The 71,123-nt window shown below is 42.1% G+C and overlaps 2 protein-coding genes across 6 annotated transcripts; one reads left to right on the forward strand and one right to left on the reverse strand.

Annotated features, from left to right (window-relative positions):
• Nucleotides 1-782: 782 nt before the first annotated feature.
• On the forward strand, nucleotides 783-3,441 carry cited4b (Cbp/p300-interacting transactivator, with Glu/Asp-rich carboxy-terminal domain, 4b). Its single transcript, XM_028425429.1, has 2 exons — nucleotides 783-989; nucleotides 1,822-3,441. The coding sequence occupies exon 2, from the start codon at nucleotides 1,831-1,833 to the stop codon at nucleotides 2,584-2,586; it is 756 nt and encodes a 251-aa protein (XP_028281230.1). The 5' UTR covers nucleotides 783-989; nucleotides 1,822-1,830; the 3' UTR covers nucleotides 2,587-3,441.
• Nucleotides 3,442-9,920: 6,479 nt separating this feature from the next.
• On the reverse strand, nucleotides 9,921-54,553 carry LOC114448319 (polycomb protein SCMH1). Of its 5 annotated transcripts, none has more exons than XM_028425218.1 (17): nucleotides 54,492-54,553; nucleotides 54,284-54,358; nucleotides 22,311-22,381; nucleotides 21,984-22,061; nucleotides 20,969-21,039; nucleotides 20,622-20,856; nucleotides 20,322-20,410; nucleotides 19,880-20,126; nucleotides 15,530-15,774; nucleotides 14,307-14,498; nucleotides 13,782-13,908; nucleotides 13,418-13,618; nucleotides 13,069-13,239; nucleotides 12,780-12,902; nucleotides 12,068-12,190; nucleotides 10,811-10,944; nucleotides 9,921-10,699 (listed from the first exon to the last, which is right to left on the reverse strand). In XM_028425218.1, the coding sequence occupies exons 3-17, from the start codon at nucleotides 22,333-22,335 to the stop codon at nucleotides 10,580-10,582; spliced, it is 2,181 nt and encodes a 726-aa protein (XP_028281019.1). In that variant the 5' UTR covers nucleotides 22,336-22,381; nucleotides 54,284-54,358; nucleotides 54,492-54,553; the 3' UTR covers nucleotides 9,921-10,579. The 5 variants fall into 5 exon arrangements, with proteins under 5 accessions (XP_028281019.1, XP_028281020.1, XP_028281022.1 ...); XM_028425219.1 differs by lacking the exons at nucleotides 54,284-54,358; nucleotides 54,492-54,553 and adding exons at nucleotides 23,218-23,349; nucleotides 23,953-24,013 and having other exon boundaries at nucleotides 19,880-20,123; XM_028425221.1 differs by lacking the exons at nucleotides 54,284-54,358; nucleotides 54,492-54,553 and adding exons at nucleotides 23,218-23,349; nucleotides 23,953-24,013 and having other exon boundaries at nucleotides 15,530-15,771.
• Between the last annotated feature and the right edge of the window lie 16,570 nt (nucleotides 54,554-71,123).

Here is a 71,123-nt window from a genome sequence, read left to right on the forward strand (position 1 = left end):
TTGACCATTTATAGAGTGAACTCCCTGGACAATAGATTGGCACTCTCCACCAAAGTGGCTCCAATTCATTTGCAATTGTAGGCAAAGAGGTTGTTGTCCTGAAGTGGGCAATCAAGAGACGTGTGCATATGAAGAGTGGACTTACACACACACACACACACAGATGCACACAGTAAACATGTAAATGGGGGCAAACTCACAACCATGCACAGCAGTTAGTTGCATTGCTGCTGCTGCTGCTGCAGCCTGAGAATAGCACACGGGCAACATTCCTCTGCCCTCCCTCCTCTGCCTCACTGAGGCCGCCGACACACAGCAGACTGGTGGGTCACATGGACCAAGAGTGATCTCAGTGATCTTGGAGATGACATACCAGGGCAACAATCTCACTACACATACACACCAGCTGGAGAGAGGAAGGTGCAAATTAGTTTTTTACACCAATGATATGCTGTCTGGCATACCGGCGGTTAACACACACATCTATCTATCTATCTATCTATCTATCTATCTATCTATCTATCTATCTATCTATCTATCTATTACACAACAGTATTTACCTATAAGAGCAAACATGATGTCTAAATCATCTTTCAAAAAGAAACAGTGGGGAGGAGGGTATTTAAATTGGCTACTGTGTCACAACTCTCCAACTGCCCTCTTCTTTTTCTACGCCCATGCACAATTATATTAAGTAGAGCCAATAGGAACAAAGAAGAGGCAGGACCGAGGCTCCACCTCTCCCCGACTGCCTTCCTCTGAGCTTTTTAGATGTACATAATCCCTGAGTTGACCCAGAAAATAGGCAGTCGTTTCAAGATCTGATGCGGCAGTCTTTGTGCGCACCGTTCCTGCTTGAGCATGAAGCGTAACCCTGTGGAATAAACACTGTAATCGAGAGGAGCTTTGCCTTGCAGAGGAAAACTGTTTCAGAAAATACGGAGCTGAAGCAAAGTCGCGCAACTTTGTGAAAACGTAGCAGGATTCGGGTAAGTGATTTTTTTTTTGATCGGATGTATTTGTTGGGGAGAAATTGGGGTTTTGGTCTCTCTCTCTCTCTCTGCTGCTGCTGCTGCTCCAGCTCCATTGTTTGCATTGCGTTGTTTCAAAGTCGAGGTTAACAAAACGGATCATATTCTGCTACCGTGCGAGGGACAAATTACAAACGTTACAAATGTAATGTAGGAAAAACGGACGCGCACGTCCTCGCGCGCGCGTGTGTAATCGTGTGCCTTGTTAGGATTGTGGTGATTCAGCTGTTGGGGAGATGTTGCATGATGTCAGTGTTCTTTGTTGCAACCTTACGTGCGTAAAATGTAACAGATTTTCCTGCTTTAGCTGTCATGCAACATAGATGGGATTCAAGCCGTGCGTTACGTGCTGCACGCATTTTACCTCATTTTTGTTCGATTTCATCGTGCACGATGTAACCATCAAGAGGGGGGGAAAAGACCCAAACAATGTACGTTAGCCTGCAAATTCAACCTGGGCGTTCATTTCTTGGCACAAAGAGGGAAGGTTTAAGGAAGGCTAAACAGAGCAGCGAGGATTTCTCTGTTCTCCAATGGGCAAAACACCCTTGCAGATGATTTTTTTCCCCCGGAAGCGATTTTTGTGGTTTAACTTAAGGTGGAATTGTGGCATGAGAATGAATCATTTATATTGTTCCTCATAAAGGTGAAGAGGGTGGTTCAGATGGACAGATAAATGTGTGCATGCCATGTCAGCTGTTAGCCCTGCTGCACCTCCTTCTAAATGTTCTTCCAGACACCTTGTCTGCCCCCTCACATTGTCCTAACAGTGTCTCCTCTCTACTCATAGACAGGAGGCATGGCAGATCATCTGATGATGCCCATGAATCACAGCTCAGCGGGCACCAGTCTCCACGGTTACAGGATGGGCATGAATGGTGGCCTGCAGGCAGGTCACCAGCAGCATGCCAACCAGCAGGGCATGCGGTCGCTGCCCAATGGCCAGATGATGCACTATGGCGGCGCCCAAGCCAACATGGAGACCGCCATGAGGCAGCGGCAAGGCATGGTGGGCGGGCCCATGAATGGACAGCTGAATGGGGCCCAGATGGGTCACCACCAGATGACCTCTGGTAACATGATGTATAATGGCCAGCCTCAGCAGCAGCAGCAACATCACCCTCAGCAGCAGCAGCAGCATCACATGCATCCACAGCAGCACCAGCAGCAAGCCCAGCACCCACAGCAGCAACAACAGTTCATGAACGGAGGCTTAACGTCCCAACAGCTCATGGCCAGCATGCAGCTGCAGAAACTCAACACCCAGTACCATGGACATCCGTTGGGTCCTATGGGTGGGAACCACATGGGGCAGACGACCCAGTACCGTATGAACCCAGCTCAGCTGGCTAACATGCAGCACATGGCAGGGCCGGCTCTGGCTCTGAACGGCATGGATGCAGATATGATCGACGAGGACGTCTTGACCTCGCTGGTTATGGAGCTGGGCTTGGACAGAGTCCAGGAGCTGCCAGAACTCTTCCTGGGCCAGAATGAGTTTGACTTCATCTCAGACTTTGTTAACAAACAGCAGCCCAGCACTGTTAGTTGCTGAGAGGACCTTACTTTTAATGGGGGCACGAATGGAGACAGAAGAGTGAAAATTGTCCAGGATGGATGAAGAGGTCTTATCTCTTCATTGTTTTTTTTTTAATTTATGGGCACCTCCCTGTACATCTGAAGTCACAGTGCAGCGTGCATAGAAGAGAACTCTGGATATCCACAGTGTCTCACGTGTGATGGTGGCCGGAGGGAGGCTGTTTGTAAGGCCTCGCTCTCCTCTTTCCTGGACATGAATGTAATAAAGAAATGCTGAAATTTTTAAAAGCCACTCTGAACAATGCTATGACACTATGTAGCCTATAAGTCTGGACTCCATGACAGTTTACTAGTAAAAAGGTGTATTTATTTATTCCTATTTGACAAAACTGATATAAAGAATCACCTTCTCATTTTTGGATCCAAGTGGATTTAATGAACTTTTTTTTTCCTGAGTATAGGTTTGGGGGAAGGAGAATTAAATTTGGGTTCTGACCTCTGTGTTTTTTCCCCCCTGTTATATTTGGCTAAGTAGTAAAATGAGCTCAGATGACTATGCCATCTAATAACAAGCTTGGATCTAAAAAATACAATGTTGTCATCCAGACATTAAAAAAATGGTTCACTTTTGGTAAAGTGCTGCCTTTTTTTAGATGTGATGTTCTCAAAAATCTACTGCTTGTACTGTATGAAGCTGTATAACTCCAACATGTCCACACTGCTGTGTTCTATTGGAGATGTAGAACCGCCTTAATCGCGCAGATTCTTATTTATTGGTTGTTTATATTGTCCCCTTTTTGTGGTCAAGATGGGGGGGGTGGTCTTTGTGAAAAGGGGTTTTGAAGATCAATAAAAATGGCCTGGATAGAAATGTGGCCTGCTTTTCCATTCATTGCATAGCTCCCACTACCTCCACCCCCACTCCCCCCCCAGGAAGCCGAGAGCCAGCTAAGTGCTTAGGTTAACCCGTGGGTAAGGGAAAACCTCAGTTTTCTTTCAAGTCTGGGATAAACATGTTTAAACTGATACAATATTTATGCCTTTTGAGACGGATATCTACTCCACATCTCCCGGGTTCCTTTCTTTTTTGTTCTTATTGCTTTAAAAAAAATACTCAGTGTCACTGATAAGAGCATGATTGACATATGGTGATAATTACATTTCTCAGCTTGCTGACAAAATATTATGTATCAATGTGCATCTGATTTGACATCTCAGGTAGTGATATTTAAATTGGATTTAGCTTTTTATTCCTCTGAAAATGCCAAACACATTAAATTATAGGTGTTTATTGTTGTGACAGCGTATTCCATCATAGACTAGTGTATTTACATAAGTGACACTGGTTTTGCTGCAGCACCCCAGACAGCTGCTCCTATGCAGTGTGTACAGTGAGGTGTGGCTGGGGGAAGTGAAGAGAACCCAAAAATGTTTAAATGACTATTACATGCTTGTAAATGGTGATTCATAGACACTGCTACTTTTCCCCAGCTCAGGTGAAAGAAACAGGCTGTAAATACTAACTGAACAATTGACTTCAAAACAGCCCCTCTTCAGTCTGTTGAAGGAGGAAAAAAAACATCTTTTTCCTAATGTAATTGCATTCATTATGAAAAGAGGGTAAAGAGATTCTCTGCTGTAGCTTGAGTTTGTTGAATTGTTCTGTGCCTCTGGGCTATGAAAATGCTTGATTGAGGTCATGTTGGGAATGTCATCACCACAGTTAGCTTTTCACTTTGTCAACAAAGGCATGTTTAGCGGCAACATGAGTAACAAGGGGAAAATGAGAGCATTGCTGTAAAAATAGTGTTGGCTGATTGCTCAGGTTTGTTTTTTTTTTTAAAGTCAGTCCTATTTGTTGGAAGGCCGATGTGCTCGATTGAAATGTGGTATCATAAAATATCCTGGCCTAATTACGGTGCCTGTTTTGAATAACAAAGACATGCGTAAGGGTGCATGTGTGTGTATGTGGGTAGACTTTCTTGGCTTTGACACCGACAAGAGAATGGCTCATAAATAGGCCAACAGCCTTGGCACGGTGCTTAGTAACGGTTGCAGGTCCTTTGCCCAGTGCCAATCTGGTGAGATGGTCTTCTGGTGTGTGGCACATGGGGCAAGCTGGCACACCGTCAGCACTCTGTCTCCTCATACATCTCATGATTGTATGTTGCAGTGTGAACACACTGTTTAGCACAGAGGCTTTGTTACCTGATTGTACTTCCACAGACGAAACTACGAACTACACCAAACAGCCCTGTTTGCTTTGCCAATCCCTTGTTATGACTGCTGCCTGACTCCTAGAGGCCGGTCTAGACGTAGGCTAAAGCAGGGTGGGACACTGAGACGTTTACAGTTATTTCTGTTTTCCTTGCTCTCACGTTTTGCAGCCCACCCACGGAAGCTACTCGACACAACAACATGTCTTCCTGTAGCAGCATGCCGTTTTCTCAATATAAGTCACCAAAAGCCACAGTCTGATAGAAGGCAGACAGGCAGAGCGAAAGAGACGTAAGATAAGAAGGGTAGAGAAAAAAAATGTAAGGATCTCTTGAGTTTACAATTATGAATTAGGTGGAGGGAGTTTTCTGAGTTCCTGTTCTTGGGGATTTCTTAGCTGGGTTTTCCCATGGCACTCTTAACGATTCCATAGAAAACCCTCAAACAATTATCATGCAATGCATGCTGCATGCAATCCAATTTACATTCCTGACTTCTGTACATTAACTGCATATCTACTAATCTCCTTCCAGGCTCTGGTCCAGCTGGTGCCAGGCCTGAGAGAGCTCATCTCTAGCCCTAGTGCCAATGACTGATAGGTGGTCATTTGCCATAGTCACGCATGGCAAGATCTTTGCATGCACGTGTACACACACACACAGCATCTGCACACAACCTGATCAAACAGGCTAGCATGGATACCTCCATATCAGTGTGGAGTCAGGGGAAGATAAAGGATTTATGTCTCATGTCTGGTCATTGTGATCCCCACACTTCCACATGTGGGTAGAAAATGGTGGATCTAATGCTGTGTGAAAGCACAAGTCATGACTAAACTAAGGATTACATTTGAATTCAGTTTTAATTCTGAGATTATTACCAACAACTGTAAAGTGAAGAAAGTTTCCCAAAAGAGAGGATTAGAGGACAGAGGACTCTTTATGTCATTGTGGGAAATCTGTTTTTATCTGTCAATATTGTATGAAGAGGGCAACTTGCTCAAGCTTGTCTGCTTTAGAGGTTTTTTAGCATGCTTTGTGTGTGTGTATGTGTTGGCAGGGGGTAAATAAACAGCAGGTCCCTCAGGGCAGGGTTCATGCAGTGGACATGTTGCTCAAGCCGAACTTCCTGATTTTCTAGCTGAACAGTCTCTGTGTCCCTCTTGACATCCACTCATATTAGACACTGCTCTTTCCTCCACTTCCTTTATGTTGCTCATTTGAAATAGATATTACAATGCAACAGGACACACAGTATATTAAAGGCAACAAAACTCTGCTTTTTTCCCTTTTCCTCTAAGCTATATGATCACATCACATTCTTTCCCTGTACCTCGTACTTAAGCTGTGTGTCGGTAATTGTGTAGTTTTCCACATAAATTCAGCTGAGGACGCTTTTAAATGTAGCTGTGTACCGTGTACACGCAGCCTCCAGAGGTAAGTAGCTGGCATGTCGGGGCAGGTGACACACAAGGTTGCCTAGTGACTAGCAACTCCTCCTCCGATCCCTCACCAACACCACCTCCACCCCTCCCCAAAATCTGGGGTTGAATGGTTTGCCAGCTCTTTGAAGTCAACGGAGGGGGTGTAAATAATTTATTTTCCTGCACACAGCTGACACTTCTCAGTCGAGCCAGCTATAACCCGTCGAGGTGTCCCAACATTGTCTAAAGGTGGTAAATATTTTAAGGGTTGTGTGATTTTACACAGATGACCCAAACTGAGCAGAGGTGTAAAAAAAAAAAGGGCAAGAGCCCTGGTGTGCATCCTGCAGAGCAGAACTAGTGTTGTTAATTTCCTTGATTACATGACATGGTGGTTTTTACCTGTCATATTGAAGAAGCACTCACATGTAACAGCAGTTGTGTGGACAACACTACCCTTTGGTCTCACATGTCAAATTCAGATTCTGCTTTTCCTCGTTCACTACCTCCACCTAAACCACAAAAGTGGTCTCCACAAAGATGTCATTTTGTTACAAAGATTCATCGGCAGGTTGTGTGTTTACTTCTCTGTTCTTGTCACGTTTGTTTGGCCTGTTTAATGTCAGCTGGGGAACTATTCAGGGCAGCCCAGGAGAGCATCTGATTCACAGGTTAGAAACAGTATTAGCACAGCCTACTGTATGTTCTGTACACAGAGTCTTTGTGAGCTGGGCTTTAAGCCTGTGTGTTAATCTGGTGACAGTGGCAAGCACATGCTACCAAAGACCGAGTAACAGGCTATAGGCTGGGGGGTGGAATTACTACAACAGAGCAGTACTTGTCAGGCTTGTCAACTGTTATCCTGCCGAGTGTTAATTACAAGAAGGAAAGAGAATGTGCGTTCAATCGTTTGTGCCAGTATGTTATATACATATTTATTTGTTGCTTTTTTTGTATAGAATTTGTTCTTTTCTGTGCCCTGTGCCATAACCCTCCCCATCTGTAGGCAGGGGGCTGATAGGGTGAGTGTGCTGGGGTTGTGAGGGCTGTGAAGACAGCAGTATTATCTCTGTATCTCAGAATTTGCTGTTAGTAGACACGTGGGTCAACAAGTTGTTTGTTTAAGAAAGGTTTTTGGATTATTTCCTCTGAGGGGAGAACACATTTTCCTCTCTCCCTCATAAGCTGGTTATATAAACAATCAAAAATGTTGTTCTAAGTCTGACCACTCACACACACACTCACACACTAAGAAACACTGAGCTGCATAACAAATAACAGTGACAATCTACATGAGTGTGGTCCTCTGAATTATTAAGGCATTTCAAAAATGCAGTTTAAACCAGGAGTTTGCACAATCTGAGAACAATAAAGACCAAGCAGACAAAGAAATTCAAGCCTCGGGGCTTTGAAGGCACACCAGGACCCTCACCCTCACTGGGAGCACCTCAACTGACAGCCCAAAGGCATGCTGGAAATTCAGATATCAACTAGAGAGAAGGTGGTGGACTTGGTTTGTATAATTTCTCACCCACTATGCCCACACTTTGTCTGCAGGGTTCAACGTGCCAGGCTTGTTCTGCAGAAGATATGGCACAGAAATGCCATAACATGACACTCAAAGTAAGAAAGCTGTTTCTTTCTCACAGTAGTGACTGATCTGCTAGCCCACAAAACTTCCTTTTATACATACTGAAACTGTCTTGCTGCTGTGTATCGGTGCATGGCTGTTGGGGCAATGACAGTGAAAAATATTTCACGGGGCAGGATTTCCCCCAAAACACCGCCGTCTGTCATAAACAAGGACCCAGCCAAATATGTAGGATACTCAATACAAAACCTCTGCCTGGCTCTCTATCAGCAAAAACTGCGATGGCACCTGATAAAAATCGCACAACAGTGTTAGGAACCAAAGTGAAAACTGCCTTCACAAACACAATATGCAGCACAAGGAGCTGCTATTACTATAAATAGCACTGGCTTTATGCACAACACATTGACTACTATTACACATCAACAAGCAAAGGCATCAGCCACGAGGTCTAGGCTTGTCACATGTGCCTGAGCACAACACAGCACACACCATGTGTCATATGCTCACACACACAGAGAAAAGCATTCATACTCATCCATGTCATTTACTGTATGTGTGTGTTTGGTCACCGTATGTGGTATGCTTTCCTGTTTCACTGAGAGGATGTGGCTAGACTTTTCTTCTGTGTTAAACCGTGTCTCTTCGGTATAAGTCATTTTTCGCCCACATGCCTAATAATCCAGTCATGTACTAACACAAACAAAGACAGCGCTGTTTACCAGAAACACAATGAATAGGTTCACGAAGTCATACACGGAGGTATTTAAACCCTTTTTACAAAGAAAAAAAAAACGTTACTTCTCTTGGATGTTTAACCTTCACTTTCATGTGAAAAACACACAAAAAGACATTTCTGATTTTATAATGGAAATAACAAAACGGCAAGGAAAAAGAAATACGCCTTCATTTATCACACTTTCTAGTCAATAAATGTACAATCATGGGTTTCAGATTAACCAACACATGGAAGCAGCTCCTTTGACATTTGAGATCTGGTGAAAAAGATGTAAACTGTTGCTGTAAGAACACAAACCGTTATCACAGGCGTTACACAGTCAGAAATTTATAGCACAAATGTAACCTGTCTGTGAGGAAGATGTATATACTTGTACAAAATGAACATCAGAGCAGTCTGCAAACATAAAGATACATTTCAAGCCTTTTGGCATAGTGCTGCAATGTTATGTTTGGGGGGGGGGGGGTGCTTTACTGAGTGAACAGCCTGCAGTCATTGATTGAGCTATTAATTTTTCAGCGTATCAAAAAGAACATAAAAACAGTGCTTAAAGTTAAAGCTAGAATAGAATGGAAATACTTTATTCACCCCAAGCTGGGAAATGTTGCTAAACTGGCGGCAGATTGTTCAAGCACACCAGGACCTAGGATTTGGAAGACGAATGGCCTATAAGCCCAGATTTGAATGTCACTGAAATATTAAAACCGTACATGCAAGAAACACCCTCAGCATATCTTACACCCGAAGGAATTTTGCATGCAGGAGTGTTACCTGAGTTCAAGCTGTGTGCGTGCAAACACAAATTGTGAAAACATCTTGTTTATAAGCCATTTCTGCTCTAACCTATATTATGCAAGCATAGTAGAAATATGAAGCCCTTCAATGCACACAAGCAGAACCATCTTGTAACAATTAGTAAGGCTTGGAAATGACAAATGTTTTGATTTTCATACACTCTGTTGAAGTGTTTTGTTGGGAGACAACCGTGAGTAGTCTTTACGTGGTATAAAATTATCACAGATTATCATGCTGAGGCTACCAGATGGAGATATGACCACCCATGGTAGAACATGATGAGTCCCAAGGAGAAACAGCAATGAACTGCAACTGAAAAAATGTAGATGGGGTGGTGCTGCCCTCTGTTGGTGAACTCCTGTAAACAGCAAAACTATTAGTAACAGCAGGCACCTTATGTGTACAATACTTTAAATACCACTGTCCTACTTTGCTGCCTTAGTGAAAAATATAGTCCTACTACATGTGTATGTAGCAAGACATATATTGTACTGTAGCAAATAGTGTTGACAATTCAAACCACAACAAACAAAAGAATTCTTATATATATTTATTGAACAATGTTAATAAGTATGATAGGGCTCTCCATGTAGGAACTCTAATAATATAGTATAAAAAATTAAAAAAGTACAAATAACAGAGACAAGACAAGGCATTGTAAACAACTTCCAGAATAAGAGAAAAAGCCTCCTCATGGCAGTATTTTCAGAATAAAGTTTTTTTTCTTCCATAAAACACGTTTTTCTAACCTTAATTAATTATGCTGTAATTGCAAAATTCATGCCTCAAAACTGAGACTCATCAAACAATTCCCAACTATTGGGATGAATGTAGTGTAGTCTTTTCTTTCTTTTTTTTTTAAGTATATCCCAACTCAAAACGTTGAAAATGACAAAAATACAAGTCCATATATTCATCAAGTACAAAATGTGAAATGTACAGAAATAAATGTAACAAGGCAAAAGCCTTTTTGAAATGGCCACATGACTCAACTTCAAGTTATACTGAAATGCAAAATGGACAAGTGGGTGATCCTAGTATCCCATGCTGCCCTTGGGCTGGATTGTGCTACACAAAATAAATTCATTGGATGAGGTCAGGACAGGGGCTTGTGTACCAGATATGGTGCTCTGCTGGACGTTGCTACATGTATATGGTCAGTATGTGTCCTCAATGAAGTGCATGATATACCTATCCTAGAAAAGGGAGGTGGGGTCCTTTGGAAGGCTAGTTGGCTGACCTCCTCAAGCCCGTTTGAGCTTGTCGATATGGAAGGTGAGTTTGAGGGCAGGGCCGAGCTTCAAACCCATATATTTCATCATCATGTCGCTGCGCAGCAACAGAAGGGCCTTGCCATCAATCTCCTGCAGCAGAAGGACAGAGGTTGTTAATTTGTGCAGGGACTAAACAATAACACAGGTGCAGTCTGGGAAAAAATGTAAAATACAGGTTCACCGATATGTATGAATACATACATGTTTTCTGAAGAGGTCAGCGTGTGGAGCCAGCACTGGGTCAATGTCTCTAATGTACTGCATGACTTCTTCTACTGTCCACAGGTTGGGATCCTGACCGCTGGGCCGGGGGCTCTCCCGGAAACTACCTGAGCCTGAAAGAACAAGAGCACAAACTCAGATTCATACATTATCTGTTGGGTAATTTACTGGACTTACTTAAAGTATACAGTAGCTGAATAAACACCGTATCATTCCAAAACACAATACAAAGACGTGGATGTGCTAGTGCTTCAGCTAATGAACAGTTGAACAGGAGAATATGAGATGGAAAGGATAAAAGGATTATTACAAACTAAGGCTTAAAAGACCATTTAGGAGCCATATTCGGTTGGCATGTGTCCCAAGTTCCTGCAGTAAAAGAACAATGCTAATGTATGCTATGCTGACTGATTTGCACGACCATGACAATCAATAGGTCTGCACATACCAGGTATTAACATGTGTCTTGGGTGGTGCAATCACAATGGGACAGCTCTGAATAATTCACACTGGTCATTTGAGTGCATATGCACCTCAAGTCACTGCTTGTATTTAATCTCATTTCCTCATTCAACAACCTAAACCTGCATCAACTATGACACATCTCCATACACAGTACAGTCCTTAATCCAAATATCTGGACACACTGGAACACATGACATTTATTTATGATTGTGTTACAGAGCAAAAATCCTGACAGCTCTAAGGTAGTTCAGCTCTCCACTGTGTGGCTTTAGCTGTTGATATTAAACAGTATGTCTGTGTGACAGCTCACCTGTTTGCAGTGCAGAATTTGCAGTGATCTTGATCAATCCTGTCTCCTTGTCGGGGGTAATTTAAGTAAGTAATTAAGTTCCAAGTGCAGAAATCTGCACAACTCTTCAGGTTTGGAGACATTCATATACCACTTGCATAATGCTAAATATTTGCAATATACTTATTGAAGAGAATCAACAAAAGTACACTGAAGATCCCATCTTTAATTGGCCCATGCACACACCTCGGAGCTACCATAGTGCCACTTTGGTGCCCACCTTTAAATGACATGCTGCCAGCTGTGCAGCCAGAAGTGTGTCAATGCTTTCCAAGTAGTGTTCCACTGTGCCTGTCTGACAATTTACACAATGTTCCACTGTTCCACCTCTGTACATTTCACTTTGAACAGTGAGGTGCATTAAAGGTGCAACAGTGCTGCAACAAACGAACTGTGTGAACGTGGCTAATGTCTCCCCCTACCTGTAGAGTTGATGTGATGCAGCAGTTTGGAGGGAGACCTCAGACCAGGTGTCAGCGCCGCAGCGAGAGGGCTCTTCTTTAAGTGCTCTGGTGTGCCAATGCTGTTCTCCATGAAGTACTCACCTAAGAACACAGAAGAGGACCAGTCAGACAAAACGATCACTTTAACAATCCCAAATGAACTGTTGAAATTACAATGCTGAAAAATGGTTACAAAAGGACAACTAACCAACTTCTGCACTCAATATATTTCACACTGTTATGGCTGTAACCCCCAGAGTACACCAGGGTGCTAAAGCTGTCTATAAAAGTGGAAGGGCCATTTAAGAGGGATATTAGCCTTTATTATAAATCTCTTTAAATATTCCATTAACTTAATTAAAATCTAAGGAAATTGAAAGATGATTAAATGATTAACCTTCTACCCCAGAACTTAATACCACTTGCTCCTCAGCCAAGAGCTCCTCTGTGTAAATACTTCCTTTAATATGATTATATAAAGCTTTACTGGACAAGTCAGAGCAGTCAGTAGTAGTATACTTCCAATCAATTTTACACACAAATAAAAAGGACTAGGGAAATGCAATCCAGAGACATTTATCAGAATGGAAATTTACTAGCTGGAAGCAGAATACACACACATTATACAAGAAGTGCACAGATGCATAGATGCACAGATGAGGCTCATTGTTGACCAAAAAAGATAAATTACCATCAGTGGAGTGTCGGGGGATTTTTGCCAGTTTCTGAGACAGGGGACCGTTGAAGTCCTGAAGGAAGCGCTTGGTGCCCCGGCCTGGGCCTGTCGTCAAGCCGTCTCCAAAACTTCTCCTCTCTAAAACCGATGCACACGGAGGACAGAACATTTGATATAGATGGAAGCTACACTTCCATCAACAAATATGACAAAAGTGGACTGAAGTTATATCAACTGAATGATAAAAGTATGAGTCAGAGCTTTTAAAAAAACACACACACAATGAGCACAGGGTTGTTCTGACCTGTAGTGTACGTGTGATTGGTGTAGTGTAGACCTCCTCTGGCTACAGGCTGGCTGCCAAACAGAGGATCGCACTGAAGGTTGTGGCAGAGTTTTTCTAGGAAGCGGAGAACGTAGGTGACGCTACTGACTGTGGGCAGGGTTAGGGTGTGCTGCTGCTGGTCAAAAAAGGCTGCACAAGGGACACACAGGGACAAAGAACAGCAAATTAGACTCTCAGTCAATGTCACACTCCTGTTTACATACATGTTAACTGTTATAATATATATAAATAAACATGAGATATCATGGCAAGAGGCAGGGCTACAGTGAAATATTATATATTCTTTTCAAATCACTTTAATCCACACCTGAAATGACTTCACCCCCTTGTCCAGACTTGAGGCAGGAAAACACTGTGCCCTGGTTGTGGGCAGAGTCCACACAGGCCTGGACACACTGCTGAAGCACTGAAGATGCCCGTCCTGGCCCAAAGTGGTCTGGGAGCTGCTGGACACGCCTCTGGTCCAAATGAGGTCCTACCTTACCGTACTTGTTCAAGTACACACAAACTACAAAAAAACAGAAATAAATAAATAAACAATTCAATAAGCTTGGATTATTTATGTAGCCACTGTGCTGCCTTTTCCTCAATCATGAGGAGAATATCATTATTCTCTGCATTATCGAGCCGGTTAGCTAGTAGTATTGCTCAGACCTGTGGATGCTGTGTACCTGTGGGAGCTTGTAGTGCAGAGTTGGGGATGGTTGCATTATCCAGAGGCACAGTGCTTGTGTCAGGCTCTGGGGTGCTGCTGGTGGGAGATGTAGGGACTGGATTAGGTACCACTCGAGGTTTTCTCTGTATACAAAGACACATTTATATTATACAACATTTGTCTTTCTGCTGGTTAATTATCATGGTAGCATGTAATGGTAACAAAGTACCAATGTATGCAAATGAAACATCATGTTACACTGATACATAAAACAAAGATCAAATGGAAAACTCTTGCCAACTGTTTTCATTATTGTCCTCTCAGGACATTGTTGGAACCTGACGAGCACAGCTATGAGCCTTGCCAGAAAGCCGGTAGCAAATTTCAATGCTGCCAACATTTGCTGTGGACAACCACTGTGTTTGTGTGACTGTAAATAACTTTGAAATGGAAACCAGTTCACTAAACCTCAGAAAAAGTATGTGGCCCGCTGCGCTCATGTGACAGTGAATGTGTTAATACAATGGTACTTGAGAGCTACCTTGCTGCCGGGTTTGGGTCCTCTTTTCTTTGGGATCTTGATAGGTTCTGCCTGAGTCTGAGCCTGTTGCAAAGCTATCCTCTGAGCCCAGTTGGCAGGCAATCTGCCTCTGGTTCTTCCCGGACCTGTTACTGGCCTTCCCGGGCCAGCACCAGCATCCTGCAACCAGCCAGCTCTCTTTGCCCAGCCCAGCTTAAAAAAACAAAGAACAACAGAGACAGAGAGTTAAGTATGTCTTCACTTTAAATCGATTTATATTTCTTATGCAACTCCTATCCAAAAATCAAAATTGTATTAAGCTGCTTTACTGAGCCCAGAGCTTGAATCCCCTACAACAAGGTTACAGCAGTAAGGAAACAATTGAGAAGAACCTTGAACAACTCCCCAGTTACTGTCTCACCACACTGTGAACAGGTGTTTTTGCAGAAACTAACAGGCTGTTTTGTACTTGTTTCCACCGTTGGCACTTAACCTTTAGAACCTCTTTCAAGGTTGTTTTCACATAAGAAAAAAGTGCCAAAAAGTTTTCTTAAAGGTTGGGTGGGAGATTTTGAAAACTCAGTGAGAGTCAGCCAGATTTTGAAAGTAAACACACGCCCTTTTCTCTCGGAGCTCACCCCAAAGTCACGCCTCCCAACCAGTGAGACTTCGGCCATCATGCACGTACCTCTGTGGTGCTCGCAGAGCAGGAAGAGAGTGACAACCAGCCAATACTCCGCACAGGGGCGCCCTGCAGGATTGGCTGATGTTTTTAGTGTTTTATAGCTTCCACAGATGATTAATATTCTTCGTTTTAAAGCGAAACTGCCGAACTAATTGGTTGCTATCAGATTGTAACGAGAAGTTACACTAATTTAACAAAAAGTGCATCAGAATGAAATCTCCTACCCTACCTTTAAGTTAAAAAGGAAAATGCACTACAGTTTTTTAAATTAGCTAAACGGCAGGATGACAAAGCACATCAGAATAGAGGAAGAAAGACAAGGAAGGTAATTAACCAATCATGCCTCAGCAAAAAAACCTGTTTCAAGCTCCTCTGGCAAAAATGCACCCTAAAATGTTTAACAATTGTTTCTGCAGACAGATGCAGAACAATCAAACCCAGGCTGTATAAAACACAAACTACAGGCTGCAAAGCTTGACACAAAACTGTGTTCTAAATTGGGTAAACCTAAAATTAAATGCAATTGTCTGCGCCCAGTGGTGTTTCCATATACGCCTACCTTACTGCCAGGCTTGGGTCCTCGTTTCTTGGGGATCTTGATGGCCTCCAGGCCTTTTCCTGGTTGGATGCTCTGTGGTCCCAGCACCGAGCCCTTCTGACTCCAGGGGCCTGTCACTTTGGTTTTCCGGCGGCCTGGCTTCCGTCCTCTCTGACCTGGAGGTCTGCCCACCGTGGGGGCGGGGTGCATGGCTGAGCTCTCCACACTTCCGTCTGTCAGTGCCCCAAGGCTCTTAGGCAATACTACTGCACAGGCAAAGCGGGACAAGACACACAAGACAGGGGAAAATATTAAAAGAAAGCTGTTATGTAACAGATACAAATGTATTAAGAAGGGTTAGTGCTTCACTTTTTAGAAAATAGTATGCAGCTAGATGCAAATCTAAGGTACAACATAACATAACGGCACGCAAATCCAAGCCTTTGTGACACCAGCAATGTTCAAAAATGACTTCTGTTGTAGTCATTCAACAATTTATGTGCAACATACATATATATGACACAATGACTGCATGTGGTACATCAGGTATTGCCCTCATTTACTTATTGCTTAAGTACATTTCTCCAATCCTTTAAATGCATTTAAAATAAAAACGATGTTTTCTTTGGTTTGTTCAATGCTTCAGTGTAGCGTTACATCCCAGCTATCCTCATCACTTGAATTCAGCTTCAGTCTGACATTCTCAGCAGCCAAACTGTTTTTCTCTCTTGAACCTTCCACTTCACTTATGAGACAGCAGACACCATGCTTCAGAATAGACGGTTCAAAAAAAAGCAAGGTTACTTCAAGATGTCTCTGCTCCAGTTCCCTTAGAAGACTCATCTGCACCTTGACGTGAACTCTGAACATTTACCTGCCTACACAAGTAAGGCCACAGAACTCACACCTTAGAAATTCACTGACAGACAACCTCTTAGATGGGAGACGAACAAATATTCAATTGTCATATGGTTACGTATTTATATGAAGGACTAAACAAAGAGCAGCTCTACAAGTTCTGAAATGAAACTCAAAGATGATTTTTTATTTAGCTACTTTGAACACCTGCTGGCTAAAATAGGAAAGGGGGAATAATCTTAAACCCAAACAAAGACAGCTGACAGAAAATCACTTAAACCCAAGGGAGACCAGTACATGGTACATCCAACATTAAAAGCCTTTTTAATACACAAAAATAACCAAGTAAACTATATACTTTACCTAAACAGTCAAAGCTGGCAAAACTGCAAGAATGTGTGCATGTGAAAACATCCCACAGAAAATAAGAATATCTGGATTCAAATGTCAACAAACTCTCTCACACAGACACACACACACTACACAAAGTCAAATGCATTGGTATTCATCCTGGATCAGCCAAAGACAGATTTACGACAGGGGCAGCCACATTCATTAGCACAGGTCCTGGCCGGTGGGGCTGTATTTATTAAACACACATTCACATGGGCACACAAATCAATGCAAAGCTCAGTCTGCAGGCTACCGTGGCTTTACATAGGGGAGCCATGGAGAAGCTAAGAAAAAACAAGACACCTGATTGATTCTAAACACACTGGACAAATCCTACATAATATGTTTAAAGGTCTAAAGAGCTTGAGGTTACAATCAACAGCAGTGCTTGTAAATACAGGCAAACAATGTGTAACAAGCAAACCCTTGTTTTTTTTTCCTCTCCCCTGAGTGCACTGAGTTCATTGAGTTCACAAAACATCTAGTGGCAGCTTAATATTACAGCAACATAACTTCTCAAGAGCGTTTAATCTATCACACTCACACTGCATTTCTGTAATTTCACTTCTTACTCACCCTCTCGCTCAAAAGAAAGTTAAACGTGTGTGGCTCTCGGCACAGCTGTCCTCAGATTCACCCTCTCCTACTGCCCTGTCCTCCTCTCCCACTCTTCCTTTGCGTTGCTCCTCCTTTCTTTTCTTTTTCCTCCCTTCTCTTTTCCTCTCCTCCCACCAACGACTGATAAAGTAAATAATCCACCTTTCACAGCATACGCCTGCCTCTTCTCTTCGTCTCTGTCCCTTCTCTTAATTCTTTCCAAGGTGTTTGATCAGACTCTCCTAAAAAGGGTGCCAACAAGAGGCCTGTGGAGGGGCACCCGGGCTCTTTCAACCACGTCATGGCCTCACTCTGCCAGCTGGATGAGTGCCAGGCCCCCATAAAACCCTAGCAGGCTGCAAAGACATGTCCTGCCTCCCTGTTTCCCTAGTTGCGCTTATTCCTTCATATGCAGATTTTACAAATGTGGGCAGCTGAGCTTGTCTCTGATAACCTTTGCATTCACTACTTGATAACAATGTTCTTCTCTCCTGCTCTGACACTTATTTCTGATTAAAACATGGCTGCTTCTGATAAATGTTCTGTTTTCAGGCTTTTTGAGCATGCAGAACCTTATTCCGGAGAATATCTGAAGAGTATTTGTCATCATCACATATGTTTATGCAGAGATGAAGTGATCCATCTCATATTTTGACTGATTTTCAGCATTAATGTGATGCAATTAGTGTCAACTCTGTATAAAACTTAACTCTAGGTTTTGGGCACCCATACAAACACCCTTACAAAACCGGACCTTTGCTAAAGTTAAAATTGTTTAGCTGCCACGATGGATATTTTATGATGTCTAGCCTTGCACTACAACATTAGTGGTTGTCTGCTTGCCTGGAGCCAGTAAACTCTGTGGTAGTAAAAAATAAAGAAATGCATTTGGATTTCATTGCCAAAATATTAAGAACCCTTCCACGATCTATTAAGGACACAAACTCTCTTCACTCCAATCTGTCTGGAGCACAGAACAAACACATATAGTACAGGGTTGCAAATTGCAGAATCTTCATGACATTAATATGCCACACTAGGCTTGTGCAAAATCGTATCGTGTGCAATTAATCGTCAGAAAAACTGTAATCGATTAATATTTGCCACTTATCGATTACGGCGATTAGTGCCTCGTCATGATGACGCATTTTTGTGTGCGGCATACTCTCACCATCACCCGTCCACATGTGAGCCCACAATAACAATAATGGTGGAAGGCAGTGTTGTTCAGTTAAATAATGCGGAGCAGCACGCCATAAGCCCGAGCACGAAGAAAGCCGAAGAAAGCCGAAGAAAGCCGAAGAAAGCGCAACGAGGACACAACACTACACTACACTACAGCTGTATACAGTGCCGCGACATGCATTAGGTGAAGCGTGGAGCGTTGGTTGTTGCTATAGTAAGTAAATTTTTGCTCGTATTAAATGAATGAACTCCGATCTTTATTTACGGACTCCACAGCAAGATAGGAAACATTACAACAGCGAAGTCTCCTCCAGCAGATATTGGAAAGAATTCCACTCAGCCGAGAATCTGCGATACGTTTAGTCATTGTGCTGCTTACGACCAAACTAACTGGAAGAACGTAAGGCAGGTTGATTTGCACAGACACACATTTAAATGTGAAATTGTCCGGTTTGTTTATTTGTTTGTTTTTTCTGCTGCTGTTCTACAGTATGAGTGAAAACATGCACTAGTCTGTGACATATTCCAGTCACAGGTTCATTTGCGCAGACACATTTTTTAACTTGAAATAATCACTGATGTGACTTTTCTGAACTTTGTTTGTCTATTTGTCTGTTTAATTTTAATGTTGACATGCTTTGTGACCTTAAGATAAAAACATTTGAAGTTACTTTAAATGTTTGCTTCATTATTATTTTGAAGCAGTTTGTGCCTCAATATGATCAATACATATTTCCATGGCTGGTAGTAGTAGTTAACTTGACTGATGATTTGTCGGTATCATGCTAGAACACTATGCCAATTTAGAGTCAAAAACATGTAAGTGCAATTGTCATCAATTAATCGTCAAATTAATCGTTATCGGCTAAATGCCACAATTAATCATGATTAATTTTTCTGCCAATATCGCCCAACCCTATGCCACACACAAGCGCTAATTAATTAACTCTTGCGCATGCAGAACATTCATTTTGCTTCTTTAACTGTAAATCCAAAAGTTTGCTCCCTTTATCCAGATAATAATAAAATATTCACACAAACTTATCCATACCCACCCAATTATTGTCATCAAATTAGCAATGGCTAAGCCATTGTGTTAACTGCTTTGTGTGCTTCGTTTAGGCTTCCATGCTTTTGTCCGCATTGATATAATAAATGTAAAACTGATAAGCTCTTGGGCAAGTTCAACATCCTAACCGCTTCCCTGATGGACATGTCATTAAAAAAGCTTCATGTCAATCTCTGCCCCATATAAATGTACCATTAGAAGGGACACTGGCTTCTTGAAGCACAAAACATGTACAAATATAACAAAATGATATCACTGAGGATCCCCACCTTTGGTGCCAGGCGGTTGAAGGTTGTCTCCAGTGAGGGCACACCAGCCAACAGGGAAGATGTCACGTGAGTCATACCGGCAGTAGTAATCAAAAGCTCCCCGCCAACCATCAAAGGTGACCAGCACCTCTACACCACGCAGCGCACCTATTGTGGCTGGGCAGATAAAGTGGGGATTTTTCCGATCCACTGCTTCCAGCTTCATGCCCACCTGGAAGGAGTTCTGCTCTGGGGCGGGAGGCTCCTGCTGGGTAACAGAGAGAGAAAGTATAAAGGGGTCAGGCACAGCAAGTTGGCCTGAGCATCTGTGCATTTTCAGGTACTGGTTAATTTTTGGTAAAACATGTGTTTTCTGACTGCATATTCTGAGAGCCATTACTATAAATAAGGATTCTTGTTGAATGTGTTTTGTATGGCGAGCTTCTGAGCCTTGTACAGGTACCTTGTGAAAGATGCGAGAGGGGGCCATCTCAGCTCCATTCAGTGTTTTCAGCAGGAACATGGGCCAGGAGGATGCATTGAGCCGAAAACCTGATTGGGGAGAAGGGTTGAAGGATCAAATGGGGACGATGAAGACAAATCATTAGAAGAATTGTCTTATTAAATATTTTTTATATATTTTTGAACTATTTCAGACTTTTTACAATCAAATACTACAGTAAATGACGGTATACATTTCTGTATAATCACAGGTGTGTAAGGTCTGAAAGATACTTAAGTAAAGCTGTGTTTGTGTCCTTACCCAGCGGCGGCTGTAGCATGCCGCCATTCTTCTCACAGCTACCAATAGGCTGAATCTCGGATGAATCCACCAGACGCCAGAAGTCGTTCTTATTGTCAGACCCGTCCAGGCGCAGCCTCAGCCGTGAGCCTGTCAGGCCAACGACTGTGGCAATGCAGGTGGACGTGGTGTTCCGTGGGTCCTGAGCCTCCAGCTTCATGCCTGCCTTGAACTCATTAACTGGAGGCGTAAGGCTCTAGATGGTGGTGATAGATGAGTTACCCACAGGGAAGTTTCAGCAAAAAACAGCATAAGGTAAGGAGTACTTATTTAAAGAAGGGTAGGGAGGGACATGGTGCAATGCTCACCTGTCTGAAACATGAAGCAGGAGCACCAAGAGCACCTGTCTCTTTGAGGTATTTTTCCCAACTGAAGTGCCCTGCAGATGGAAAAGAACCGTTACAACAAGCTCTGAAATTTGGGGGCAACAGTGGCGCAGTGGGATAGCAGGGTTGTCCAATAACTGGAAGGTTGTGTGTTCATCCTAGTTTCTGTGTAAATGACGTCAGGTAGCCTATACTCTGTCACCTCTCAAAAAACTATCAGTAGATTTTAAAGGCAAACAACAACTCTGATAACGTGCACTTAGTATTAGTTTTCAATAAACATGAAAATTTAAATAATTTACAGAACAAAATTCAAATAGGTTAAAAAGAAGACTAATGTAGTTCTGTAAAGTATTATTCAACAGTCATTTAAACAGACTGAAGTGTGCCTCCTAAGGTTAAACAATAAATACAGTATTAAGACTTAAGTAACTCCTGAAGTTCAATGTGATTTAGAACAAATGATCAAACTTTAATGGGAATCATATCTAAGGACAAACGGAGCTGCTGCTGTCACCACACACACACAGGCTTAGAACACGCGCGGCAGAAACAGTACCGAACATAAAGGTGGAGTTCGTTTTAGGGACCAGTTGCTCCGTTCTCTTTTCGTTTTCAGCCGTAGCTTCCTATCAGGGAGGCTGTCACTGGCTGGTCGTGTTCACATTAAGCGCACTGAGAGTTGGACAAGTGAAAAAACTCATGCGTCTGCGCGAACATAGAACTGCAATTGATAGAATGTGCTCTATGGACGATAAAACGATCTGTCCGTTCTGGTAGATCGCCGATACGTTCACATCCTTCACGATCATTTATCGTCAAATCGCACAGCCCTAATTTCATTCATTATTTTGTCAAACAAAAGTCAGCTATACAAACATTGGGGTTAAAGTCAAGCATGACGTTGCATTACCCATTATTGTCTGTATGATTTATGAAAAGGCTGGCATTCGGGAAAATGTACTTCATATATTTTTGGATGCTCTGGGGTTCCTACCTTGGTACTGTGAGGGAACCCGGGAGGGCCGTCCACTCCGGGCATGCTTAATCCTTCGGGCATCTTTCCACTCTATAGCTAGGGCAGCCAGAAAAACAGAATCATTTCGGAACTATGGATAATTTTCTCATCAGTCAATACCTGCTACAGAACAAACATTGGTGCGATTACAGAACTATTATAAGATAATGTAATAATTTGCCAGCACAAGCAAAACGAAACAGATTTATTTGGAATAAAACAAGAGATATTTCTATGTTAGAAGATAATATGAATATATGTTTGAAAAAATTAGGTAACACTGAGACTGGTATACTTCATTCTTACCTTTCTGTAGCACAGGTTTCCTCATACTCCAACAATACTGACCAACTCACAACACAACTCTGGCCTCCACTCTGCAGACAAAAAACAAAAACATGTAACGTTGATGTGGAAAACGTCAGAGCTGAGTTAAAGCTAGGTGAGGTTTGTTTCTAGACAGTATTGCCACAATGACACAAAACCTGATCACAGCAATTGAATTGAATTCAGAAGTATTGATACCAACAGTGTGGCTAACGCATATTAATTGTATTTGTGTTCACAAGAAAACAGAAACACATGCTTGTAAACTAGATCATGTTAAAAATGCATGACATCAGGATTTCATTGACTTTTTGTACGCTCTATATGCAAAGCTTCTAGATACTGACTGGATAAAGAGAAGGATCTCAGTGCTACGTAGGATATAAACACAACACAAGACTTATAACATTATTAATAATATTTCACATTAATTAACAGATTAAAACTTCCATCTTACATCCAGTTAACAGAACAATTAATTATTACCTATCATGCTGCAATAACTGATGAATGAGCAACATGTTTTGATGCTCTGTGACCCCCTGTTACCCAAACCCAGACTCCCCAGCATTACCAGCCAGACACAACACACAGGTCAGCAGGTCAAACAGATACAAACAAGAGCTTCACATCATGTCTAGCCATATGCAAAAAAAACTACTGAGGAAAACATGACACACTTTGATATGATGGGGTTAGTACTAACACACAATACACTTGTTAACCATCTGTCAAATATTTGAATTTGCCGACAAACCACCCGCTTTTTCCTCTAAAGGCCTGTTATGAATTAAACCACGCGTGCATATAAAAAGAGCAATGGCAGATGATCCTCAAGTGTAACAGCATAAAATAAACAGCGAGCTGTCCATAGAAACAAGCCTACCTTATAACTTCATAACCGTTTAGCAACCTCTCTCCTCGCCGGATGAGTTCTCCTTTCAATAGAAGTGCGCCTTTTTCCTCCGCCAAGGGGGATGGCGTCCAAATTAAAGCGACGCGCTCCCTGTTTTTGAAGCTGGGAATGTGACAGGAGGACCAGCGTTAGCAGCAGGTACACACTCCCCCTGTTGCCAACCCTACTGTGTTGACTCCCGATAGTACCACTTCTGTGACATTTACATGAGACGCGCTTTTGTTTTGACACATGCAGCTCACATTACTGAAATCTGCTGAGCTCCATTCAAAACACAAAGCCAACACATGGCTCTCGTCTCTCCTTCCCCGCCCTCTCCTGCGCTGCATTTGCATGAGCCGTAAATGTTCATTTACGTGACAGCAGTGATAATGATGTTATGCAGAGGCTAACAATGGATTAACGACGGTTTCTACGGCATAAGTCTGGCGAATGTATGACTGAATGAAAGTCACGCATGCATGCAGCCGTGCAGACATCACATCAAGCATGCTATGCTACGCACGGCTACACACAGACATGCCCACTGCCCAGGATGCTAGCTTAGCACGCTAGGTGGCTCGCTAGCTCCCTGACCTGATTATAAATATTAGCAGTAGCAAAACGAGAGCGTCAAACACAGTGAGGTCAGTTTACAGTTATCTGGGCTCAATGCCGAAGCCGAGCCTAAAAGGAGACGTTGCTCGGTGACCCGAGGATGTTTACCTTGCTTTGTAACGTGTGTATTTGTTTCTGATGTGGGTTTAGCGCTTGTCCGCCATTTTTTATTTCTACGCGATGGGGAGGGGGGTGTTTTGCCAACATTTGGGCAGACAGGCAGGCGAGTAAGGCGAGTAGGGGGTTGGGAAAAGGACGAAACCACGACCACTAGCGGCCAAACTACAGTTTAGCAATTTAGATAAAACACTACAAATATAAAACAAATAGCACACAAAAGACCATCAAAGAAAAACACAATATATCTTTTAAAAACAGAATGTAATTGTGATTTAGTTATGTACCACCCCTTTCTTTAAGTGTAGAGTATTTCTTCAGGGGATCAGTCCTCACTTTCACACTACATCCAGCCTTTGTTTCAACAACTCATAAATTAATCAGATTACTGTAGACTGTTCGGGTTACGATTTTCATCATCTTTCAGTGATGGCCTCAGTGTTTAGCACATCATTTCATCATATTATAATACACATTGTTATCAGTTTGGCAATAATATAACAAACAATTAGCCATTATATGGTGCAGTTACATTTGCGAATGTCAGTACAGACCTGAATACATCACACAACAGTATTAAATGTTAAAAAGAGGAAGAACACTACATGTACATTATCTTCTGTGTAATATGTATTATCTTCTCACATACAGCAGAAGCTATACTTCACCTTATTACCAGATTTACAGTATTTTATCAACATACTCTCCAATACATTATTTCCATGCACTGCCTTGACTGCTAAAAGAAGCTACAGTTGTTTAATTTTGTATTTATTTTGTATGAATTATCTTATTAATAGTAATCAGCCGTTTTATTATACATTGTTAATTGATCAAAAGAATATTAAAATAAGACAAAGAGGAGAATCATAGTGTGAGTTTCCACTGCAGCAGTACTGAGAACTGCTCCAGTTTCATTTCAGCTCTGCTCTACTTTTAGGTGTTTGACTAATAATGTGGGGTATTTGCCTTTAGCAAATAATGAATAAAATGTGATTATCAGTGCACATGAAGCTTAACTTATTAACTGCTATTTGTTCCAGCTAATATTATTACAACAGACTAAGTAAAGTTAACAGATAATGTACAATAAATAGAGAAAATGCTTTAAAAAAAAGAAAAGCAATGGTGTACACACACAGTGAAATCAGAGCAGAATATAACTCAGAGTGTCCATGCTGCAGTGCAATACACACAGCACTGTACAGTATCTATAAAGATATTCTAGATGAACTGCGTGGGTGTAGAAATTGGAAATAGGGGCCATTTGGTAATGGCATGCCAATTAGGTCTGTGTAGCAACTGTAAATATGTGATTTGGAGAAACACCCAGCACCCAGCAGTTCAATTGTGTGTAATGGTCACCTGGCAGCACTGCTAATGCCCATTTCAGCCTACGCTGGGCAGGCCATGGCCTAGTGGCCCCCTGCACCCCAGGCAATTATGTTTGGTTTCACACGGTGAAAAGGGTTAATTGGCAGCGCCACGTGCCTGATTGGACCTGTTTCACGCTTGTCAGCCTTCATCGCATCAAAGGAAGCCCCAGTCCACCAGGCACCATTATTAGAATGTGCACAAGCACACATGCACGCACACACACACACACACACCTCACAGACACGTACATGTCTTCTGACTGTCAAAAATCCTACAGCCACATGAATGTATACACAGCATGTGGAAGAGCAGACACATGCACATAATGTGCACGCACACACACACACACACACACACACACACACACACACACAACATTGATAATATTTGTGCAGAAATAGACCAGTAGACTTTTGCATGGGCTGCATGGACACTTATTATGCAAATCACCTCCCTGAATCATTCCATCTGGAATCACTAGGGGTCAGTATTGTCTTATAAAAAGCAGTGGCAGCTAATTCTGCCACTCTTGTTCCTTCCTTCTAATCTTCATCGTGATGTATCTGAGCTTTTGTCAAACCAAAGCACCGTGCACTCCTTTTTGCCAGTCAACAATCCTAAAACCGTTTTTCAGATAGGAGTGATAAGAGTTATGCATTTTATCTCCTTCCAAAAAATCATCCTTATGTATAATTCCTTTTCAAAAGGTTCAGTATTAGAAAACTCATCATCTAGCTGTATTGCTAATTATAAGCCACTTATCAATTTTTGTCCATGTCTGCCGTATTAGAGTTTTTGTCAGTTTGCATCTCTATATGGTTCTTTTTCTTTTTCTCTTTTTAATAAGGCTTCAACCGCTGAGCCACTGGCAGTCTATGAAAGTCCATCAGCCGTTATACAAGCAAGTTTGACTGGCAAATAACAAACGGTGGCAATGTCTCCACTCAACAGTCTGCTGTCTATAAATCACGCCGTCTCTACAGTCAACACATCACATCAAGTTAGCTGCGTGAGCAAAGCCTTGATTTGCAAATATAATTTTCACTAAAGACTGTAGTGAGTCCTTGAGCAGGCAGAAAACTCCTGTTGAACACAAAGTAACATTTATGACCAAACTGTTCCAATCAATCACCATAAACACAAAGACCTGTGCTCATAAAGTAAAGGAAACAGTATGTGACTCTGTGGCCACATGATAAAGGAAAGCACTTTTATACAACTAGAACTAACAAGATAAACCAGATAAATTATGCCTATTTTTTTGTGTTGAAAATGCTACAAAGGCCAGGCCAACATTCAAAACACATGGGGGTCATTTATATTTACTATAAAAATAGCTGTCATCAAAGGACATGTCCTCTTATCCTGTTAGCACATTTGTATTCAATGTAAATAGACAAAGAACTTGTACATGTACAGTTTTAAAACAGACTCATTATGTCAATGTAAATTGTTACATGAACCTTTGTTTTGGTGTCAGCTTTTTGTCTGGAATGACTTTTTTCTTTTGCTCTTTTCATTTTATAAGTGAAATTGGCTCTAATATCTGGCAACGAGTATCAGGATTTCCAAACATGTTGCCGTATGTGTCCACAAGCCAATGGCATGGCTCCACCTCCGTGCTTTGTTTCTTCACATGCAGACCATACAGCGAGGATCATTTCCCACTGTGCCTCCTTGTCACTTTCAGCACTCGGGCACACTCCAACAAAGTCGGCCCCTCTCGCACATACACAAAAATATCCAGACACACTCAAACACGCACATGTACACACAGTGAGAGACTGCGTGTGTTCCTTCCCAACTGTGCCTCAGAGGACTCTGCACTTTTTCCACAGACGAGAACACGCACGCACATGCACACACACACACACACACACAGTCCTGATACACACTTCCCATCTCTGCTGGCATCCTGGGAGGGACGTGCAAGAGAGAGAGAAGGGAGCATATGTTGGATAGACGTTTGTTGAGGGGGGATATTTCTCTTTGGATGTTGTCTTACAAGCTCTGACGGCGTGGCGCAGAAAGAAGGCATTTTTTCGTCCAATTTATTAATCCTTTTAGGCAATGTTCTCTGTTCAGAAATGCAAATTGAATCAATCTGAGGCTGACTTTAAGACTTTTCAAGTGGGATTTAATTAGAAGCCAGGGCCTGCAGTTTTTAATGAGAGAGGGGGTGGAGAGAAGGAGAAAGAGAGAGAGAGACAGAGAAAGAGAGAGAGAGAGGCATGGGGAGGGAGAGTGGGTTGTGGTTTTGATCTGGGGGTCCTGCTGGAGAAAGGATACACAAACACCCACAACATACACACACACTAATATACAAACATGCATGCACGCACACAAATGCACCCTGTAGAGCCGAGTATGAGGCGGATGCCCGCTGTTTGGTTTTTCTTCACTTCCCTCATCTCAGTCTTGTGAGAGTTCAACCAGAGATCTCGTTAGTTTAATATACATCTACCCTCACACAAACCTACCCTATATAAGCACCGATGAAGTTTGTCTACACACTGTTCTTCAGTGTTGAAGTGCTCAATGTAAAAAAAGATACACACACCAGCCTTTCTGGGATGAGTCAATCTGGAACAAAAGCCAAAAGATTCTGAGTGGTTTCCCACACACACACACACACACAATGATTTTTCATGATGCAAGGTGCTTTATCAAACATTTTTTTAGTTTCTGAATGGACAAGTTGACAACTAGCTGATCTTGTGCATTCTTCACGGTAGGTTAGCATGTGTGTCTGCATACATAGATAAGCGTCTGAACATGTATGATATTGTGTAATATTTTAAAACTATGTTTACTTATTAGGATTTGAACAGCAACTTATACCGCCATTTGGCTATATATTTGGATACATTTTTGGGAAATATGGTGCTGTTAAAGAGGGTGAAGTCGGCCTGTGGTGTCGGGATGTGGTTTGAGAGCTCACGCTCTCCTAAGTCTCTGCCTTCTTTCCCTCTCCCCCTCATCGTTTCCTGTCACTTGCTTAAAATGGAGCTGAGGCTGAAGAGTACTGACTGGCTGGTATTTTTCAGAGTGTGTGTGACATCTTCAAGGCCACTTTTCTCTTTCATATTTTCACTTTTGGAATGTCATTCACCAGAAGCAGGAAAGGGAAGGATTGGTTTTGTTAGTGCTGCTGCCAACTTGACCATTTCTACATTCGTGCTGCTGTCTCTCTTTAGAATAGTCGCTTGCCTGTATATGGAAAAGCTGCAAAAGATAAATGTCTGGAAGATCATGTCTAGCTTGAGAATCCTAACATAGGTAGGAAAAAAACATGAAATGATATGCACAAAAACAACAATTTTGGGTGCCAGTGGAGTTGATGTACAGTATTGAAAAAGCAGCGGAAGGAGGGAAAAGATGTGAAGACATGACTTTTAGGCTGCCACAGGGAGACATGAATTTACCCATTAAAGCCAGAACTCTAGTGTGTGTCTTGCAAAATGCTTGACAACTAGTTGATACTGTCAATGTTTAAATAATACTAATTAATCTCCATTATTGAAACATGTAATTAATCTCTCTCTCACCCTCTTTGGCTGTCTCTCTGTCTCCTTCTTGCTCAAATTTAATGGAACATGAAAGGGAAACCCAAAGAGCAAATGCTGTGTTGTGGTCCTTGCGGGGAGCTCATTGAGGGACTAACATCAGAGGAGATAACAGGCAAAGAGACAGACGGGTGGACATGTTTTGACAAACAGACAGTTGGTCCAAAACTCCTCCCATCTCACGGCTCTGTGCCTGCTCTCACTCTTTTTTTTCTCACTGTGTGTCTTTGAACTCAAGTCTTCATTAACAATCTGCTGATTAACAGGCTTGGGAAAACAGGAAGAGATGGATCAGAAGTACAGAAAGAGGGATAGACAGAGAGAAAGGCTAAAGGAGGATATCAGTGAAAACTTGTGTTGTGCACATGGATACATTTTTGTTTAAAAACATATATCATGCTACATTCACATCTAAGTTCCAGAGAATTTTAGGGCCATGTGACTTTGTGGTCACATTCCCTTTGTGTTTGATTTTATAATGCTGTGGGTACCCCTTTAGCATTAGTTGGAGAAGAGCCATGTGCAGCCCACAAAGACTGCAATAATTTAGACATCAGAAAAGGATGGAGGAGTGTCAATCAAGCAGTTAAGTTTAGCAAACGATCATGCTTTGGATTTAGGTTGCATGGTAACGAGTCCCACCCTTATCTAAAAGACAGAAGTGTCATATGGACGCAGTTTATTTCTGGTTGCAGAATGAGGGGAAAATGTTTTAAAGTAACGACACATTTGTATGAATGTGGACTATGTTCACACCACACCACCAGTTTATGGTAGAAGGAGATGAGTTGCTTGCAACTCTTTATGACTGCTTACAGAGAAAGCTTGAAGTTACCTAATTATGTGACATTTTGTCAGCTCATTTACACATTTCTGTTTGACCGCACCGAGAGATGATCCAACTGTTTTAAGTGCTGATTACCGAGAGTCAAAAATACTTGCATTTCAGACAAGTTGCAATATCCATAGTTACAGTATTGTAAACCATTGTAAAGTTCAAGCCAAAGTCCTAAAGCTCAATAATCTCATATTGGATCATATTTCATTTTGCCAACAGTACCCGCAGCATCAGGAGTCATAGATACAGGCTATTGTGTTTGAACACAAATAGGGGGTTAAAAGCATGTTTGCTAAAGCACCTTATATTTGTTCTGTAGTTTGAAGAATATTTTCTTAAAGAAAAAGAATGCACCACTGGAAAACTCAGAGAGAGAGAGACTTTGACTAAAAAATGGGCAGGATTGGAAAACAGAGAGAAGGAAAGACAGACTGATACGAGGGGGGAAACAGTGGTAGAAAGCTGGACTGACGGACAGAGAAGGAAAAACAGAGCTTGTCTGATGGACAGAAAGAAGTAGACAGACTGACAGAGGAAGAGAAGGAGGGATGGGCCTGCTCTGAATTAATGACTGCTCTCATCAGAAGATGAATGTTCTCCTGCTCTCCCCTTGGAATAGAGCTTGAAAATAAAAAGAAAGTCGGTGCAACAAATAATGAATACACAAATAAATAAATAAGCCCATAAATAAATGAATAAACGTGAAAGACAGATTATGATCGATGCACTCGCAGAGAGCATTTGTGCATGTGTGTGAGTACATTTTTAGTTTTGTGTGTTATAACTGTATATCTGCTTTTTCTATGATATTTGATGTGTTATAGTTTGGGGATGTAAACATGCATGTTTTTGTTGTGTGTTCCGTGCACATACATGTAATGAGTGTGTGTTGGTCTTTCTGTGTGTGTTCATGTGAGTTTGTGGTTGTGAGTTTTTGTTTGTGTATTGGTATGTACTTGCATGTGGGTTTGTCAGTGTGGCTTTGTGATGGTGTGTGCGTGCATCCATTTTTATTGGTGTGTGTTTTGGTGTGTGTGTGTGTGAGTGGGGGCTCTCTGGTGAGTCTCCTTAACATCAAACAGCTGGAAGTAATAAAATATTTAGGAAGCGCTGGGAGTCTGTGAATATTAATACTGCCTTTTCCTTCTGTCTCTCAAATCTCCCTCTCTTTTTGCCTTCTTTCTGTTTCTCTTTTTTTCTTCCCAGTTTCTCCCTCCCTCCCTCCCGCTCAGACTCACCCGGCCTCTGTCTCTCCTTCACTACTGCCCCCCCCTTTTTTTTGCTTTTTTGGACCAAACTCAAGCAGAGACTCTCCCTAACTATCTGATCCGAGTCTCTTTGACCTTGTTTATCAGGGAATCGCAGTCATTTAATTGGGGGTCCACTCTGCCCGCTGGCGCTCAGCGTGATGGAAGGAGAAGAGAGGAGTTGACCTATGCCCATTCTGTCATGCTAGTGGCTTCAGCATCTAGCTGTGTGAGGATAAGCAGTGTCACAAGTTGTCTGCGCCACCAAGCAGCAGAGTTCACCATACTGCGCCCTGCCATGTCGAACATGAAAGTGGACCAACAGGCAAACGGATGCACTGGCTCCTGAATAAGGAGGGCCACAGGACCTTTTGGCCCATCCAAAAGAGGCGTGTGGCTGTAACCTTTCAGAATTCTGTTCAATTTGATGTATTGAAACATAAGTAATGTCTTTCCATCTACTTACATAGGAGCTACTTACATAGGAGAGAATTAACACTACTTGATTTTCTCTCTCTAATCTTTATCATTAAATATGCATTTATAATTAGATTAAATTACATTTGCATTTGATCTTTTTCTTAACAGGGAAATAGACTATGATATGAATATATGAACAGCTGAGTTTAAACCAAGGGACAGATTCAGGCAGACGTTGTAAAAAGGACATTTTAAAATGCACAAGGTCATTAAAACAGACAGAAAGTTCATACAGGGGCACGAACTGAGTCACAGCAAGCACACAGACGAGGCAGACAGGAAGCAGGACAAACTGACACCAGCTGAAAGTGTTTGAGTTACTCAAAGCGCTGCCATTACATGTGTCAAAGGGAAATGCACAAAAATAAATAGCTACCCTGTCTATCTGATTGTAGCTGAAAGAAACATGGCTCTGCAAACACAGTTAGTCTGGCAGACAGAAGACAGGTAGCAGTATCATTGGAACTCTGAAAGGCAGCGTGAGACACAGTCCATCTGACTGTGAGACAGGCTTCAGGCAACAGACAAAGAGATATAGTCATACTGAAGGACAAGCAGGCGGGAGGGCTGGCTGTTGTCAGCATCAGTGACAACAACAACGGCGATGTAATTATAGGCTCTCTGATTAAAATCAATCTAATTTCTGCCATTCACACCTCATTTTGCTTGCTGAAAAGATCTATGCTTCTGACACCTCGGCAGCTGACAGAAAAGGGAAGATGTCAAGGTGGACAGATGGGCTAAAGCTTAGAGTAGAAAATCATAGTAGCTCACTGTGCATTCCACTCCTGACATTCCACAGGACCATGTTTAAATGAAATCATTTTATTAAAAAAAATTACACAATTTAAACAAAGTTTAGTCGTATGAAGCCATATGTTTGCTCTGAATTTACTGATTTAACACGTGAACCAATGCAAAAAAAAAACCCAGAGGGGTTTTTCACATGAGAGACCTGTGGTTTTAAAATCTTTCACAAATTAAAACTCAATTTTCCCAAAGACAAAGCAAGGGAGTGAGACAAAGGGAGACATATGCCGTGGAGAGCAGAGTAAAGGCAGAGAGAATGATAGAGAAAGAGAGACAGAGGGAAAAGGCGTCAGTGTGGAGAGGATTTATGAGCGGGGCCTGTCTGTTGGCTATGGGCCTGGTCCCTCTGTGGTCCACTCCTCTGTAATATTCACCATTCCTCAGGCTCCCATGTGTCTGCCTGTGGGTGCAAAGTACACACACATGCACACACACATACTGTACAAACACAGCCAGCATATATAGACCTCTCACTGCAGAAGAATCCAGCCACTAGAATTACCCATCATGTCACTGGACAGTTAACAACTGCCTCTTTTCCCATCTATTTCTCTGTAGGTCTGTGTATTATCTTAACTGTCCACCTGATCTGACGTGCAACACATGCCGACTTCAGTGGAAAAGTGGAAAGACACCACAAGCCACACATCAAGACATTTAACCATCAATGAATTTACCTTAGCCGGAGTTCAAAAAACTGCTCTGTGCTGTGATTTGCTGGGCAACAAAGAAGAAAAAGTAGTTCACAGTTCAGTCAGACACATCAGGGAATTTATGTTTTGTAGAAAATGGTTACATAGTTTGATGTGTCAGAAAAGACGTTCTCCTTGTGGGAACTAAGAATTTACGAGTATTCAGCCAGAGCCACAGCAAATTAACACATCTACACATTTCAGACTTCAGTAGTGTCAACAATTACCAAATTCTAAATAACTAAGGACAATGGTGCTAACAGTTCAAATGAATGAATGCATCACCTGTACAACAGCACATTACCGTATATCACAGGACTTTATTCTAGCCACAAGCATCAACACAAGCCCAGACAGAATTACTATTTCAACTCGACACCTCTATAGGTATACATTTCAAAATGGAAGCCTGTGATGTGCAGACCTGTGCATCAAGCAGGTTGACTATACCATCTAACTCCTGCTGTGAGGAGCAGAAACACATGTTTTTCGACTGGCAGAGATTTGAAAGGCAGAGCTGAGAGCTAAAGGTGATTTGTACATTTCAAATGGCATGTTTAAAATTCCACATGCATCTTGAGATGCACTTTACCTACATTAAACCTGAAGAGCGTGACTCACAGTTGCTCATTGCAGAGAGTAAAACTTTCTTAATTAATAACCAGATCCATACACCTACATGAACCAAGGAAACTGTATGAACGCTGTCACAACACCACATACACAGCTATGCCACATGTGTATACACTAACTTAAAAGAAAATCAATGTACTGTATCATAGATAAACATATACACATGTTGATGACCTCCACTGCTAGAAAGCCCTTGATCGTGTCCTTTTTTTTTATCTTTCTTAGATGTATAGATGCTTTCATTGTAGAGGCTGAGGCAGTATGCTTCACATGTCCATGTTGCACTGAGGGGAGGGGGCTAAATGGGGATTCATTTGCTGCAAGTGACCCTGCTCAATAAGCCCACAGCAGGCTGCAAGGCCAGCAAACTCAAAGGCCAACAGGATAAAAGACAATGAGAGAGGAAGGCAGGGAGAAGACATCAGGGAAAAAAAGGAGGACATTATAATGGTAAAATAGGCAGAGGCATTAAATGGAACCACATAGGGACCAACGGAAGCACTTAAAGAAGTGGAAGGCTGTCAATGGAATTGAAGGCAGAGATATTTGACAAAAGAATAAGAAGACAAACTCGTGGAGGAAAGAAAAGGTGATGAAAAAAAGAGAAAGGACGTAAGGAAGAGAGGGTATTCATGAGGTAACTGGGGAGTATATCTGAGTGTTTATGTGTGCTTGTGAATGTGAGTGTGTATCCACACACTCAAAGAAAGCACATTAGGGATTTGTCAGTTAAAAAGAAAAAATGAGAAAAGGAAAAGAAATATAAAAACACTGGTTACATCAAAGCAACATAAGAAAAAGGGAAAGGGACAACTGAAGAAAAACAGCGGTGGATGTAGAAAACTTTGGAAACAGCCCATAGCAGTGTAAAAAAATGTGTGTTTATGTGTGCGAGACTTGGTAGTGTGTGTCCCGTACAGCCGCCAGTGGTGAGCCTCTCTCTGCTCAGGACAATTTTAAAGGACATTGTAAGACGAGCAGATGACAAGCAGATCCATATGGGTTTTCACTGGGTTTTTGGGATTCATTTTTATATACAAACTGGTTGTAATGCATCCATCCATCCATCATCTGAACCCACTTTGTCCTGCACTGCAGGGTCACAGGGGCTGGAGCCTATCCCAGCTATCTACGGGTGAGAGGCGAGGTACACCCTGGACAGGTCACCAGTCCATCACAGGGCAACACTCACAGACAGACAACCATTCACACTCACACTCACCCTCTATGGACAATTTAGAGTCACCAATTAACCTAACAAGCACGTCTTTAGAATGTGGGAAGAAGCCAGAGCGTGGAGAAAACCCACACAGGCACAGGGAGAACGTGCAAAGACCCCAGTCGAACCACTGCTGGCATATTGTTCAAATTTCAAATTCAAATATATAGCATATTTGTGTTACACATGCATTAGGTACATATTAGTCAAAATTGGGGGTCAAAAGGCATGTCCACACAGGACATAGGACAAGATGAATTATTTGGGCGAAGACTTCGGCAAGCAGCTTTGAGAAGCGGAGGAAAAGAAGTCGACATAAAGTCCTCTCAAGTGATGAAAACTGTGTGTGTGTGTGTGTGTGAGTGTGCGTCTGATGCACTTATGTAACAACCACAAGACAGAGACTGTGGGAGGTTGAATCCGAATTACAAATTAAGGAAGAGGGCAAGAATAAAGGAGAGACAATGAGACAGAGGGGAACCACAAAAAGGGCATTTTACAGGCAGCATTTAGCACGAGAGAGCATGAAGATGGTTCACCTTTTGAATTATTTAAAATAATGACTTAATAAGCGTACTTACAATAATAAAGAAACTACATCTGGTCAACACTAAACACAAGAAGAATCCAATGTTGTCTCTGATACTGTGAGGTAGATTTACTCAACAGACAGTGAGACAGACAGAAACCCTCACAGAGACTCAGCGCTCAGAAGTGGCCTTCTGTGATCCCTGCCACTTCCAAACAGCATCAGGAAAGAGTGTTGCTCTGGCCGCCAGCCGGGCTGTCGCCATAGGGACCCAATTCAAAGAACTCCCAGCCAAACCATTTGAAAGATGTGGAAGGGGGAAACTGAAGATGCTAAGACCCAGCAATGTGGAATTATCCGGCCCACTAATCAAAGCCCCCAGTCTCTCTTCGCTTTCCCTGTCTTTTTGTCTATGTCTCTTTTTCTATTATCTCCATTCATTTTACTTCTCTTGCCGACTTTGAAGTGAGATGAGAATCCCAAATTTTCTCTCCCAGTTGACGTTTGTCTCTGGCGCTCCCTCTCTCTCTCCATGTGTCTTGTTTCCCCCCTTTGCTCAGAAAAAAGAATTCAAAGTGTACTCTTAATGGATTACATGTGTTTCGATTAAGAAGCTGGCATGCACTTCCCATTTTAATGGGCTTTCTTTGCTCTTAGTTCACTACTGGCCTAGGCTATGTGGTGGGGATTTGGAGGTAACGGCTTTTAATCGCCACACTATGACAGGAATGTGGTTAGTCAGATGGCTGGTATGTGGCATGGCACACACACATATTTCTGACACACATGTGTGGGCACAGATGCTCTAACAATATGGACACCACACACACACACACACCAAGACAAATGCTTCGAGCTATCTGAGGTAAGAGGTTAAGTTAGGTGAGAATACATGCACATCATACTTCACAGCTGCACTTGTTGAAAAATTCTGTCCATCTATTCTGGAGAGGGATTTTGAATTGGCAGCACTGTCGTTATTCTGCAAGCAGCGTTTAGACACTGCACTGAGGCATCCCCAGGGAGGAATGAATTTCTTGCAGTGTGACAATTGTACAGCAAATGTACAATGCTTAGTGTAAAGATCATGCAACGCAACTGTAGATAAGGTAGTTTTCTTCTCTAATTAATATCATTTAAACTCACTGATGTTAATAGTGTGATGTGAAAATGTAAATATATTCGACGTACTGGCTAATATGGTAGATTAAGAATTACTAGAATAAAGTGCTTGAAAACGTATTTACAATATATCCACAAGGGCCCTCTCGCTCACTGTCACTCTTTTTTTCCCCTCTCTCCTTTCTCCCTCAGTAAAATATTTTGCAGGCCCAAACCACCCTGCGGTAACAGAAAAAAAGAAAGAACACACTGGGTGTAAAATGATCCCAGCCCTGTAAAAATTAGAAAAACGGGAAGAAGAAAAATGAGCGCGCCCAATGTGGCATGTGAACTAATGATGGGTTAGTGGGGTGCTGGTTTCAGCAGAGGACCAAAAGGACCAGCAATGTATGTGATGCAGTCATCACCTTTCATCCAGTGTATGGGTAAAGTGGGCCATTCCCGTGCAGTTTGTGGTGCACACACTGGGTCATTTCAGGGCATGTGTATGTGGGGCACTAGGTGACAGGAAGAGAAGCAACAATAAATTGGAGAGGGATTTACTTTAGTAAGTTTCAGAGCAGGTGAGAAGAGGAGCAGAAGAGACTATGGATAAATAAACTAGGGTAGGAAACAGAAGAAGCTGATGCACATTAATACATGCATCATACACACATACACTCAAGCACACACACCCTCAGAACCACTCCAAGTCACCCTATTATTATCATTATGCAAGTGTGACTGCAAATGGTCCCTCTGAGCCACAACAGGACTGAGCAATGAGCCCATAAACAGACATGTGTAGCAGTGTTGGCATTTTTGATGAGGCAGCAGCAACACACACACATTTATCCACATACACACGCATACACTCCTCTTTCCCTTCGACCTCTGCTCTCCAAGGGAAGGCAGTGCGAGCACACAGCCTGCCGTAGGGACTGAGCGACAGTGTGCCCAGCTGCATGCCAACTGCGCCTGCGGGCTGCCCTAACCCATGTACCCAAGGGAGCAAACAGCCTCTACTACTCTCTACATCACCATCTCTCCCCTGCCTTCTCTTGTCCTCCCTCCGAGCCTCTCACTGTCCTTCTCTTTCTTCCAGCCTCTCTTCTTTCTCCTGCTGCATGCTCCCACTGTCTTTTCCTTTATTTCTCCTCCCCGTCTTTCCTCCCCTCTCACTCGTACTGCCAGTCCTAGAGAGTGAGTGACAGGCTGTGAATTGCTCTGAGGCTATACCCAGATAAAAGGCTAGGAATGCACCAAGTACACACATACACACACATACACACTTCATTGGGAATCACATCCACTGTCACACAGATAGGCACGTTCTGCCATTCCTATGTTGGTGGGAGCAATACACACTCCATACAATAATGGTGAAGACACAATCTCTTTGTCCAGTCAACCCCCCCATCCCCTCCCCCGATGGCTGTGTGCTTGGTCACTCACTGTAATGATACCGAGCATCCATCTGTGTTTGTGTGTATGTGTGTGTAGAAAAGGAGGGAGAGAGCGTGTGGGTGAGAGACTAAGACAGACAGAGACCGGGAGACAGATTGAGAAAGAGTGTAGTGTGTGAGAGGGAGAGCTATTGCGTTTCACAGTGTGCGGTGTCAGGTCTGGCTGTGTGAGCTGACACTGATTATAGTTTTCACAGCTCACTCCCATCACAAGCAACTATAGCCGCGGCCAAAGCCCTATATTTCAAAAAGTTGCAACACTGTGCAGGATCCAGAATTGCTTTTATGCCTCCAGTTCGACCGTTGGCTTCCCGGAACGTAAATTTGGAAGCCATACTGTCTGACTGCTTGGCATGAAAACAGAGCATTCAGACCTAATGGGACATATATGAACTAAATGGTATAATGATACAGCTGAGCACAGCATATAATAATGGTGAGTAGACTATTCCAACATTAATTTTGATGCTAACTATCAGTCCAATATCAGGACTGAAGGGATGCTTTAGAACTGAGTGCCTTAAAAATGTACTGAAACTACCTAAAGCTGGATTCTGTCTGTTAATGATTCATGAATGTTTTCATTAGTCCTAAAATCTTATTTTTGCATTATTTTATGCTAGTTTAGGGATTATCTTATATGTATTTTGTATAGAAACTTGGATTTTGCTGATTTTGCTGATTACAACATATAGCTGGGGTCCTTTTACAGTCATCCACCCAATCAGTTTTCTATGCAAAACAGTTCACACCAGCTCTTGTTGAGACACATGCTCCTGTCTTTTGTGCCAAATGATAGGCCATACTGCAGAGTGTATAATTATTGTAACAAGCCTTACCCTTTATACACCAATGATGAGGAAGCATTCAGAAAAACAAACAGTGACACTGATGAACGATGCCTCCTCTTATATGCCAACACTTGAAGGCTACCAAACCATGAGACATCTTTCTCTGTGACTTTTTGTTTCTTCTCATGTGCTCTCTCTTTTTTCAGTGTCATTGACTGCTTTATGCCAGATATAAAAAGCAATGCATGGCCAACGAAGCACATAATGGGCAGATTTGACTAACGTGTCAGTGCAGAGAAGTGAATAAGAGGCGGGAGTGAGAGAGGGGAAGAGGGACTGAGGAAGGAGGAGGGGTGAAGGAGCTGGGAGATAAAAAAGACTAGGTGAGGTGAAAGTAAGAGAAAAAAGAGGTGAATAGAGAAAGAGACAGAGGGGAGGTGACCTGCGTCCTACCCTACAACAGAGGCAGCCGCCCTGGCATCTGCAGGCGCAGCGGGCATCAGATGACATGCTACACGACTCGCAGGTTGTGACTGAAGCAGATTGGACCAGCACATTCATGCTGAGTTGTGGTAGAAAGAAACACTGCTGTCAGATATAGTGACTCGCTGTCAAAAGAAAACAGACGATAACCTGACTGGACGTCCAGTCTGGATCAGTCTGAATCACAACTAAAACAACTATAAGCCAAATCCAGGCAGGCGCTGTGGAGAACTGGGACCAGCTTTGAGTCAAAACTTGTGCAGGCTCAATGAGATCGAACAGAACAAGCATTGAGAGTCCAACCATGCCTCAACCTCAAACCTGACTCGCCCAGATTCGATTGAAGCTGACGTGACCGACACTATAGACCCCATTGAGAATCTTCGCTCTGAGCCTAATTCTCCTCTCTGTCATGTGAATCACGTACACCATGAGCGTAGTTGACTCCCGCTGATGTGTGCTGACATGTAAGTGCCCATAGTGTGAATGTTAAATCCAGCACCGTGCCTCTATCATCCATGTGTAAACTCCATGCTGAGTATCTGTACAGCGCATTAATCCCTACTGGGGATGATGTAACGGGAATCCAACACAGGTCAAGCATTGTCCAAAGCGGCCATCACATAATGTAATGAATGCATCACTTACATCACCATGTCTTCATGATGTTAACATACTGTAAATGCCTTATGCTTACATAACACTGTACATTGAGATGCTTGCAGAATATTTATATAGTTACTTTGATCCTCACATTGCCACATTGCCTGTTTATAAAATATGTAAAGTCTCAGTATAATAAGCTTGAGAAACCCTTTTTTTCGGACCCTCAATGGTAGAAGCATACTGATTCAAACCAAAGCTTCTACTAAAAATCACCATCATATTATATTATTATATATATATAAACAGCTGTAACTCCTATTGCACACAGTAATTTACGTTAAATATAAAGTGAACAAATATTCAGCTACTTTTTTCTCATTTTTCTGGTATACAAAACCAAAAATTTCACTTAAAAGATTATGCTGGAGCTCTACATATCAAGTCAAATGCTAAACAGATGACAGATTTTCTGATTCTGAACCAAAAAAATATACATGACAAAACAAAGTCTGTTGTCAGATCCTTTAAAAATAATAGCTTTTTATATGCATAGTGCATATGAAGCACTGTGGAAACAGGTGTCAGGTAATGATAAGCAAAGTCTTGTCAGACCAGGCGTACACAAGACAACAGCTGATCTATAATGGTTCTTTGAGGAGAGTCAGTTGAAACCAGGTAAATCTGAATGATTCCACTTTATCTTTTTTTATGGATTTCATCAAACAGCATGTTCTTCCTTTTTGTTGAGTCAGTGGATAAATACTGATGAAAGGCTGTTTTTTGATTTCTAGCCTGAAAAGCTTTTGCCGTTGACATAATACGCTTTAATTTGCAAACTGGTATTCCCTTTTCACTGCTGATGAGCTGTTGTGGTCTTGATTGGCTCCAGATGTCCGTCTTGTTGTCATTTTTCATGGGTGGCCACTACTCTGCTTGAACACAGAGTGGAAAGGATACTGGTTTGTGGGCAGCCAGACGTGCCAGGAGCAGGTGTATGGCGTAGTGCTGCAGTCCTAGTCACCAACACCCCCACACACCCCCCTCAGTCCTCTGCTTTTTAATGACTGTGGTACAGCCCTCCACTGTGGCTTCGCCACACCTCTCCTGCCTCTCTGAACATTTGAAATGTGCCAGCCAGATGTTCAAGGCTTACACCTGTAGGAGACACAGTCTTTGACATGGTCTCTGTGGGTCTGTGAATAACACACATACACGCACGCACGCACACACACACACAGTATATGAGCATAAATATGCATGGACTTGAATTCCAATGTAAATACGTCCATCTGCCCAGGATAAGTGCATGCTCACAGATACATATGCCAACAGATGGATCAGCAGACATGAGCCAAAATGTAGACACTGGCAGACAGTATCGGCCACACACAAACTGCTCCATCTTTAACCCCTCACTTATCACTGCTCACTCACCCACAGCTTGGCTCCAACCTACATTTCAGGGCTCTGGTGGGGTAGCAGGGCATCCAGTACATGCCACCTTGGTGCTATACGCTTCTCTCCCACATCTTGCCCTCCCTCCGCCTCCTTTACTCTTTCGATATTGTGTGCCATTACACTTCAGCATTTTGTAACTGGAGACTGACTGTCTGGCTAGTATAAGCTAATGGAGCGAGGGAATGGAGAGACTATAGGAAAGACAGTCTTGCTTCCTCACATGCTGCTGTCAGAAAGCATACGGGCCTGATTAACGACAACAGCCACAATAGCTCTTTATGCATTCTCTCCCCACTGCTGGCCTATTGCCAACTCACCCTGAGGGAAGGAGAGGTATACACAGTGTGAGGAGAGTGCGTGTGTGTCTAACAGACAGAGTGTGGAAGGTGAGGTATGTAATATGCTCTGATTTTTATGTGTATGAGAGAGGTAGGTGCAAGAGGGACCATTCAAAAAGTGCTAAAGAGAACAATCATATACTGCAAATCCAATTCACAACTCTTGAATCTCCAGTCCTCGCTGTGAATAAAGAGCTACTTACTGTGTCATCTTATATCTATAATGTCTATCAGCTCTAAAAATGACCCAAATGTAACCTTGCGTGTTTCTCAGTGGTAAAACGAGCTGGGAAGGTTCTAAAAAATATAATTGGGAGTCAGGAAAATAGCCCTAAACCCTTCTTTAAGGTTGTGTTTTGGGTCTCTAGTCTCCACAAATGCTGAATACTGGTGGGTGAGTGTTTGTACGGGGGTGCTTGGATGTGCGTGTGTAAATGTGTGTGTGTGTGTGTGGCTAGCTAGCAGCTATCTCCCCTCGCTCCTAACACAGAAAGGTTGAAAAGAGCCATCTTTCATCTCCTCTGCATCATCACAGCGTCTGCATTATTAATGGCCCTGATTACTGTAATCAAAAATTCTTATTTATTTGGAGGAGTCGGAGGAGGGGGAGGAGGCAGCGAGGCCTGGGCTTCTCTCTCCAGACAAAAAACCTTTGGTCTCCAGCTTTAATTTTTCAGAAATAGAGATGCTGCAGTGCCCTATCTTCCCCAAGTTCGGAGCTAAGCTAGTTAGGCACACGTAAACATGCAAATACTGAGGCACAGATGCTGAAACTTTTTCCTCCTCAGTGTTGAGCATCGCGTACATTTACACACACAAACTCACAGCTGCACTGAGATGCATATGTTGGAGTGCACACACACAAACACACACACACAAAACTGAAGTAACTGTCAATAATAACGTCTTAACGAAGACAATCATCTAGAACTTACACAGCCAAAATGATAAAAAGGAGAATGCACTCATCCCTGCCTTTCATCTGGTTTGGAGCTTCGTTTCCACCTCTTTTCCCTCCTTCAGTAAAGTCTGCCTGTTTCCTTGCTTCCTCCACCATCCACTCCACCCTGTCTAATCTTTCCAGGCACTGCCATTTGCATGCAAATAGTCCATTACCCAGTGGCAGGGAGACACAGCCAGGAGCTCACTACTAGGTAATCAAGGACAAAAGAAGTGCAGGAGAGATGCAAGAAAGAAAAGGGAGGAAAGGGAGAAAGGCAGCGGGGAGAAAGCAGTGAAAGATCACAGGTGAATTAACATTAAGAAAGAAAAGCATCAAGCGATTTGGCAGGAAGAACAGAGGAACGAAAGAAAGGAGAGGTGAGGCAAGGAGAGGAGAAATACGGTGCAACTAGCGGTGAGACGACGCGTTTGAAGAGACGATTGGCGGCAAGGATCTTTGTAATGTAAAAGTTACAAGTTAAGTAGAAGACTTGAATGAGCACAGCTTTGAGTGTGAGGAGGATCAAAGACCACTTTATTGCAGGTTGTCAGCCTGTCAATCTACTGCAGGTTTATGGCATAAAAGACTACTGTTACCCTGCAGTAAGCATCCAGAGGAAAGGTTTCTCCCTACATGTTCTGTCTGAATGTTAAAGAACAGCTTGCAACAAATAGTTTGTCACCGTGGCAGGGCCCATAAAAGGGCAAATTTGTAGCATTTGAAAATGGTTCATTTCAAAGCAATTAAAGGCATACCATGACATTTTGAATGTTTGATTATTTTTGTCGGCGGATATTCTTATTGAAGTCATATTAAGGAAAAAACAACCATTCAAATTCCTATTGTTATAACGTTTGTCATCAGCTTTAATCCAGAGCGTAAATTACGCACTCTACTGACATTAACAAACCCAAAGCTGTTCAGTTTTATATCTTATGACAAAAAGAAGCACAACCTCACATTTGGAAGTAAATTAGTAATTATTAGTTTACTATTAGTTTCTGTCAAACAACCAATCATTCTGGCTCTGAGTGTATCTCGCTGTGTACAACACTTACTGATGTAGTTTAAAAGTGCTGTTGTAAACTTGTGAACTCACCAAAAAGGACATTTATGTGATCATTACAATAATAGACTTGTCTTGGAGTCATGCGGGGAAAAACACCATGGATAGCTTGCTGTCCATGGCCTTGTGAAGAGTTGCTGGTTTTTATAAATGGAGTATATTTCAGATTTTTGACTATTCATTGGACAAAATGAAATAGGAGAACGAGGTACTTTAGCTCTTATACATTAACAGATTATCTGATCATGAACGATTACTTTCAACTCTGGATAAAGGCCATAATACCCAATTTCTTAGTGGTTAAAATGTATGTTTCTGAAACTCCACCAACTATGCAACAATATATGAACATATTTTACCAAACAGCTCCCCTTCTGAGTTGAGAAACAGCGAAGGAGTAAGAGAGGAGCAGGAGTTATCTATGTGTTAAAGCTACATCTGTTTTGTGACTTGCATGGAAAATGTGATTGCCTCCTAATTATGAAAATACTGCAAACAGATGACGACATCTAAGGGAAATATTTTAAAATGTTCAGGATTTAACTCCATCACACTGCACTGCCCACCCTTCTGTCCTTCTCAACACCACAGCCCACATAAACCTCAGTGCATATTCTCACTTCCACATCTTAATCGCACACTATCTTGTCTCACGTTGCCTCCTTTTCTCTCAACCGATGCTTGAAGTAGCTAAACTTCTTCTTATGGGAAAACAAGAAGTGCATGAACGTCAAAGGAAATGAGCCCCCCCCCCCATTGCCGCCACCACCTCGGAGCCCCTCCTGTCCCCCCTCCTCTCTCCTACTCCTCCTCCTCCTCTGTGCGAAGCGGTTGATTGCGGCCCGTTTGATGTCCTAAACGCGCCGTGCTAAGATTTGCTCTCTGTTCCTCGCCGAGCCTGTTTGAAGCTCTGCATGAGCGACACACATTTTCAACGTTACACTCCGCTAAAACGGGCAATTATTTTTCCCCCCTTTTTTATGTTCAGCTTTGGAATCGCAGCGCATAAGGAGGTGGTAGAGGAGAGAGACAGGGAGCAATGACTCGCACCCACACATTCCTCTAACTAAGACGTAAATATGCATGGTGCAAAGACCTTTCTTCTAAGACAGGCACTTTACCTTTCTAAACTTTTTTTCTCGCTTTTTTTTCTGTCACAAGCATTACTGAAATTACACCTCCTGCAGATATCACCAGCATGCACCTAATAAGACCCATATATTACTGTCAGTAGTGCTAGGTTGAACCTGCTCCGATCACTTCTCAGCATCTCTAAACACTTTCATAAGCTTCCTGTGTCAGCCGTGGGAATATAAAAGAGTCTTTTGCGATACAAGTTGTTGTAAAAAGGTTTATTCAGTGTACAAAACGGTACTGAAGCTGCCCCAGGCTTGCTTCTTTCTACACCCACAACAGCAGCTCCAAGACAGTGGCTTGGAAAAAGAAATGCTCTAGCCTTGGACCTGCTCCTCACCCACCCACTCATCTGTATGTGAAGCAAGGTTAGCACTTATGTAGGTTTATCATTTTACAGACTTGCATTTAACACAGATGATCTGAAGCTCTCTCAGACTGTGATGTCTGCTCGGCAGCCAATTCAGCTTGACAGCGCTGTGGCACATTGGTAACATATGCCAACATGCTTGCACGCACACACCGGAGCATGTGTACACCAAGATCCAAGCATACCCTGAGACACACAATTCTCTCAGCACTTGGCCTGTACCCAGCTCTGCACTCCCTTTTTATGACCCTTGCTTTATGGTTTATTTAAAAAGTAACAGTCACTTTATAGGTCATTAAAGCCAAAATAAAAGACAGCAGACAGCTTGCAACGGGTACAAGAGTGAGCAGACGCCAGGCGGATTGGCTTGAAACCCATACACACAGACACACACACAAAGGCCCGTACACAAACAAGTGTATGCAAGGGTGCATCCAAGGCCAAGGGTTGTGACCTTCCTGTTGAGAGTGATGTGGTTGCAAATCACCACCATAACACGTCATTGCCCTAGTCATATACTGTGCGCTGACAAAGTGTAGGTACACACATATGGCAGATGCACACCCAGTATGCAGCGGTACACAGATAAAATGTTCTAAATAGATTAATGAAGATGCTGATAGTATATGAGAATACAAACACATATAGTGAAAAGGCTGTTCACAGCAGACATCCTTGCAGGCATGCGTGATTCACTTTTAATTTCATCCTTTTAGGTTGTCTCTCACTCTCCCTCTGTTACCCTCTTCTCATTCACACACACTTTGACCTGTGCATGATGGCAAAATGGGCATGATTAACTGTACAGAAATGTCAGCCGAGAATAATGGCTGAAATGTAATTACTGAGTGAATGTGGTCCATAGAGAGATGAGTAAGATGGAGAGGAAAGGAGAGGGAGAGAGAGAGAGAGAGAGAGAGAAGAATACTGAGGAAAAAAACATGCAGTTGCATTCATTGAGTTTATATGTGTGAGTCTTTAATCCTTTTTTTTGCTTCATAAATTAGTGTTTTGTCTTTTAAAACAAGCATACATGTCCAAACGACGTGTGACCTACTCCATACTTCCAATGAGGGACATGATTGACTATGACTCTACAATGTTGGAATAACCTGTGTTTCTCTTGTAATGTGATCATTGATATACATATGTATTGGAAAGATTTGCAAAAATAGATTATGAGCCACAGTGATTTGTGACAAAAAAGTAGTGAGAATAATTGAGTGTTATTTTGTATGCTGAGCATTACTGCTGCCTCAGATATCTTTGTGGCTATAAATAAATCTCTGTCTCATTTAGTGTTATGTCCTTGGACTGATGTGTAAAGAATGATGCTCTGCATACATGAGACAAAGATGTGGGACGAGACAATGAGTGGGTGTGTACATGTAATATTGTGAGAAGGTGTATGGTAGGTTTGTGTTCAAAGCAGCGATGATTAAAAAATTGTAAGAATGATGAGAATCAACAGAAGACCATTAGTCTCTTTTTATGACATTTTTTTAGAGACAGTGCCTCCACTGGAAAATATTACATGTGCTTTGATATCGGTGTGCAGTGTGCGAGTGTTTAATCAATGTGTGTCATCACATACGCATGTGGGCAATCGTTTGCTTTCAGGAGCAGAGTTGCAGCGGCCATCCTCTCTCCCTCTCTCTCTATCAGCTCATCTCTCTCTCATCTATCTAACCATACGAGGAGGGGGGGATGCAGCGAGAGAAAGGCAGTAGAGAGCAAGGCCATAGTCTTATTAGTGATAATGAGAGAGAGCCACTCTGCCAATTTACATCTGTAATCTGATATTAGCTCCTGCCACCCGCACTAAGACAGCACATACACACACACACACACACGTACACACACAGTAGACTGGTGTGCCGCCTTTGGAAGCAGATATAGTCACACACTCACACATTTGGATTCATATTCATGGAAAAGAATAGAACTGCTTTTGGTTGAAAATGCCAGTGCACCCCTTAGGACAAACAAAATATGCTTCAAACAACCATCATATCCAACTAGTTATCATGCATTTTCAATGACTTTACATGCATTTCTGTAGATGCCTATACAATAACTCTTCTATGTAATGTAGTATTTGCACAGTTCGTTTAGTGTGTGTGTGCTTTTTGCAAAAAACTGAAAACAAGATTGTTATATATGAAAGTGAACACCATGTGCACATCTGGTAACATGCCCATACCTTGTGCTTCTGCAGACAAATCTTCATGAGAAACATCACATGCAGTCAACATGCTATAGAGCTATAGGTTCTGCTTCTACATCACACACCCAGGGGAAGCAGGGAACTCATAGTGCTCTTGGGTGAACAGTGAAGAATTTTGTTGAACATGGTCATGGTATGTTCTGACGACATGGTAATGAATATTCCATCTGCACCGCAGAAGCAAACCTTTCAATCCCTTGTGTTTCAATTACGTAGATTGAAACCACCCAGAATCGGCTAATTGTCGTGGCCACTTCAGCATGTATGGCAGCATCCCCACTGCCTCTCCACAGGCTAGAATGTGATTTTTCAGCTCTGAGGGTGACAGAACATTATGCAAGCCAGAGGGGAAACCTTTTAGCTGTAATATCACACACTTTGGTATACCGTCATGTTGCAACTCTGAGATCACTTACTATCACTACAGGCTGTGGGTACACTTCTCAGTATCTGCATCATTTCAATTGAAATTTCATCATCCAGTCATGCCTGGCAGTCTGGTTTAAGTGCCATATGGATCCAAAAGCAGTACTGCACAGCATTATCTAATAACAGCACATCTTGCTTTAATCTAACCTACCCAGCCTTAAAAGCACATTTTTCTTAATGCAGACGAAGTGAAATGATGATTGTCATATAAACGTACAGCACACTGTCACCAAAACAGTGCAAATGAGGCAACCAATAAACAACTATTCAAATATGATTAAGTGTACATTTAATCATAGAAAGGTACTGGAGCAAGTCCATATCCTTTAAGTGCACATAGCAATCAATTAGCCGTCAGTGTGTGTACTGTACTGTGTACACATTACAAGCATCTGTGCCTTTGAATGTAAATGTCATTTTGCCATAGACAATATTTATGTATGTTCTGCTTATTATTATCAGCTTGATCTTTATTATTAGTCAGTAGACTGTTGTAGAGCCTCTATCTTTGTTTTGTTCGATACATGTAAATGTTTGCTTTTAACTGATAAAGCATAAATGATTACTTAATTGATTATCTCTTTTCTCCTTAGTGGGCCCTGCACTGAGCTGCCTGATAATTATTATAAAATCAAAGTGAAACTGACCTGTAGCTAAAAAATTACTATTACTATTTTTTTAAATTCTTGTTTAAATGCATTGCTTAAATGATGTGCTCGTTAGCTTTTTACATTGTAAAAAAAAAAAAAGAAGCTGTTATTTGTGAGATCACATAAAACAATAAAGAAATATAAAGGTGATATTTGTATAGAAAGCCTTTTTTTCCCATCTAAACGAGCGCAGGTCTGGGAGATATTCCAGTCTCCTGTCAGCTTTCATCTCACTGCATTTATTTTAAACCATATGTAAACATGATATATGTTGATAAAGATGTCTAGTCATCTGTTAGCACGCTGAGTCAGAGTCTGGCTCCAAATAGGGAAATCCATCATGTAAGAGAGAAAAGAACATTAATTGGATTTAAAACAAATATGCTTTGAAGGACAGTACATAACTTAAAGGCTCCTGCTCAAGCAAAAACAAGCAGATGCACTTTAATTACATTCAAGCTATTCATGCAGTGATTTTTTTCCTCACTAATATGGAACCCCATTTTGGAACAATCCCAGAGACCTTTAAGCCATTGTGTTGTTTCTCCTATTGGCTCTAATGCTATCTAAGTGTGTGGTCTCAAAATCTCTTAATCTAACGCTCTCCATTCTACAGTTTCCTTTCAGCATTAACTCTAGCTGCACTAACATTACTTAGTGACTAAACCCTCTTACCTCTGAGAGGGGAGAAAAAAATACAGCCAGCCTGAGCATTGTGCCTGTATGTGCAATGCATTTTCTGTTTGACTGAGAGTGACTTCGACTTCTTCCTTTTCAATGCTGTGTGCACCGTCTCCTCTGCACACTGCCAGCATACAGTACCACACACTCTTTCTCACCAATTACCTGTCTGTATCTCTCCGTATGTGCTGTGTGATTGAGAGAGGGTGTGAGCGGAAGAGAAAGTGAGAATGTGTCTACGTGTGTGTGTGTGTGTGTGTGTGTGTGTGCGCCTGCACATTATGGTAGTGTGTTCATGTGCATGCATGTGTGTAAGAATGTGTGTCCGCGTCTCATTCTTCTGCTTCTGTTTCCCCTCCGGATCTCATGTATAATTTATAGCATCTCTCATGAATATGCTAATTAGCCGACGTGCAGGGAGAGGTGAGAGGGCTTCCCCTGTTCTATTCTTACATTCGTCTGATGAGAGGGGGAAAAGAAAGATGGAAAAGAGAGAGAGAGAGTGATGGGGGAGAAACTGGGAAAGTGTGGGAAAAGGGAATAAGTGAAAGAGGGGGGGAAATAAAGGGATGAGAAAGAAAATGCTAGAAGGGGAGAATGTGGAAATACATTTATGAAATCCCCAGCATTCAACAAATAAGTATTGTGGCAATATGGACGGTGGTGAGCCCATGTTGTGCTATATTGTGTTGGAGACAAATGAATCACCCATGCTGGGGGGACGTGGAGAGGCGAGATTGGAAGAGGTAGTGAGAGAAACGGCATGATGAGAGGGGAAAAAAGGGAGAAATAGTTGTCATTGTTCAGCATTTCAGCCGTGATTTTGAAAGGCTAGACAGGCAGGCAAATAGGGCCGTTATTCCAGTTTCAATTGCTTCTCCCATAAATAGATGATAGGTGCCAAGTTTCTAAAGAGACACTGAAAAACACTTCTGAGTTTTGGTTTAGACAAGGAAAAAAAAAGGGTGACGCAAGCTTCTAGCACTAATCAGATAAATTGCAGAGAGGTAGAAGGTAGAGAGATTAATCCAACAGCTAACAAACTAGCAAACTAAACATCAAACGCTTTGTCTTCAAAGTTGCGTAACATGAAAAACCTTTTAAACCACATCAAAACACACACGCAGACAGCTGAGGGAAGATCTCACTCTCCTTTCTTCTCTCTCTCTGTCAGTGTATTTGTGCACCTCTCTCTCTCTCTCTCTCTCTCCTCTCTCTCTCTCTCTCTCTCTCTCTCTCTCTCTCTCTCTCTCTCTCTCTCTCTCTCTCTCTCTCTCTCTCTCTCTCCTCTCTCTCTCTCTCTCTCTCTCCTCTCTCTCTCTCTCTCTCTCTCTCTCTCTCTCTCTCTCTCTCTCTCTCTCTCTCTCTCTCTCTCTCTCTCTCTCTCTCTCTCTCTCTCTCTCTCTCTCTCTCTCACACTTCTGCTCCCTCTCTCTTCTACTATCACTGGAGTTCAATCATGAGGACTCAGTCTCATGTGAAATAGTGCATGACACACAATGTGTGTGTGTACATGCATGTCAGCGTGTGCACAATGTTTGCATGAATGCATACAGTTAGCCAAGTGTGTCTGTGTGTGTGTTGCTTTCCCTTCTGGCACCCTCTGGGTAGAGAGAGCATTCCAGCGGGCAGCTGATGATTCAGCATCTGTCGCCCTGCTTATGTAAGAGTGCAGACACGGCCCGGATGGCTGACTGGCTGAGTTAACTGACTGACTGCATGAATGGCTCAGTTACTGACTGACTGACCAACTGACTCAGTAAAAAACTGCCTGGCTTAGGAAACCCGACTGTCTGTCTGGTTTAGGTTGGGAATAAACTTTATGATTACTGAAACAAGATTAGACATTTTACACATGCATCCAACAGGCAGACTGAGAGTTTAGAAAGAAGGCCAAGGTAATTTCAGTGGCAATTAGTATATAAATATTAGTTTGCCCTGGCTAATGTCCAAGTATGGTGAAAATGCCTTTAATTGAAGGTGTTTCCTCTCTCCTGCTTATCCTAGTGCAAAGAGGTGAGACTGAAAGAAAAAGACATCAGAAGCAGAGTGGAACACAAACATGGCGCTAAGACACACCCGCTGAGTGGAGCCAATCATCACACAACAATCCAGCAATCAACTTGTGCAAATGACACTCTCTGTTTGAGCCACACTCAGAGTTAAAGAGCTGGTCCGTGTGTAGCTGGATTGTCTCAGTAGCCTGTTTGCTGAGACATGCAGAAAACAACCAATGCGGGAGTGCAATTATCAATTTAATACTATCTGCAAATTTTTTGATAAAAGGTTAATTATTTTGTTTAAAAATGCCAAAAAAACATTCAGTGTATATTTTCCATCTTAAGATATGTAGCAAATGGGCAAAGATTAATACAAAGAATTACTTTTTAAAATGCTGTTCTATTTGACATGTTGAAAACAAATTGAAATCTCATGTGTTTGCAAACAAAATATAAGAAATAAATTCGGCTAATAAGACCAGCATTATATTATCTCATGTTTCAAAGATGGCAACTGGATCTCATTAGTTAAATATAACTGATTTTTTAACAGTTTTGTTGCATTGTCTCTGCCAATAGTGACCAAAAACTAGTCACTTTTTTTGACAAGACAGCTGGCTAACTGGCTGTCTGACTGAAGCTAAATAGACACACTGGTTGCCTAGGTGTCTGATTAAACCTCTGATTGGTTGGTCCGCTGGCTGGCTGGCTGGAATCAGACAATGAATAAAAGAGATAGAGAGAGGAGAGAGAGAAGGAGAGAAGAAGGTGAAGCACAGAGGCAAACCTGAGTTCATTACAGTAAACTTGGAGAGGCAGCAGTGACAGGCAAAGAGAGTGCAGAGACGGGAAGAAATTGAGAGTGACATGAATACTCCGAGCCCCTATGCAAATAGATGCTGTTACCTAGATGGCCTACTCCTTATACAGGAACACACATACAGACAATGGAAAGCAGTTGGCAAACAAACACATGCGTTCACAGCACAGGTGCACATATACTGTAAGCTTTGTTTCACAGGTTAAAGGTTTTTGGTGGCTGTGAACACGAAGGACAGCTTGGACAGAGGTGGAGGGTAGGACAGTGTGTGTGCGGGTGGGGAGAGTTTGAGTATGAAAAAAAAAGAATAAGTGGAGAATAGGGAAAGAAAATGAAAAGAGATGCTGTTCAGCAATGTGACCTTCAGTGTTGGGCAGTGGGGAGGATCAGCCTCTGGGAGACACAGGCTGCTTGGCAAAGTCACTCCTACACAGGGCTTACGGGCAGACAGGGTCAGGCCAAAAAAAAACACGTGCACACACACACACACACACTCACAGAACTACCTCACACCCAGATCCAGCCTGTAGCAGACACTCGGCCAATAGATATGAGGTGCAATAACACCCAATGTGAGTGGGTTCCTCTCATCACTTTAAAAAAAGAACACACCTCGAACAACACATGCACACATGTACACTCTCTCCACGCACTCTCCAATTCACACATCTCACTTTAGTGGCCACAGACAGAGGGAGAAAGAGGACTAAAAGCAGAAGAGGAGGAGGAGGGGGTGACAGCGGGAGTGAGAGAGAGAGAGAGAAAGCAAAGAGAAGTGTCGCCTCTCCTCACTGATCCCGTATGCTAAGAGGGATTTGCATACATTTTTAATCAAAGCAAATTAGATCATAACCAAATTAAATCACGCTTTCCAGCCGCCCCCTTCTCTGTCTTCCTCCTGTTCCATCCACCCACCTATTCCTCATCATTTAATTATAGTCACTAATAGGTATGGTTAGACCAAAAAAAACTCTCTGCACATATGGAGCTAATTGACAAAAAATATATGTGATATTTGTCATTGTAGACATTAAATCAAATAACAGGAGCTGGATTTTTCAGATACAGTAGACAAAACTAATTTTGCATTGACTGCAGGTATGCGTCTGTCTTAGCAACATTCACCGGCTTTGCTACTGTAACTGTCAAACATGTACCGACAAATGCATAGCAATAAATCAAATGAAAAACACACATACACACACAGACACACACATAGAGCAAGCACGCATGTTCACTAACAATACAGTCACCCACCACAGAAACTAGACACCTCCTCCTACATTCCTCTCCACACCCTATGCTGCTAAACAGATTGGTATCAGCCCCCATTGCTAGCTATTGCCCATTACACAATGGCTTCCCACAGTTGTCCGATAACTCAATCACAACCCTATTATAGGCAGTCATCGTGACGTCCACCTCTTCACTAGCCTGAACACACTATGTCACAAACACAATTTGTCACGATTTCATCCCTGGCGAAAAAAAATCCTCACACACACACATGTAGCTGCATGTGCATGGGCAAAAACATACCTCCATTTACACAAAAACACACCCTCCTATGCAGATAAACATTGGGCGCATGTTTTCGCATTCTGATGCTTCTCTGTCACACACACACACACACACATGCAGACAGCCACACAAAGGTGCCTGTAGGCCTATTTGAGATGCAGACTTCCGTGTCCCAGTAAATGATATTAAAAGTCATATCAGCAGGCAGGGCCTGAATGTCTCCACAGTCACATACAGTAGACAGCAGTGTGAGGGGAAGTTGACGGGTGAGGGAGAGGGTTGGCCTCACATTGAGTGCGAAGTAGAAACACAAACAAGTACACACTGAATATAGTGATAATGCACATCAGGAAAAACTTTTGTGTGCATTATTTAATTAATAATGGTATTTATCAGGAAATGGTGCAGCTTTAGCAACAGCAGCTGCCCTGCTGCTCTAAGGAACGGTACAGGAGGTCATTCCTGCCATCCGCCATCAGACTGTATAACTCATCTGTGACTGTCAGAGCTGTGCTCACTAACTCGGACTAAAGCATCATCACAGGTGCATTTCAAACTTCTCAGTTACATCAACTGTCTTTTTATCTTCTCTTTGATCTGCTTTATGTGTGTGTATGTATATATTCTTCTTTTTTTGTTGCTGCCATGTGTGTGTATGTTTACGTGTATATAAGAGTTTTTGCTTGTGGTTATTTTATTTATTGTTCTTTGATATGCTGCTACTACAACTTAATTTCCCCACAGGGATTAATACAGTAAATCTAATGTAATCTAATCTAATCTATTAATTGTAGAAAAAAATTATCTAAACTAACTACACAGCACATATGATTACAGGTGAGCTCACCCTTATGGAGAACATGGTGTGACATCAGGACAGCTCACGCCTCAACACAACTAGCATGGACCTTGGCGCACAACCCTGAAATACAGCAATGGGGTAAAAAAAAAAAAAAAAAAAAAATCAGTCCACTGGAGTTAATCAGAGATATTTTGTCCTTACAAGGAGACACAAGTTAGCTCACTAATACGTGTTACCATTGACGTAGCCTTACTTTCTTAGAGAACACCGAGTGAAAAGCAGGGACAATGTTCTGCCATAGTTCGTTCCTTTTTTGTCAGTCTCTTCAGAAACTTCTCTTGGCCATACTCTGGGCTGCTGCTGCTGCTGCTTCCATGGTTACCGCTTCCCTTCTTCAGCTTCACTACAGGTGAAACAAAGTGGAAATGCCTACACAGAAACCAGATTTAAAACTGTGTTCCATTTACATTCATATTTTCACATATACATTCATGACACTTGGCCGCTGTATGCAACAGACTAACAGTGTACTGGTGGATTAGCCGGCTACCAAAGATTTCTTTTTTCCATCTTCAGTATTTTCAATCCTGCTACTATTCTGCAGAGCAGTGTGACTCGCTGACATTTTGATTTGAATTGAATTGAAAAGATGTTATACTTGCTAAGCAAACGGCAGAACTTTGCATTCCTTTAAAGTGCTGACTTTACAACCCCCATTGAGATTAATAATGGGGCTCTAATCACAAAACTGCATTTATTCATAAGTTCAAAGATGCAAACAAGCCATCGCAAAATGTATTAATAAGCCTGATGATGACTTCAGTGGACAAAGCAAGGACAGCTCTTTGTGCCGCCTGCCTGCTGACATGAGATTCTTTATTAACAGGTTGAACTCACCTGGAGACCAGCTGCTGCTGCTTTAAGCAGTTTGACTTCCATTAAAGAGGAAGCAGCGTTCATGGAGACACTTTTGGCTCATTTCAGCTCTGACCCGAGGGAGAAAAAGGAGACACGACACCTTAGGCTACAAACAGTCATTTCCACAGCATATTTAAAGCAGAGCAAGCACTTAGAAGACCTTGTAGATTCTTAATGTATAAATCTAGCATGTTAAATGTAACCGCTGACTCTAATGCTTTAAGGTGTGATTATTAAAAAATGTTTTCCCCCTTAGCAGCAGCTAGCAGCAGCTGTAGCAGCTTTAGGACCTCTCAAAATGACACAAGGCTTTAGTTGATAGCCTATAGGTGATGTACAGACACAGCTGGCACATATCCATGTCTTTGGCATGAGAGCTACATTGCGCAAGCAGCAATTAACCTCTTTGCTAACGGCTAGGATGTGTCAACAATTAACATGAGCTAACTTTTTTATTGTCAACATTAGCTACACCTACCTGTTCGTAGCACAGATTCATCCGCGCCTCACACCTAAATGTAATTTGTGGGTAGTTCAGGGGAGCTGGGAATGTGGAGCATCCACACTTTTTTTTACAGCAGAAGAGAGAAATTAACTTTAACCAGCGCCTATTTTACTATTTTTAAACAAAAATGCAAAATCATGAAGTGAATCTCTGGGTTCAAGTACACTTGTCCCTGTAATGAATATTATATATTAATAATAACCGGTCTGAAGCAGCAAGTGGAGTAGATGGCAACATGGCATTGATTAGCAGAAACTCAAAATAACATGGTTACCCATGGAGCTGATATATTAGCTGTTGTTTACACCTTTAATTGATCACTAGAGCTACACCACCTAACTTACACATTATGCTGCTGTTTAAAAAAATAAAATAAAAAAATAGAAACATAACATACACTGGTAATTAAAATGAAAGAAATGGTAACCAAGTTATATTTAGCTGCAAAAGAAAAGTTGCTTTGTTTTCTAAACATAGCTAGTTTCATCCTTAATTTCCGCTGCTGCTGAATGTGAGAAGAAAAACCATCTTCTATAACAATTACTGTGCTCGTTGGTGTTGATTGTAGAAATATTTTAGGAGAAAGTGTAGAGTTTTCAAAGGTGAATCAGGAAGCATGCTTTATATGTCTTACACACACACAACCCTTAGTGATTTATTATCTTCTTCAGTGGCACACTTCCTTCTGAGGTAACTGTCAAGGACAAATGTATTGTTGAGATTTAACAATATCTGAACCACAACAAGCCAGTTATATGAAGATAATATTTTTTTTGAAGGCATTTCCGCAGTTGATACCGGGCCTTCAGTTAATAAATCAAGTGAAATGACACACAAAGGACTGGTGCAGCCAGTACGGCCCTCTTTATTCACTTTCATGCTTTTTAAACTCCACTTTATGGGCTATAAGGTTATGTTTATCTGCTGCTATATTGAATGCAACAAGCTTTTCATGACGCTTTTGTTGTGAAATGATTTGCTTTTTCCAGTACGTACAGTATACGTGGTGTTTTCAATTTGTCTTATCTAGTCCAGAAGAAAGTTAGACACCGCATGACCTTACCATGAATGTTAAAGTACAACATATTCTGGGTCAATTTTGATGTGTTTGTGTGGAATTGTGCAGTAAATAGAAGAATTGGAGGGTTCTGTTGGGAGATACTGTATGTGTACTGTATACCAAGGATTGTGTGTGTTTGTGTGTGTGTGTAAAAGATAGAGTGTGTTGAGTGGCGCAGAGAGCAGGGAGTTGGCTGATGGGCAAAGGCATGCTGCCTGCAGGTTCAATCTGCCCGCGAGTCAGGCATCAAACTTTCACATCCGCACATCAATTATTCAACGGCCCGCATTGTCAGAGTGTTAGCATGCCACAGCAGCAGACGACAAACCCGGGTGAGGAAGGAGAAGGAAAGTGGAGGACAGGGATGTGGAGGAGTGAGGGATCAGTGAGGAGGTAAGAAGCTGAGGGTCTGAGAGATGGAGAGGAAGGACAGGGTCTGTAGAAGAAGTCACAACAATAGAGGAAAGTGGAAATGTACGTTTGTGGTGAGAGATTTAAATTTGTCCTATTATTTAAATTCTTTACCAATTCATCTGATTTATTATTCATTTCTATTCTCACCTTTAATTCCACTGACTTGTCCTCATGCCTGTCTTTACAACGTGTAGGGCAAAGCACAATTCATAAAATATAAATGCACGGTATGACAGACCTTGTTGAAGAGAATATCAATAAGTATATATTTTAATGTCCTGGACATGTTATCCCTTCAGCCTTTTGCTTATTTTTAGCCTGTGGATTACCTTGTGGTCATGGCTGTGATTATACTTTATATACCGTGTGATGTGTTGCATGTGTTGGCCCTGTTAATGCCAGAAAATTGTGTGCATCTGTCAGACAGGCAGAATAATCCTTTGTAACATCCTAGAAATGAGGCTAATATGAAGCTTATACTGTAAATTACACATGTGCTTTTTCTTTCTGTGACCAGTTCAGTGTCTGAACAGGACAATAAAACTCAAAATGAGGATGAAGTCATGTGGCAGTATAGAACAAGAAGTGCTTAACATGAAGTCATATTTGGGTAAAACCTTCACAGTTGATCAAAAAAAGCACTTCAGCAGATCAGATGTAGTTATTTATGGGATGTATTGAATGATTTACTTTCTATAGATGCAGCAGGCAGTTTTAATGGTCATTAAAGAGGAAGCAAAAATGTAGACAATAGTAAGAGAATACACAGGAATTAGAATAGCAAGTACTCAAAAATTAGTCCTCTTCACTCAACCCCAACATTCTCCTGTTGCCCAGTTCTTACCTGTAAGGAAAAGTATGGCTGATTTGGACTGTCACAAATTATAATGTGACATTTGGTGGAAAATGCATTACAGATGCCGATGAAGGAGATAATGAGATTTAAAGGGGCTTAACACCGCTGGAGTGGGCCAGAATGGCTTTCCACAGCTCTGCAATTGACTGCATGGCTGACCCCAGTGTCAGCTTATGTCACTTATCATCTGTAAAAAGGGCAAAATTGAGCATGGGTATTCCAGCAAAAATAAGATCTCTTATTTCCAGACATGAGTGAGCTCCTTCTCTCTCAGCTACACCCAGCATTGTTCCACTGCACAGTTTTAGAAGGATGCTCTTTCGCTTTTCAGCTGATCATGCACAAACACACACACGCTCCAACAGTCAAGTGCATTGACACACGAGAGCAAAGGCACGCACACACACACACACACTCACACAAAGGCACGATTTCCCACTTGTGTGCGAGCCAGCCATTGCAGAGAGCAAGGAGACGACTGACAGCCAAGGCAAAGTGCTGATGGTAAGCAACATTCTCCTGGAATTCTCGAAAGCCAGGACAGGAGGTTATGTATGTGTGTGTGTGTGTGTGTGTGTGTTTGTGTGTGTGTGTCAGATAGACACTTTGAAAGACCTCTACAAGTATATGATTAATCTAATTTTTTTAGTCATTTTAAATATATTTTTAGATATTAATATAAATAAATTAAGTTTAATTGAATTAATTGAATTTATTTAAGCTGTAATAAATGTATGGGAAGCAGAACAGGAAGTTAAAATGCAAATAAGACGAACAAATGATCAAAATTACAAACACAAGAAGAAGAGGCAGTAGAGTTTAGGTTATATTGCAAATCTCTGGTGAATGTGGATTTGAGCCCCTAAAAATAACCACAGTGGCGGTGGGCCTCAGCCCGTCCTCTACCCTTGGCCTTTAAACATCTCTTCTGCAGCTGTAGGGCAAGTTAGTGACCTCTGCATCCTTGTGCTTTTTTTCTAAAGACAAACACACACATGAAAACATGTTTGTATTTTAATTACACTTGTGCAGACCTTCACAGACTAACCTCTAACCTTAACCTCCACCCATGACACACGCTCACTGTAACTGTAAGGTCAAGAACCCACTAGAAGTCTAAGTCCACACACAGGCTCTGAATCATTATGTTGCCTCGTTGCTTACCCTGCAGTTAAAGGATCACAGTGAGGGGTCTCTGGTTTTTCTAACCCTGACCACATGACGTGATTGGCATCCAATTTGCCTGTTATAAGAAGAGTTTTGCATTCTTATCAAGTCAACGGGGAAACTTCAGACAAAAAAGTCCACATAGGCAGATAGACAGGCTGAATGTGTGATACACACACACACACACACACACACAACAGGATTGACAAAGACAGCATATACGACCATTTGACTGATGATATATGTGTCTGTATGTGCTCTGTTATGTTTTCACAGACTAACCATACAGGACGGAAAGAAAAACCCAGGATGTTGACGAACTGTGCTCCACAGTAATGACTTCCACGCACCTTTATGAACCACAGGACTGTTGTTGCTGTACATCTTTGACAGGATTGTGGTCTCAAACATCTCATTAGGGCCTCAGCACATGAGGGTGTTTTCAAATGTTTCAGTATTTGTTTAAAGAAGTGAAGAAGCGTGGAAATCTGACACACCCATCCGTTAAACTAAACCTCCATACCCTTTCTTTGCATGTAAGAACCTCATTCTACTGGCGGCAAAGCATAGATTCAGGCACACTATACATGTGCAACAATGGTGCAGTCAAGTTTTGCTCAGGCTGGGAAAGGCAGCTTTTATCAACAACCTTGTTTGCTTTCCAATTGTACATTCATCTGTCTAAACATTGCATCCTTTTATGACATGTTGCTATATCTACTGCTTTTCCTACCATCACATACATGTCATGTCAAGTTTTGACCACCAAGCTGTAGCTTCTGACTCTGGACATTGTAAAACTTAGAGAATTCAGATGCACCCCTCCTCTCTGTGCTGTCTGCATCTCACACACTGACCAACTGGGCTGGCAGATCATGCCCACTGGACCATCCCTGATATACCTAGTGTGCAGCGGGGCATGTGCATGCCAACACGCCGTCTGCATGCAATCTTGATCTCAAGTCGCTCAAGCAGGCAGGCGGAGGACGTGAGGAACAGTGGAGCAAAGAGAGAGGGGGAGAGGGAGAGTGAGGGGAGGCCACCGCAGAGATCATCTATATTTTATAGACCTCTCAATTAGTGTCAGTGTTCACGGGTGGGAGGTTGGGGAGCAGTCCCTGTCTACTTGGCCCACTCATCTACTCAAGCTTGGCCTCGCCCCTTACCTTTCCCTTCCCCCCACTTTAATAGGATGTCTGATTTAGGGTCACCTCAGGGCTTTTCAGATCCTAATGAACGAGATGACAGCAGTTTGGTCTAATATAATTTCATAAATGTGATAATGATGTTATTCTAAATGTGAGAACGAGCAGAATAAATAAAGATCCCACGGGATGCCACGTTCAAGCCAGATGTTTACATTTGTTATGATGTGCAGATGGAAACGTGGACTTGTTAGAAAACATAAAACATTAGTAAAAAACACGTAAAGGAACGTGAAAAAAAAATAACACCAGCTTAGCCTGCTTTTTTCATAGCCGTTCTACTCTGGTGACACCAAATCCTCATCTCATTTATTTCTAACTACTGCATGAATTCAATGGACCACTCAGTTGTGCAGGTATCAGATTTTAGGCGTGTTTACGTTCCACAGTCTTTTATCAGAGTAATTCAGCTAGTTTGTTTTTTTTATCAGATTTTTGAAACCATGAGAGACATAAACAGGATACTCCACAAATCTGACCATAACAAACACACAAGAGTGCAAACAGAAATATATGAGAGATGATGAAGAAGATATGGGAACACAAACAGTACAGACAACTGGACAAGAACACACAGACTACAACATAAAATGTGCACACACACACAAACGCATTTGACTTTAAGGATGTTTGCTTTATATTATTTTCACACAGAGAAGGTGGTTTGTCTATCATTGCTTCTTTCTCCTTCCAACCCAATCAAGCTGCTAGGTTAAGGCTTGTCTGATGCTCCCCTGTGGCTCATTTAACGCGAGGAGAGGAGAGGAGAGGAGAGGAGAGGAGAGGAGAGGAGAGGAGAGGAGAGGAGAGGAGAGGAGAGGAGAGGAGAGGAGAGGAGAGGCAATAGACAAATAATGAAACTAAGAGTGGATGAGCTTCTGTCAGTGAAATGAAAAAAGGAATCCAACCAACCAAAGCACATTTGTCAAAAGTAAAAGATAGAGCAAGGTTTGGCCAAAATGGAAAAAAAAACTACATTTTCAGGCACAAAAGAATCCCATTGATTGACTGAAGTCTTTTGATTGTGTGTGTCTATCTGGATATTCACTGTTCAGCTATGGAAAAACGGTTGTAGTCTGTAGTCAGACTTGGATCCAAGGACATCACTATGAGTGGTTATGCTTCCTACTGTTACTCTTTGTCACATACACACTCAGAAATGCTGTCAAATTCTTGCGTAGATGAACATGCATGAACTAAAAATCATGTTTCTCCTTGGTTGGCCGTCTTTAACAACACATATTTTGTGACATGACACAAAAGTGAGAATACATTGTATAAGCATGCTCTCACTGAGAGAGAGAGGGGGGGGGTGCCAAGTGGTCCCCACAGATACACAGATAAACACTGTGAGTGTGAAGAATTTACTCTGTGGCCCAATTGGTGGCCATGAGGGGTTAGAGGTCAAACCTAAAGGACAATAGTGATTAGTCCTCCTGGGAAAGCCACAATACACTTCTAGCTTTTGAGGCTCATCCATGCATTTTTTTTTCCACACACTGTCGAACGACCTTGAGAGTGTCTGCTGAATAACTGGTTTTTCTTTTCTTATTTTTTTTTGTCCTACCATGCACCTCAAACTTTACTGAACAATTACTGCTATAAGAAACACAGAGCTAAGGGAAGAGACCCACTGCTCAGGGCTAGAAGAGTGTGTGAGTGAGAGAGTGTGGGAGTATGATGGTAAACTGAGGGTCAGGGCCACTTCCTCCTTTTTTTTAAGCATTAGGTAGCTAGCAGAAATAGCTTCTGCGAGCACTTTAAGGTACGCCCTGGGCCAGGATTACCATGGGCCGGGAATTAGGTAGGAAGGCAAAGGTCAGGGGCTAAGTGTGTTTATGAATGTGTATGTGTTTGTGTTCAGGTGCTGATGTAAGCAGAGAGAAAGTGATCCAAGGGGTTTCTTTCACAGATTTGGCATGATGCTGTTGTATGTATGGTATTAAACAAGTTACCTCATCTATGCCTCTTTTTTCTCATAGTTGTGCTTTTTTATGTAAACTCCCCATTTAAACCAAGTTTTTATGTAATTTGTTTTACATGTAGGATTTATTTATATTGGAAGTTTTATTTAAGTAAATGATCTTTCACTGGCACTAGAAGTGTGTGTTTATTCCAGGCATATATTAAAGTCAGTTTTCTCATGTAATTGGTTTGAATGCCTCTGCATCAAGATGACATGGGTAATTTACAATAGTCACACAATGGTTAGCGGTTACGGAAGAAACAATTTGATTTGAGTGTAGGCCATTTGACTTCGCCACACACACCACAGAGAATGGCGTCTGACCTCCGTAAGGCCAGAGCTGATAGCCAAACAGTGACATATGCAATTGAAACTGATCTGAGTGTAGATGTACTGTATTCCTCATGGCAATGTCACGGTGTGGGCCTACCTTCAGCACTGATTTGAAGCCAAATGCAGCACAAGCAGGGATGAGCTGTGTGTAGCTGTGAGGCAATGGGAGTGCTGATCTGAGAGCAGTCTCGGAGGCCGGCTGAGGAGAGCTGCAGCTCTGGGCTCTGGTGAGTAGTGAGAAATTAATTAAGAGTGAAACAGCAGCAGGAGGGAAGATAGGAGGGAGGGCAGCAGTGGGATTGAAGGAGAGAAAGAGCATGAACAAGAGGAGAGCAAGAGAGAGAGAAGCCGCCTCTGGGAGTGGACCTCCTGGAGGATCAAGATTATTATTGCTATTATCGTCTAATTTTCCCTCCTTTGCTCCCTTCCCATTCATCTGCCTTTCCCTTTCTTTCCTGGCTCTGATTTTTTTTCTCTTGCTTCTGTCCCATCTTACCTCCCTTCTCCGACTTCTCCCTCCATATTTTCACCTCCTTTCCTCTCATCCTGGCCTTCAGAGTGAGGACAGGCTGCTAGCCAGCGGGTGCTGTAGAGGAGGGAGAGCAAGTGAGAGCCTAATGAGATGTCTATCGCCTCCGTCTAGACTGGACCGCTCCTCTCAGCAAAGAATCACCACCACCACCACCCCATCACACTGCACTGTACTACACACTGTATCCTGTCTGCCTGCTGCTGCTGCTCAGGGAATCGCGAAAGGCAAGGTTTGTGTGTGTGTGTTGGTGTGTTGAGAGTGTGTGACTGAAGGGTGCACATGAGGCAGTGTGTCTAGGAGGTGTGCAGAAGCAGAATTTGAAAAAACGGGCATGGCTGTGTCAGTGTGTGTGTGTGTGTTTCTGATGGGTACTCCGGCAGAGCTGTATTTTCTGGTGAATGACTGTGTGTGTGTGTATGCTGCACAGACATTTCTGAGTGACAGTGTGTGCTACTGTCAGTGTACTATCTCTATAATTCGAGTGTGTGAGAAACTGGCCCTTGGGTAGACAATATTATGATGGATGCCCTCACACACCCCTCCTCCACTGTGACTGCCTGTTAGGGCTCTACTCTCACAGGCTGACAAAAAAAAAAAAAATCTGCCCTCCAAAAACACCATCATACACACTCCTTCTAGAAGCCCCCTTTTATTTCCTGATAGGCAGCCCGATGGCAGAGCTCCACCACGGGGACCTCTGCAAACACCAGGAAGACCTCAGTTGTTCTGGAGAGACCTCTCCACTGGCAAAGTCAGTGGAGAGAGTACACAGCTAGACATGTTTCCCAGTATCCATCTCAGCTATCTTTCAGTTAGCCCACAAGGCTGCTTCAGTATTCAACAAACACAAAACATACTGCTACTAAATCCATCACAGTGTCTATGTATCTGTCTACGTGCTATGTCTGGAACCAGTTCTTCACCATTTATTTCTGTCTATATAGAAAAGAAATGTAACGTTCCCATGACAAAAATCATAAAATGTCACTCCAATTAAATGTTTTAACATTTTGACATTTGGCCATTTATGTTTTTTTTCCAACACAGTGAGAATAAAACAGAAAGACTTACATGTACTTTCAACAAGGAGCCACTGAAGGGCCAGTTGTTAGCAGCTAGCATGCTACATGAATGAAATCGCCTGTCAGCTCAGTTCCCCGTGGGGGTGAGCTGTGAAAAGCAGGAACTTGTCTCACCAGAGGCCTTCCTCTTTGTCTTTCTGTGTCCCTCTACATAGGTAGGTTTTATTTTAACTAACTCTTGTGAGGCATCTCTTATGGTAACCTGACCACCGAACACACACACTCAGTTCATTAAAGTGCCACTTTGGAAAGGGCCAAGAAATGAAGAGGTAACAAGAGAGAGAGAGGATTGGAAAGAAGCAGAGGGTGAGAAAGACAGACAGACAGAGAGCTTGTTAGCAGCCATGCTGAAAGTCTGCTCCAGTTATTCAGTTCAGTGAGAGAGGCACCGCCTTTTTTTAAAGACTCTTCCTCACTGTCTCTGTTTCATCCCCACACCCTCCCTCTCTCTCTCTCTCGCACACACACACACACACACACTCTTGCCCTCTCTGAGGCCCATTGGTTCCAGGTGACAGGCTGACTGAGGGTCAAGCAAGACTGCACAGTGGTAACTCACCTCACTCACACGAAAACACACACATTTACTGTCTCTCTCTATCTCTCCCTCTGACACACACACACACACACCACATGCTCACTCAGTGAGCTTTCGACTGCAGGCCTCATTAACTACACTACAGCTGCCCCTGTTTTAGAGACGCTCCTCAGTACACTGTCTCACTCTATATCTCTCTCTACAACCACACACACAGTCAAGTTTCCCCGTCTCCTTTAGTCAAACACACACACACTCACAGGCACACATTTTGGCCTTCAAGCTTTGTATTTTTATTTGCCCACTTGAGTTTTCCAGCATTAATTCATCTATCTCTCATACACTGCACAGAACCTCAGATAGACCGAGTCATCGTTTATAGAATTACAGTGTCAGATATATGTTCTTCTGAATTGTCACAAACAATCACAGTTTTAAATGGAAAACAACATTAAATATTTAAAAAATACTCAACAGGTGTCGCTCCAACATGGAGGAAACAAAGATGTGAACCCTTCGTGTTTTATCTGATAAAGTAAAAGGTAAAATCTTCTTATTATTCATGGCCTATGGAGTCCACATTTGACACAGAGACAAACAAACTGGAAAAGTGCCACTGCAAAAAAAAGACACACTATAACATGAATGTTGAATAACTTCACAGCCAACAGCAGCTGAACTGAATCAGCCAGTACTACACAGTACGGCACAAAAGTGACGTTTGTAAACATTGTATGATCAGCAGGAGGCCACTAATGCATGAGGTCATATAGGTGAAACCACCATCTGAGAGTTTATGCCTATTGTACAGACATATCCCCACAATACAGGTTAACAAAAACATGGTAATAAATTTATCAAAACCTGGTAAGAAATTAATGAACATGTGGATATTAATACATTTAAAAAAGCAGGGGTATTATATGTGGTCCCTCTGTAATAACTTTTCAGACATGTAATATAATAACTGTGACTTTCAAGAAACTCATCATTTAAAATGAACATAAACACACTTTAAATGGAAAATTCCTACAAAACACCATGTTTGCTTGATAATACAAACGTCAGACACAGTTCATGCTTACATTTCTGCTAACGGAACATAGAGCTGTATTTCCCAGCACATGTCATTATGTTACATTTGCGCTAATGGAACATATGATCATATTGGTCGACATCATTTTAACATGGGACAAATAAAGCCTCAGTCCCACTGCAGAGGTGGATGCTGATCAAAAGCGGTGGACTTTCACTCAGGAGTCTGAGGTTCAGGACCCTGTACAATGCCAGCTGTTCTGTTTTCCCTTGTTCTTAATTGAAGTTTTTGCCCTGTGGTTAACTTAATTGCAGCTGGATTTAGCATTAAAAACTACAGTTAAAGGTTGGATGTTATAAAACAAAGGTGGATAGGGTTAGGGTTATCATCTTTAAACATGTTGCCGTTTTCAGTTACCACAGGGGGACGAGTCTCCACCCCCAAAAACACACAACCTGTTTTCAAGGACTGACATATTGACCTCGTGTTCCTGGTCCGAATGGACTGTTATATAGATTACAGTCTTTCCTCCTTCATAATGTGTTCACGAGATGCTGTTTTACCTGAATTCACCCTGCCATAAAAATAATGACTGTGTGTAAATATCTGTGTGCCTGCTTGTCCCTTGTGATCCTGCACGGCCTTTGCAGAAACAGCTCTTATCTCCTGCGATTGAGTCTAACGCTCCAAAGCTGCTGCCATCAGCCACAAACTCATTAATTACTCTTTAGTATCAAGCTGTAATTAGAGACACCAATCAGCCCCCCCCCCTTCCCCCCGCTCTGAAACCCCCTCTCCCCACCCAACCCATATTAGCACTCCACACCATTCTGATGAACCTGCGAATGAGCTAAGCTAGTCATCGCACAGTAGAGATGAACTCCTCCATGTGTGAGATTAGGCCGCATGCGGTTAGACAGGAGAGGAGGGGGGATAGATAGAAAGAGGAAGCTGGATGTGTGTTGAGGGAAATAAAGAAGGAAGAGACGGAGGAAAAGAGAGAGGTAGTGAAGTGAAGGCAGGAAGACATACAAGAGGGAGGCGAGGTGATGTCGGGCGCTCAGGTGGAGCATTAATTTGCCATTAATTATGTCATCACCGCTTTAGGTCACCCCCCCTCCCCTCTCCACTCCCAACTCCCCTTCATGCACACAAACACACACACACCTCTTCTCATCTCCTATTCCTGATGAGTGGATCATGGCAGAGGGGAAGAGAAAACATCTGATTAGATCTGTCTTCTCGGTCTGCAGTAGAAGAGGGTGAAACAGGGACAAGAGGGAGGAGGAGGAGGAGGGAGGAGGAGGGGGGTGGGAGTCATTAAGGACAGTGATTGGTTTAATAACATGCGAAGGAGAGTGACAGGAGGATTTCCTGCTAGGTCATTTTCTTTTAATCAGGAAAAACTTACTTTGGACACCCAGGGGATGTTTGACATGTGATTAGTTCTATAAAGACTATGAGATGAGTTTTATTTTTTTATTTTTGGAAATAACAACTTACTGTATAGGCTTTGAGGGAGCTGAGTGACACCATTAAAGGCAGTCATCATTGTACTTCTGATGGCTGTGTTGCATTAAAGGGAGGTGCTGCTTTTGTTCACTATGATGGTTAGAGAGACATTAAGCAGTCGTAGCTGCAGAGGTCTGTGTAGGCCAGCCAGGAGTCCTTTATTACCTACAGGAGCCTCTCTGATGGGAAACTTCTCTGTCCTTCTGTGGTGCATGGAGAATTTATATTATAGGAATATGGAAAAATTGTATTTGCTAACATGCTAACTTGCACTTGGGGTTAGGCTTTAAGCCCATAATACAAATTGGAATGGACCTATCACTTAAACAGGATGATTTAAATCAGTGTGCATGAAACAATACATTCTATATTTCATGACTGGAATGAGGCTGGACTGTGCTTATATAGGCTGAGCAATTACCTGCAATTAGTCAAAAACACATGGAAATCAAAGGGGCAGTTCCTTTTTTTGACCTTCAGAGAGATTTCTGCCTTCTCGCTAATATAATAGAAATAGATGTCAGACAACTTGTGGCACCAAAATCATATCACCGAAAAAACAAAAATGTCTCCTTCCAGAAATCACAATCCTGTTCAAGTCAAGAAAATCCACACACTATGTTTTGAGCAATTCCTTGTTGTGAATCTCTACCGAGCTACACATGGAAATGACATTTCTGTTGTCATCGGAGAACAGGCTGTGTTTTGTTGAACTGATTCAGACATTTTCTGAATGTGTGTGTGTTTTGTCTGTTTGCATGTGCGTGTTGAACTCTGTTGGCTCCCATATATAAGTCTATGTAATGATGTAATTAAAGAGAAACAAGTGTGTTCACTGTAAATTCATGGTTAACACATTATAACAACATGGGAACATGGTAATTATCACGTCACGTCACAAAACATTTGAAATTAAACGAAGCAGCTTGTTAATTTAGCAAACCGAAAAAAGAGCAACTTGGCAAGTTGTTTCACATGGACTCAATCCAAACGGCACTAGTCTTCTTACACAAGCCTTCCAGCAACCATGGAGTAGGTTTGTGCTCTGCCAAAATGAATTTAAGGAAGACAATATCCTGTTTAAGAATGATTAGATGTCATTTGGCTCTTATTAAAGATAAATCCTGTTATCAAGCACCATATTCAAGATAATTGGTCTTGAGATATTTTAGTAATTTTTTTTTCAGTCAGAGTTAGCTGATTGCATGGTCGAGCTGATATTCAGGGATAAGTTCATTAAGGATGCCAATTCATGTTCTGTGCAACATACTATAGAATGAAAAGTAGCCTCACATCTAAAAAGCACAAGTCTGAAAACTCCTATTACCACCATGTTGATTGACAGGTCTTTTAATACAGGGACTAACATTAGACAACAACTGAAAGTTATTAATGTTTGCTGGTGCTGTTAAGGTTTGTTTACATTAATGTGAGGGAGGCCAGCTGAAGTAATGCAAAGACAGAGCCTTAAGCTATTCTTTTATGATTCTGCGGATTACTGGAATAAATCACAGCGTAACAATATATTATTTCGTTTTTTAGCAACACCTACATTTAGTAAAATGGAACATACGGTCTTCTCTTAATGTCCAGGTCTCTGTGGTCCAACAGCTTTTAGCGTTTCGCAGAAAACTCTCCCGGACACCACTTCTGTGCCCCAGTTCAGCTCCAAAGAGGTGGTTAGCTATTTTAGCATCTCTTCTTTAAACGTGTTCTCGATAATAGGGGGAAAAACTGATAGCTAAATGCCCTTTTAGATACGTTGTCATAATGTTTTCAGAGAATTTCTGCATACATTGTGGTCTCCTGATTCTAATCTGTGATCTGTGGGAACTCTAACCTTTAATGGGTAGATAGATCGATCCTTGAGGCATCCTGTGGTCTGATCTTCTCCCATCTCTGCCCTTGCTTCTTCTGTCTCAGCCATCCAATAAAGAAACAAAAATGTTTAAAAAAAATCTATACAAGAAAAGAAACGAATCTCAAACCTTTGATCCTGTGAATGGTGGCAGTTTTCAAAAAGATTTTTATACTACTTAAACTTAAGGTCAAACAGCTTTACAAGGAGTTTTTTTAGAAATGTTTAGAAACTTAGAGCACAAAGACTGAGAGTTTACCAGCAGGCATGAGCAAAGTTCATCTTTTTAATTCCGCTAAATCTCAGAGTTGTTCCTGTCAGGTAAATGCTCTGCCCCGGTGGTCTCTGTGTGTCCTCTCTGCTCCCGTACGGAATCAATTTGTTGGACATCCATCGGCACCCTCGAGGACAAACATGTTAGAGTAAGATAAATCTAGGAGAATATTAATATCTGGGAGTATTTTAATACACATTGTTTATATTTGTTTAACTCTCACTGTAATACTATCCAACCTACATGTGTGATTCAGACATTTTTTTTTAGTTTTTTATAGTTTCTAATATATTTTTGTTTCTTTATTTTTTGTTAACGTTGATCCTTATTTTGTGTAGCTGGCGCCATTACATCAGACCTCACATTACAGGTGAATTAATCATCTCTATGAACAATTGAATTCTGGAGATGTGGCAGTTTTTTTTCACTTTGCCACTCTGCCTGGAAAAGTGAGAAGTGCTGAATCCTCATAAGCACTCAAGGACATCTGTACCCTGGAGCCTTGCCTGGGTGGGTCTGTCTGTTAGCAGTTAGCAGTGTCCCCAGCCAGCCTTTAGCTCCAAGGGCGGTTTCTACTACAATATCTCTACACCAAGTAAGGGAAGGACCTGCTCCCAGATGCTTGAGTGGATGAATAATGACACTGTAACACAGCCTCTCTCTTTCTCCCTCTCTCTCACTGATAATGAGGAACAGAAGAGCAGAACCTCCCTGAGGCACCACACCTGTACTGGACTGCCTTCCTGTCTGCCCCAACCTCCAGCTCTCTCAGGAGATCGGCAGAGAGGGATGTGTCTTTGGCCTCGTGCCAGGCTCTTAGTTACAGTTAGTCACACTCAGTTTAGTCTAATTGTGAAGCATCTTATAAAGTTATCCAGCCATGTTTAAACATATCACCCCCCCCAACCAAAAATCAGTTTACTTATTTAATTTTTATATCAGGCATCATCTTCTCTCTATAGCTTTAAATATAAGCTACCTGGCTTTCTCCACACCTATATCTCTCCCTTTCTCTCTGCTTCTCACTTCTTTTCCCTGCGGAGAGTCTTTGCCAAGTGCAGTCAATTAAAACTGTACATCTAAGTGAGAACTGTCTGTTTGAGTGTACAGCTACGTCTGTGCCTTTCATAACTGCACTGAGCCCGTCTTTGTGTGAATGTGTGAAATTGTGGTATTTTCAAATGCCTGTGTGTTTATGTGTAGGGGAGGAGGGGGGTGCTCCCCTGGGGCCTGGCAGTATGGCGCTGTAGAGCTGTACGCTCCTCCTGTGAAAACGCCCCCAATGGGACCAGGACAGCTGTGGCCGAGCTATACAGCTTCATGGGGCATAACAAGCCTTATAACACACACACACACAATGAAAGACATATATATACACACCTATTACTCCAATCCTGGCAACTCTGTCTGGCTGCTTACTTGTTTTGTCTGTCTGTCAGGAACCATCCCTCTTTCACACACACACACACACACACACACACACACACACACACACACACACACACACACACACACACACACACACACACACACACACACACACACACACACACACACACACACACACACACACACACACACACACACACACACAAAAGCATCCACCTTTTCTTCCTCCTGCATTCTAAA

Source organism: Parambassis ranga, chromosome 16 (genome assembly GCF_900634625.1).
Source record: "Parambassis ranga chromosome 16, fParRan2.1, whole genome shotgun sequence".
Taxonomy (NCBI): Eukaryota; Metazoa; Chordata; class Actinopteri; family Ambassidae; genus Parambassis; species Parambassis ranga.

Bases quoted from the DNA above. Each gene is read 5' to 3' on its own strand.
- LOC114448319 (XM_028425218.1), bottom strand. From the start codon at position 22,335: ATGAGGAAACCTGTGCTACAGAAAG. The intron at 22,062-22,310 runs GTAAGAATGAAG...TGGCTGCCCTAG, and splicing joins GAAACCTGTGCTACAGAAAG to CTATAGAGTGGAAAGATGCC. The intron at 13,619-13,781 runs GTACACAGCATC...GTTTTTTTGTAG, and splicing joins TGCACTACAAGCTCCCACAG to TTTGTGTGTACTTGAACAAG.
- cited4b (XM_028425429.1), top strand. From the start codon at position 1,831: ATGGCAGATCATCTGATGATGCCCATGAATCACAGCTCAGCGGGCACC.